The sequence below is a fragment of the Suncus etruscus genome, chromosome 1 (genome assembly GCF_024139225.1).
Source record: "Suncus etruscus isolate mSunEtr1 chromosome 1, mSunEtr1.pri.cur, whole genome shotgun sequence".
Lineage (NCBI taxonomy): Eukaryota > Metazoa > Chordata > Mammalia > Eulipotyphla > Soricidae > Suncus > Suncus etruscus.
In genome coordinates, this window is record NC_064848.1 from 60,736,758 (window position 1) to 60,807,184 (window position 70,427).

At 44.1% G+C, this 70,427-nt stretch overlaps 4 protein-coding genes across 4 annotated transcripts; all 4 read right to left on the reverse strand.

The window, feature by feature from the left end:
- Positions 1-10,710: 10,710 nt before the first annotated feature.
- LOC126010065 (stathmin-like) lies at positions 10,711-11,915 on the reverse strand. Its single transcript, XM_049774267.1, has 2 exons — positions 11,759-11,915; positions 10,711-11,545 (listed from the first exon to the last, which is right to left on the reverse strand). The coding sequence occupies exons 1-2, from the start codon at positions 11,833-11,835 to the stop codon at positions 11,170-11,172; spliced, it is 453 nt and encodes a 150-aa protein (XP_049630224.1). The 5' UTR covers positions 11,836-11,915; the 3' UTR covers positions 10,711-11,169.
- A 6,295-nt stretch (positions 11,916-18,210) lies between these two features.
- CCL19 (C-C motif chemokine ligand 19) lies at positions 18,211-20,040 on the reverse strand. The gene is made up of 3 exons (XM_049771107.1): positions 19,980-20,040; positions 18,614-18,740; positions 18,211-18,304 (listed from the first exon to the last, which is right to left on the reverse strand). The coding sequence occupies exons 1-3, from the start codon at positions 20,038-20,040 to the stop codon at positions 18,211-18,213; spliced, it is 282 nt and encodes a 93-aa protein (XP_049627064.1).
- A 17,154-nt stretch (positions 20,041-37,194) lies between these two features.
- Positions 37,195-37,928, reverse strand: CCL21 (C-C motif chemokine ligand 21). Its single transcript, XM_049774246.1, has 4 exons — positions 37,862-37,928; positions 37,641-37,761; positions 37,313-37,483; positions 37,195-37,228 (listed from the first exon to the last, which is right to left on the reverse strand). Exons 1-4 carry the CDS (start codon positions 37,926-37,928, stop codon positions 37,195-37,197), a joined length of 393 nt encoding a protein of 130 aa, XP_049630203.1.
- A 25,245-nt stretch (positions 37,929-63,173) lies between these two features.
- On the reverse strand, positions 63,174-70,312 carry LOC126005871 (protein FAM205A-like). The gene is made up of 4 exons (XM_049771217.1): positions 70,169-70,312; positions 68,502-68,547; positions 67,948-68,008; positions 63,174-66,948 (listed from the first exon to the last, which is right to left on the reverse strand). Exons 1-4 carry the CDS (start codon positions 70,310-70,312, stop codon positions 63,174-63,176), a joined length of 4,026 nt encoding a protein of 1,341 aa, XP_049627174.1.
- Positions 70,313-70,427: the final 115 nt, after the last annotated feature.

The window sequence follows — 70,427 nt, forward strand, 5'->3', positions numbered from 1 at the left end:
GTATGTATATGTTTATTTAGATGACCAGAATATATTTTTTCTCCAGATTTTTTTCTGGGTTTTGGGCCATACCCAGAGTTTTGTGCCACACCTATACTACTCAGGGCTGCTTCTTGGCTCTGCTTAGGGTTCACTCCTGGTGGGCTCTGGGATGGTGTGGGGTGCTGGGGAAAGCAAGTGCTATCTCTAGACTATCTCTGAAGCCCCTAGGATATATTTCTCAATCCTGTTTGGTTTACATCTACAGGTGTTAACTCACTTCTTCTCCAAACTTTGTATTTAAAAATTTATTTTATTTTTTGGTTTGTTTTTGTTTTCTGGGCCATACCCGGCAATACTCGGGCTACTCCCGGTTCTGCATTTAAGAATTGCTTTGGGGTCTGGAGAGCTAGCACAGCAGCGTTTGCCTTGCAAGCAGCCAATCCAGGACCTAAGGTGGTTGGTTCGAATCCCAGTGTCCCATATGGTCCCCCGTGCCTGGCAGGAGCTATTTCTGAGCAGACAGCCAGGAGTAACCCCTGAGCACCGCCGGGTGTGGCCCAAAAACCAAAAAAAAAAAAAAAAAAAAAAAGAAAAAAGAATTGCTTTGGATACTATATGGAATGCCAGGGATCAAACGTGGGTCAGTCAAGTGAAATGCAAGTACCTTACTAGCTGTGCTATATTTCTGGTCACAAAACCTTAAATTTCTTTTTTTTTTTTTTTGGTTTTTGGGCCACACCCGGTGACGCTCAGGGGTTACTCCTGGCTATGCGCTCAGAAGTCGCTCCTGGCTTGGGGGACCATATGGGACGCCGGGGGATCGAACCGCGGTCCGTCTCCTAGGCTAGCGCAGGTAAGGCAGGCACCTTACCTCGAGCGCCACCGCCCGGCCCAACCTTAAATTTCTTAAGTGTTGATTTGTTTTAAAGAGGTGTTTTGGGGATGCAGTAAGGTTCTGGGGTTGGTTGTGATTATATTTTATCTCTTGGTAGTTGAGAGTGGTAGATATTGAACTCAGTGTCTTAAATATAATCATAATTATGTATTGAGACCTTCATAAAAAAACCTTACATTCATTTTTAAATTTTTTGATTGAGGGCCAGAGTGGTGGCACTAGCAGTAAAGCATCTGCCTTGTAAGCGCTAACCTAGGATAGACTGCGGTTTAATCCCCCGGTGTCCCATATGGTCCCCAAGCCAGGAGCGATTTCTGAGCGCACAGCCAGGAGTAACCCCTGAGTGTCACCAGGTATGGGTCCCCACCCCAAATTATTGATCGATCGGTTGACACACTTGGCAGTTCAGGGCTTATTCCTGGCTTTGTGCTAAGGGATTACTCTTGATTTGGGGGACTACATGCACTACTGGGAATCAAACTGGGGTTGGCATTATGCAAAGCTAGTGCCTTACCCACCCCTGTACCCTTTGGCCCCTGGTGCATGTGTTCCCTCTTACCTGCATCTATCTATAAGAAGAAAACTTCCCCTCTCCTCAGTAGTCTTCTCATTCCCACTTTTTCTTTTTCTTCTTTTAGGGAGAGGGTGGTATCAGGCTACAGTTGATTGTGCTTAGAGGCTACTCCCAACTCTATGTTTGGGGTTCCTTCATATTCCAGGTTATAGTTCAAATTCCAGTGATTCTCTGGGAACTAAATCTGAACTCTGGCATGTAAAACAGCTCCTGCCCTTAATTTTGAGCTTGTCCTTTGACATGCCCTCTACTCCTCAGTTCAGAACATTAAATGATTCCTACTCTGCACAGTTAACCTTATGGAAGGCTTGCAAAGTTCCCTCATTGGAGGCATTTGCATTCTCTCAGTCTAGAGGCTAGGGCTTGGTTCAAGATTAGAGATCAGAGAAAGGAATTCCTTCCTCATTGCCAGCACTCACTTGCTCCATGGTCCTAAGAAGTTTGGGGCATGGGAGGAACAACAAAGAAGCCTCACTGGTCTTCCAGATCATAAGAATGAAGAATATCCCTTTTCAGGGTTGCCTAGGCCAATCTCAGTACCTACACAGTCACCTTCCCTAGCGGTCAGCAGAGCTAAAGGAAATGTGCTTTGAAAACACATTTCTCCACTTCACATCTCAGGACTCTAGGGCTTTACCCTTTTGGTCATTCACCAATGTCTTCTCTGTTGACTGCACCAAGCTGACTTGGAGGAATGCATTTGAGTCAAACTTTGCCCTTTATGCCTTAGAATATGTCCTTTATCATATATTCTCTCTCCTGGACTTTTTTTTTTTTTTTTTTTTGCTTTTTGGGCCAACCCGGTGACGCTCAGGAGTTACTCCTGGCTATGTGCTCAGAAATTTCTCCTGGGTTGGTGGACCATATGGGACTCTGGGGGATCAAACTGCGGTCTGTCCTAGGTTAGCGCATGTAAGGCAAACACCCTACTGCTTGTGCCACCACTCCAGCCCCTCTCTTCTGTACTTTTGAGGAGAGAAGCTGTTTGCATACATATAGACAAGGTAATTAGAGATGAGGCTGCTAGTGCTTTCTTTCCTTACCTGGTGAGAGATCAAGGAGATGGAGACCAAAGGAGGAAACCTCTTAGGAGAACAAGTCTGCTGTCACTCCTAGATTTTCTTCTTCTCATGATGTACAAAGTGAACTGTGGGTCTATATTTTCTGCTTTATCTTCTCATCATCCATCCACTTCTCCATGTACCCGTCCATCCACCCATCAATCTACCCAGCTCACATGCATCCATTCATCTATTCATCCACTTATCCATCCAACCATCTATCCACACTTAATCTACCTATCCACTCTCAACTAGCCATCCATCTCCTTGTCCATCCTTACCCATCCATTCATCCATTCACCCATTCACTCACATATCCATTTATTTACCCATCATCTTTTATTAAGTCCATCTCTCAAATATAATTCTTTCCACAGGTGTTTAACCTATTTATTCCAACAAATACTCCTGTGTAAAAAGGGAAGGATTGTGTCCATGTGTGCTATATGTTTGTGTCTGTCTGCTTCCTTGTGTTTTGTGTTTATATAGTGTGTCTATATGAATGGTTGAATGTGTGATTATGTACCTGTGTGTTTCTGTATGTGTGTGTGTGTGTGCATGTGCGTGTGTGTGTTAGGTGTTGACATAGAAAGGTAGGTAAGGGTTGGTATTATATGTGTTTGTGGATATGTGTTCTGGCTGCTTGCTCAATCTTTTCCTTTTTACTCTTTCCTCCACAGGACCTGCAGGGGGCATTCTGTGCTTAGGAAAAAGGAATTTCTGGGGCTTCTGGTGTGTGTGGGGGAGTGGAGAAGGGAACGGGCATGTTCTGGCCTGAGAATGCTAAATGGTAGTTTCAGATAGGAGCTGGAAATTAGCAAAAAAGTAGATGACTCAGTTCCTGAAAGTCCCCTCTCCTGGGTGGTGTATTTTTTATTTATACCCCATCTTTCTCCAAACCCTCTGGCTGCATCCAGACTATCCTGGCCCAAAAAGGAATAGAAGTTGGCTTTGTGTTTCCAGAGTGTGGATGGATCATGGCATGGATCTTCCAGAGGTGATAGGACATAAAGATGGGGGAATCTCTAGCAATAGTTTATCCCTCTTCCCTACCTCCTGCCATCTGGAGGCAGGAGTAATGCCATTGCCATAGTTTCCTGAACACCCCCTCTCCTTTATTTCTTGCAATATGTCCCACTCTGGTCCCAGGGTTTTTTTTTTTGTTTGTTTGTTTGTTTTTGTTTTTGGGCCACACCCGTTTGACGCTCAGGGGTTACTCCTGGCTATGTGCTCAGAAATCGCCCCTGGCTTGGGGGGACCATATGGGACGCCGGGGGATCGAACCTCGGTCCGTTCCTTGGTAGCGCTTACAAGGCAGACACCTTATCTCTAGCGCCACCTTCCCGGCCCTTTTTGGTCTTTTTTTTTTTTTTGCCCCCGCCCCTGGTCCCAGGGTTTTTGGACCTGAATTTGGGAGAAATTCTGGAAACGAGCTTCTAAATCCAAAGCAGATGGTGACCCCTATAGAGTCAGTAGGAATAAGGAATTCTGCCAGAATCTTGGCTTTTCCCCCTTCCCTTCCTTTGCTGTGTGATACTCACAGGTTTGATTGTGGTACTCTCTGGGGGTTGCTGTGGGACTGACAGTGCTCTATAGGGGATGCTCGCTTATCTTCAGTTGCAGTGCCTGCTGGAGGCTGTACCCTTTGGTCATCTGTAAGGGTGCTCTGTAGGTCAATTTGATTTATAGACAACAGAGCTGCTGGCATCACCTGGATGCAAGTGGGAAGCTCTGGGGATTGGATTGGAGGCCTCACACTTGGCAGGCTGGGGCTTTTGACAGCAGAGTCATCTTCTAGGCTTCTCTTCCTGAGGCTTGAGGATGGGTAAGGAAGGCGAGAGCACACTTTAATTATAATGATCAGCAAGCAAAATCTCTGAGAGGAAGCAAAGAGGTTGTGATTAATTTCAATGTTTGTATCAGACAGGGGAAGGTGAGCAATAAGGAAGGTTATGTTTGGGTGGGAGGTGGAGTAGGAGATTTCTGGCCAGATCTTCTTTCAGAACAATTCTTGAGAACTGAGTTCTGGGGACCTGCCAGGGCTGGGCTGTAGCAGTGGTGCATGGAAAAAAACACAGATACCAGACACATGAAGAGGCAGAAAGCCTAGAGTGAGGAAATAACAAATTGACTCTCTGGCTCCACACTACAGAGCTAACTGCCTATTTGGGCCTTCCTTATTTCTACCAGAAGACATAATTCCCAGCACATCCTTCTCTGCTTGGTGCTTTTTCCAGTCACTCATTTCAGAAAAATGTCACCTTCGTCCCTCTCAGTGCTCAGCCCTGCAGCCTGATGTCATCTGGTTTTCCTTCCGCCTTAGCTCAGCTCATCTGTTTCCTGTGTGTCTCCTGCCCTCTGCAATTCCCACTGGTGCCAGCTGGTTAGGCCAGCCTCTGACTTTTCTACTATCCTGTACAAACCATTTTTTGGACTTCCAGGGAGATCTTTACTTCTTCTGAGATGTTAGTCATCTGAGTAAATCTTTCATGGCACTTAACACAAAATCTGTAGTTTTCTCTGTAGCCTGTAAAAAATTAGACTAGCATGTGCTTGTGGCCTCCTGCCTGTCTCACTACATACCTTCTCCTCCTGGCTTGCATGGTCCAGTCACTTAGTCTTTTCTTTTTGAATGACTGCCTGCTTCTCCTTTAGATGTTAACTTAAATATCATCTTTGGTTGGAGAGTTAGTATAGGGATTATGGTGCATGCCTTGCATGCTGATGACCCCAATTCACTCTCTGGTACCACATGGTCCCCTGAGCACTATAGGGGTGGCCCAGGTAACCTGGCATTGCAGGGCCTGAGAAGCATCACATTCTTTGATCCTTGCATTAAATCTTTGGGTTGGCTGAGAATTTCTGGGAGGGACCCTTGGACCTCTTGAGCATCATTTGGGAGAATCTGTTTCTCTGTTTCCTCCCTGCCATTCAGAAAAAGTTTTATTTGCTGACCTATTTAAATTTAAAACATTTCAGCATCATCTCCCTATTGTTATTTTAATCTTTCTTAGCTTTTGCCTCTGTGTGTTTGTTTGTTTTTTTTTTGCCACATCCAGTGATGCTCAGGGACTCCTGGCTAGGCACTCAGAAATTCTTCCTGGCTTGGGGGACTATATGCGATGCTGGGGATCAAACCACGGTCCTTCCTAGGTTAGTGCGTGCAAGGCAAATGTCCTACTGCTTGCACCACCGCTCTGGCCCCATGCCCCAGTCTTTGCCTCTTATTGTATCTTTCACATGCTATCAATTTGAAATTATCTTAATTTTTTTTGGGGGGGAGGGTTTGCTATATCCAAAAGTGTTCAGGAGCTACTCCTGGCTCTGTGCTGAGGGGTCACTTCTGTGGAGTTTGGGAACTATACTCAGTGCTTGGGATCAAACTGGGCTTGGTTGCATGCAAGGCAAGTACCTTACCCCCTGAAGTTTTCTTTTTCATAAATTTTTGCAGACTTATGCTGTTTTTTCTTTTTTTAAACTGGGGACCATTACTGTGTACCTTTTACCAGGTAAAAGGCCAATAGGGTAGATACTTGCTTTTTTAGTCTCTGGTACAGCTAAGGTATTGTTTTGTGGCCTGTTTTAACCAAACAGACACACCTTTTAGAACTGTAATTGATGAAAAAGATCAGAACCCATTGTGATTCTGTGGGGAATCCATTGAGGTGGTGATGATTAAGCTAATTATTTTTTTTTCGGGCCACACCTGTTTGATGCTCAGGGGTTACTCCTGGCTAAGTGCTCAGAAATTGCTCCTGGCTTGGGGGGACCATATGGAATGCCCGGGGATCAAACCGTGATCCTTCCTTGGCTAGAGCTTGCAAGGCAGACACCTTACCTCTACTGCCACCTCACCGCCCCCCCCCTTTTTGGATTAAGGTAATTAAGGTGATAGCTGGGCCAATTCTTCATCACTGTGACCTTTCACTAGTGGCTTCAGTGGTGTTTTAATGTCTGTGACTAACAGTCAAGCTGTGTAATGTTGGAGAGCAGGAAGCTAATATTCCCAGCTTAACTACTGTTGAGTCAGATCCTCCCTCTACCCCATCTTCAGTCCAGACCTATGATCCATGGAGCTTTCCTTCCAAATTGGTCCATAAGGCCATTTTGGAGACAGTATTCTCCAAATGGTTTTGCATGATTTGCTTGATGTAGCTTGGGAAGGATTAACTCCATTCAGAGGGCTGGGGACGTAGCTCAGTGTTAGAGCACAAATGTCTTGCATGTGTCAAGCTTGCTTTCAATTCAGCGTTCTCTCTCAAACTAAACCAAACTAAAACAAAACTTAAACCAAAGAAAATAAAGCAAAACCTGGATTAAAACTCAGTGTGATTTGTAATCACAGCAGAGAAGAAACATCTTTTAGTGAGCTGAGTTTTTAAAATAATATCCTTTTCCTGGAATGGGAGTGGTTTCCGTGAATTGGGAGCTGAAACAGCCTTTTGGCTTGGGCTTCTCATGCCTTAGGGGACATGAAGTTATTTGTTGGCATTGGAGATAGTTCTGGCTCTCAAGGGAAAATAAGCACCCAGGTGATTCTTGGGTATTTGCAGGTGATGACATGCCTGATAGCCAAAGTTAATGGGAGACCACTGTAACTTCAGTCAGGTGGAAACACCAGAGAATTGCATCCCTGGATATCAGGATATTTGAGTGTCTAAAATAGATTGATCATGTCAACTAGCTGAAATATCCATTGATGCAAAAAAGACTAAGTTATGAGGAAGTGTGGTTGAAAGAATTCTGAGTCTCTAGGTCTTGGTGTGCACAGCCTAACATCTTTGCTTCAAGTGGTTCTCTTTTACATTATGATAGGGACATATGATGGACTATCACCCAGGTAATCAGGTTATGTTATATGGCAAAGATGAAAGGATTTGACAATTCGGATCCCTTATTAATGACTATGATTATCTTGGGTACGCTTATCTACATCAGGGGAGTGTTATATTAAGCATTTAAAGACAGCAAAGAAGTAGCAGCAACAGTTACTCTCATTGGTGTTGAACTTGCACATGAGGACCAGGTAGTAGTGAGTGTTGAACAGCTTTAGATGTTAGCCTGCTGATCTTGCATAGAGGACCCAAGTCATCACTCACCTGGCTGCTGAGCCATAGGAAAATGAAAGAGAATAAAGCAGGATTATTGGAAGACTAAACTTGTGATGATTTGTACACAGCAATAGGAAATTGATGCAAGAAGGACGTAATGAATACTGTCTTGTTAAGCGCTAAGACCAGTGTGATAACAGAGGACTAGAACTTTTTTTGGGGGGCCACACCCGGCTGGGCTCAGGGTTATTTCTGGCTCTGTGCTCAGAAATTACTCCTGGTTGTCTCAGGGGACCATATGGGATGTTGGGGATTAAACCTGAGTCAGCCAAATGCAAGACAAAGGCTCTAACCACTGTGCTATTGCTCTGGTTCCCTAGGAATAGAACTTTTATGCATATTTCTTTCCTAGGACCAAAGATCTCTGTTGGAAGTCCTTCTTTTTTTTTTTTTTTTTTTTTTTTTTGCCACACCTGACGGTGCTCAGGGGTTACTCCTGGCTGTCTGCTCAGAAATAGCTCCTGGCAGGCACGGGGGACCATATGGGACACCGGGATTCGAACCAACCACCTTTGGTCCTGGATCAGCTGCTTGCAAGGCAAACACCGCTGTGCTATCTCTCCGGGCTCCGGAAGTCCTTCTTAAGAGACCTTTATTTATAGGAGGTTTTCTTATCTCTTATATAAAATCTTTATATGAGAAAAAAGTGCCTGTCTCCCTTTCTTCCATCATCCTTTCTTCCCCTGTTTATAGGGAGAAGAAACGGAGAGTAATTTCTCCTATAAACCAAGTTTCTGTTTTCCTTCTCATCGTAGTCATATGTGTGCTTGACATAGGCTATGAGAAGCAACTTGATCAGTAATATATGTACAGAAGTGGCTGTGTCCTTTGTAGATAGAAGTAGGATTTCCTGTGCTGTCTCTGGTCTGAAGGGACCATGAAAACTTGTGTTAGTTGAAGGAATATGCCAAAAGGTCATGACATTTGGAAGTGAACATGAGATACAGTGTGCTGAACAGACCTGCCTAGATAGAACTATTGAGCTTATAGGGGTAGAATTTTGTCATGTTAAGCTATTATGAATTGGTGTCATCTGTTAATACAGCATGTCTTAGTTTATCCTGACCAATTAGGTGAGTTGGGATTGGATGACAATTAAACTAGCAGAATAGATGCCATTCAAAGTCTTGGGCTCAGAATTGGATTTTGCTATAGACTGAATTGTGACCCTTCAGAATTCATATGTTAAAATCCTAACCTTTGTATGGCTGAATTTGGAGATAAAGTCTTTAGGGAGCAATTTAGAGTTAATGAGACAGACCATCAGGATAAGATCCTAATCTGTTAGTACTACAATCTAGAAGAGAAAGGAGATATCTTTCTCTGCCATATGTGGTTATAGTGGAAGTTGGCCCTGGGGAAGCTAGGAAGAGTTTTTATCAGAACTGAGCAGACTGGCACCGTGATCTTTAACTTCTAACATCCAAAACTGAGATAATCAAGGTCTGTGGTCTATTTATTTATTTATTTATTTATTTGTTTGTTTGTTTGCTTTTGGGTCACACTTGGCATATGCAGGGTTTACCCCTGTCTCTGTGCTTAGTGATAACTTCTGATGGTGCTTGGGGACCATATGGGGTTATTGGGATTCAAGTGTGGTTGGCCACGTACAAGGCAGGTATCTTACCCTCTGTACTATTGCTTTGGCCCCTGAATGTCAGCATTTTAAACCCCTTAGTTATGATATTTTATTATGGCAATCCAAATAAGATAGACATAGTAATTGCTAAGACTGTAAGTAAATACTTTCACTTTGGTGAGGGGTACATATTTTTTTTTATCATATAAGCAAAAACAATAATGTATTAACTAATACTCTTAAATACTTGTTTATTTATTTAGGAGGAACCAGTGGTTCTCAGTGGTATTCAAGGTTTACTCCTGGTTTTGTGCTCAGGGTTCATTCCTGATGAGATTTGGGGGCCCATATGGGTTACCCGGGATCAAACTTTGGCCAGATGTGTGCAAGAGAAGCACCTTACCTACTGTACTATCCTCTGGCTTCTCCACCCTTACGTTTTTGTTTGTTTGTTTCTTTGTTTTGTTTTTGGGTCAGACCCAGCAGCGTTTGGGTTACTCCTGGCTCTAAGCTCAGGAATCGCCCCAGGCAGGCTCAGGAGACCATAGGGGATGCCGGAATTCGAACCATGGACCTTCTGTATGCAAGGCAAATGCCCTACCTCCATGCTATCTCTCCGGCCCCTCACCCTTACATTTTTTTTTTTCTTTGGTTTTTTGGGTCACACCTGGCAGTGCTCAGGGGTTATTCCTGGCTCCAGGCTCAGAAATTGCTCCTGGCAGGCACAGGGGACCATATGGGGCGCCGGGATTCGAACTGATGACCTCCTGCATGAAAGGCAAACGCCTTACCTCCATGCTATCTCTCCGGCCCCTCACCCTTACATTTTTAAGGAACATTTGAAAAGTAGAACATTGAATGCAATAGAAATATTTATCTTGGAGGCTGGAGTGGTGGCACAGAGGTAGGACGTTTGCCTTACATGCAGCTGACCTAGGACGGACTGCAGTTTGATCCCTCGGCGTCCCATATGGTTCCCCAAGCCAGGAGCAATTTCTCAACAAATAGCCAGGAGTAACTCCTGAGCATCACTGGGTGTGGCCCAGTGACAAAACCAAAAAATAAACAAAAATATTTATCTTGTTGTCTTTCACGCACAAACTTATGTATGAGGAATTGATTTTGTAGGCTTTACTCACTCATGGAGCTTGCTTTCCATAGTAGAATTCTAAAGCTCGGGGCCGGGCGGTGGCGCTGGAGCTAAGGTGCCTGCCTTGCCTGCGCACGGACCGCGGTTCGATCCCCCGGCGTCCCATATGGTCCCCCAAGAAGCCAGGAGCAACTTCTGAGCGCATAGCCAGGAGTAACCCCTGAGCGTCACAGGGTGTGGCCCAAAAACCAAAAAAAAAAAAAAAAAGAATTCTAAAGCTCACATAATTTTTCTAATCCCCCTTGTAGCTAGGGAATATGTTGCAGAGTTGGTTAATCAGTGTTTCTCTCCATGGAATATTGGCAAGGAAGGATTATGAGGGAATCTAGCCATGATCCAGAGCAGTGGCATTAGGGAATTTATTTATTTATTTTTTTAACAGCACTGTGCAGCTTTATTAACCATTCAAGTACAGTAGCATCTGGTAAAATTGGGACGTAATTGGGATTTAAAAGTGAACATATTCAGCATCTAACAATTTGAAAGAAGCCACTACATACTCTTTCACAAACATGTTTTCACAGAGCCAATACAGTACTAGCTATTAACTCAGTACACCAAGTGTACTGAAGTAGAAAAGATGCAACAAGAAAAATAGCTACATTAGAAAGACTTCAACTCTTTAGAAAAAGAGTAAAACACTTTTTGTTTCTCCCCTTATCCCCTAAAACAACATCATACAGTCTGATCTACCTATACAGTCCTACATCAGCTTCCAGAATATTTATCAGGAGGGCAAAAATAAAATGACACTGGCCAGTACAGTCTTTGGATATTTAGGAAGGGGAGGGGGAGAAAAGACAGTTTTTAGAACAAATTAGTCAGCTTCTGTCTCATCAGCAGGATCTTTGGATTCTTTATTCTTCCTTACTTCTTCAACATGCTTGTCCTTCTCTCGCAAACGTTCCAGTTTGGCAGCCATCTGTGCCTCTCGGTTTTCTTTGTTGGCTTCCATTTTATGGGTCAGTTTCTCTTCAGCCATTTTACTAAAGTTGTTGTTCTCTTCTATCGCTTTCTGAAGCACTTCTTTCTCATGCTCTCGTTTCTCAGCAAGCTGCTTTAAGACTTCAGCTTCGTGGGACTTGCGTCTTTCTTCTGCAGCTTCTAATTTCTTCTGAATTTCCTCCAGAGAAAGATCCTTCTTCTTTGGGGGAGAAAGGGGGAATTCAGGGACAGATTCTTTTGAACGAGGGCTAAGAATCAGCTCAAGGGGCCGGAGAGACAGCATGGAGGTAAGGTGTTTGTCTTGCATGCAACAGGTCGGTGGTTCAAATCCCGGCATCCCATATGGTTCCCCGAGCCTGCCAGGAGTGATTTCTGAGTGTAGAGCCAGGAGTAACCCCTGAGCACTGCCGGGTGTGACCCAAAAACAAAAACAAAAACAAAAACAAAAACAAAAAAAACACAAAAAAAGAATCAGCTCAAAAGCCTGGCCAGAGGCACGTTTCTTCAATTCTTTCACCTGGATATCAGAAGAAGCCATGATGAACAAAAGATAAGAGACTGGCAGTGTTATCTATTCAATCCACTGGCAAGGAAGCCTGCTCAGTCCGAGCCGCCTGGCCACACTCTAGGGAATTTATTTTTATGGTGGTAGGAATGTGGTGAAAGTCTTGTTCACTTTTCAGGGGCTGCTGTAGCTATGAGAGGTAAAACCTGACAGGTGACTTCTTTCTAAATAATTTGGGGGAGTAGTGTCAATGTTAGCCATGCATACAAATATTTATAACTTATAAACCAAGCCACTAACTTATCAAATGAAAATGTGCTGAACCTTTCTAACTTGAAAAATAGAATATATATTTTTCTTTTTTTGGGATCACATCTCATAATGCTCAGGGATAACTTCTGACTCTGTGCTCAGGGATTACTCCTGGAAGTTTTGGGGGGCCATAGGGAGTACCAGGAACCAAATCTGGACCAGCACATGTAAGACAAGTGCCCTACCTATTATACTATCTCTCTGGCCTGAAAATTAGGTATTTTCAAAACAGCATGAAGGTCTGGTTTGAATGGATTTTTCTGTTTCTTTTTTGTTTGTTTGTTTGTTTGTTTGGGGCCACATCATGCAGTGCTCAGGGCTTACTTTTGGCTCTGTGCTCAGGGATTACTCTTAGCAGGGTAAAAGGGACCATATTGGGTGCTGGGGATTGAACCCAGGTCGCATGTAAGCAAGCATCTTATCCCCTAGACTGTCAGAATGGAGAATTCTTGGGCTTCCTGGAAGGAGGTCTTTAGGTGACAGCAATACTCTAGCCAGCTTTGTCTCCTTTTCTTTGTACACTCTCCACTTCCTATCCCAGTTCCATCCTATACCATAAAAGGCATGAAAATGCCTCTGTTAACCCCATACATAAAAGCTCCTCTATGGTGTGACTGGCCATCTGGCCTTGAGTTCTATGCCTCCTTCTACAGAACAGGACTTGTGATTTTGTCTCACATGGCTGTTTAAAGGAAAGATAGCTTGGGGAAGGCAGGAGGAAAGAAGATACAGAGATGGTGGTGGAGGACAGTGAGCACTCTGGTGATGATGCATTATAGTAACTTTTTATATAACTTTGTATATTGGGACCATAACATTTAATACTATTTAACTTCCCAAACTATAACAAAAAAAATAATTTTATAGGGGCAAGAGTGATAGCACAGTGGGTAGGGCGTTTGCATCCCCAGCATCCCATATAGTCCCCTGAACCTGCCAGGAGTAATTTCTGAATGCAGAGCCAGGAGTTACTCCTGAGTGCCACAGGATGTGGCCCCAAACCAAAAAAAAAAAAAAAATTAAAAACGAAAGTTAAAAAAGAAGATACAAAACACAGAAAGCAGTCAGTTTGGAGCCTGACATGTGGTCAGCACCCCAAATTAATAACATTCCTTCTCCCCAATGACCACTTCCTTAGACCTGGCTCTGCAGAATAGCACCTCATTTTTACTTAGGAGATGAGTAGCTCAGAGAGGAGGTACAGTTAGCAGCTAAGAATATGGAACTACTCAAGAAGGACCCTACTCAGCCATTTTACCTTACCAGCTGTCTGTCTAGGAAGATGGTACATCTCTACCCCTCAGTTTCCTTCAATGAGAAAGTTCCTGTCCGAGTGCCATAAGCAATTGGCTAGAATACAGAGCCCTATCTTGTGGGGACAGCCTGAGGGCCGCCTAGTTTCTCTCATTGGAGCAGAGTCTATATATCCCAAAGAGGGGGCTCTTGGAGGTTCTCTTCATGTGAGAATTCTGCTTCTTCATAAGACTGCTATTTTTGAAAGTTTTTTGGGTTTGTTTCTGAGTTTCCCGGAGGCAAAGAAGGGGGGCATGGAGTGGGGGCTAACAAAAAAACCCAACAACAACAACATGATCTGATGAAAACATGATCAGAACCATATGCGCTGGCAGCTTTGGTGAAATGCAACTGGGCACAGAGGCAGTGCCATGTCTGGGAACTGGATGTGCTCTTGTAGTGTGTGTGGGTGGGGGCAGGCCCTGGGGGAAAGGACCACATTTGCTTCCAGTGGCTGTGAATCAAAAGTGTTCTGAAGTTCGTTCTGTGCCAGAGTCTCTGCAGAACACTGCTGCCAACAGAGACAGACATCCCTGTTTTATTTGTAGTTTATTTTTGAGCCACACCCAGTGGTACTCAGGGCTTAGTTCTGGATCTGGGCTCAGAGAATCAAACTCAGCTTGGCTGGGTGCAAGGCTCCTGGACAGGGAGCTTTTTTGCTATTATTGCTGGTTTGTTTTTTTCTTTCTTTCTTTTTGGGTTCACACCCAGCAATACTCAGGTCACTTTGGCTCTGCACTCAGGAATTACTCCTGATGGTCCTTGGGGAATCAAATGGGATGCCAGAGATCAAACCCAGATTGGCCACATGCAAGGCAAGTGCCCTACCCACTGGACTATCCTTCTAGGATAGGGACAGGGAGCTTTTTGTCCCACTGTGTGATGCTAGACATCCTTTCTACATAGGTGGACAAAAAAGGCTGGGAGCTCCCTGAGGCTGGGATGCCAGGTCCCTTTTAGCTGATGCTGACTGTTAGCATGGTAGGAGTGGAGTGGGATGGAGGTAGGTTTCATTCCCTAGTGGCTGGCCTTCAGTCTGTGGCCAAGAGATGGAGATGTCTACCTTGAGGCAGGAAGCAAGGTGGCTGTGTCTCAGTGGCAGAGATAAGAGTCCATTCCACCATGCCCAGAGGTGACATCTGCCTTCTGGCCAGAAGGTAGGGAGGCTCCAGGCCGACAAATTCAGGCTCAGTCATGATGGAAGGCATGTCACTGAGTCCTGTATGAGGCTGGAGCAGGTATGTAGAGGTTGAAGTGACGAACTGAGACCACTGAAGTGAGACAGGACAAGTGATGGGTTTGCTGGGCTCAGACTTCACTCAGCAGGTGGGTAGATAAGGAGATGGGCACAGCTAGCAGGGGGATGGCAGAGCAAAGGAGATGAAGGGAGCTGGGAAGGAGGGCTCTGGGCCTGCTCCTTTCGGGGGAGCTCTGCTGTCAGCTTCATCTGGTGTCAGGAAGCAGGTATTTCAGAGTGGGAGGTTTTACTCTGAGACACAAAGATTTGGGCTCAGTCTTTGACTGAAGAGATTCGTTTTTGGAGGGATCTGTGAGATCAAACTCAGGTCAGCTATGTGCAAGTCAACTGTCTTATCCCTATCTTATTTCTGCCCGGATTGAAGAGATTCTTTAAAATGAAGTCTTCAGGGCTGGAGAGATAATACAGCAGGTAGGGAGTTTGCCTTGCATGTGGCCAACCCAGTTTGATCCCTGACATCCCATATGGTCCCTAGAGCCCCACCAGGAGTGGTTCCTTAATGCAGAGCTAGGGGTAACCCCTGAGCACCACCACGTGTGGCCCCAAACAAAAAGTAAATAAAATTAAGTCTTCACCCCTATGTAACAGATGGGGGATTTGCATGGTGACTAGAAGAAAGTGCCCAGGATGTCACAGTGAGGAGTAAAGCAGGATAGAGGGCAGGAGGCAGGCACTGAGTTTAGCACTACTTCCACTGGTCCCCAGGGGCATGTTAGTGACTTCTGTCCTGATAACACCTGCCCTAGCACACTGGCCGCCTCCTCGCATTACTTCCTTATTTTGTAAATGTTCCAGGGCCCAGAGGAAAGGTGATATCATGCTGGGTAGGCTGGTTTTTGCTTCCCTCCCGCCCCCCTCCCCCCCAAGGAATTGAGAAGGAAGTCAGTCACATGCTTGCCCCTCTCACACCTGTGCTCATCTTTAGCCTACTGGGATGCATGCTAGGATACAGGCATAGAGTCTTGAGGTCTGGAGCTGGGTCTGCTGGAACTCTGGGACCAGCTGCTTTGATTGATGGCCTAAAGGATTTGGGGAGACAGACTGGGGTGAGGGGCCTGACAGGAGGTAATAGCCGAGGAGAAGCCGGCTGGATGCTTGGATGCATGAATGCATGGGTAATTTTTCTCAGGCAGCTCAGCCCCCTTCCCAGCCACTTCATCTGTTTCTGTTTCTTGCAAGCTCACCCCTTTTCACTCTGGTCACTGATAATACCCACAACTAGGCTAGCTGAGGGACTCTACCCCACCTGAAGGAGAGCCTTGGGACTGTCTCTCAGTGAAGAGGGACCCAGGCTCTCCTGTGCTCCCTGCCCCAGCTGCCTTGCCTGGCTTTGCTACTGCATGAAGAGGATCTGGGCTAATGATGGTTTCTCTTCGCCAAACCTGGGGCACCACACAGACTAGCTACTCCTAGCTGGACAGGCCTATGGATGAGTTAGGAGATCCACTAGGAACCCCAGGGCACCAAACAAACTTCACTTCTGTGGAGTGTTTTGAGTCACTGAAATTTTATCCTGTATGGCGCCTTTTTTTTTTTTTTTTTTTGGTGCAGGGGGCACACTGGCTCTGCACTCAAGAATCACTTCTGATAGTGCTTGTGGGACCATATGGGGTGCCGGTGTGAAACCAGGTAGCATGCAAGGCAAGTGCCCTATCTGATATACTATCACTCCAGCTCCATTGGTGCTTTAATTTTCCCTCTTTTGAGTGAGTCCCTTCAACTCAGGGTCCCTGGGGCCTTGGGGCTGAGGTTGTCTGTGGTATTTTTTTTCTATTTTATGGGTCACACCTTGCAGTGTTCAAAGGTTACTCCTGACCCTGCACTCAGGAATTACTCCTGGAAGTTCTTGGGGGAAATTATGAGAAGACAAGGATCTAACCTGGATCAGCTGCATGTAAAACAAACTCCCTACTCACTGTGCTATCACTCCAGCCCCCACAAGGTAGGCTGTGGAGGCAAGATGGGTACCTCCACATGGCTTTTCTTTCTTCCACAGCTGATGCTTCCACAGCAGGCCTTTCTCCCATGCCTGAACTCGGTGAGAACCCCTGAGAAGTGACTCCTCAAGACTTATCTATGGCTTATTTTTCTATTTTGTGGTACTGGGACCTCACATAACTATGGTGGAAGTTTTACCCACTGAGCCACGTCCCTGCCCTCTCTTTTGAGACAGATGAATTCTCATCCCTTGCTCTCAGCCCATTCTCACACAGACATTTTTACTTTTCATGTGATACGAGGAATCAAAGTTAGGGTCTCACATGAGCAGGGCAAGTGGTCTACCAGTGAGTTACAAGCCCTTCATGCAATATTCTCTCTCTCTTTCTCTCTCTCTCACTCTCACTCACTCTCTCTCCCCAATCCTCTTTTATTTTGAATCACACCCAGTAGTGTTCACTGTTAACTCATGGCTAGGTTGAGAAATAATATATAATGTTGGGTATCTAACCATGATCAACTGCATCCAACGCAAACACCCCACAATCTGTACTATCTCTCTGGCTCAGTTATACATTCTCAGGAAAATATTTACTGAGTGGCTACTTTGTGCCTGTCAGTGGGCTGGTCACTATGGAGACAGTGGAAACCATAGTAGATTTCCACCCAGGAAGGCTGGAAAATCAGTAGGTATAATCTTGTATAGTTTGATTGAGGTGTGAAGGGTGGGGTGGGTCAGGAGCTGGGGGTGCTTGGCAGGGACAGAGGTCTGTAACCCAATCACAAGTCAGGGAATCTTTCTGGATGAAAAGTCGTCTAGACTCAGATGGAAAGCGGAGAGAGCAAAAGAAAGGAGTTTTCCAGACAGGGATGAACATGGGTGAATGGACACTTTCCTCCAGGCACTCGCTGTGAGGCAGAGGGAAGCCCTAACCATGAGATCAGGTTTCCCACAAACTTTCCCTGGGGACACCTGATCCCTAACACACCTGGATGACTGAACACCTGGGAGGGTGAGACAGTCAAGCGTGGTCAGAGAAGCGTTAGGCTGAGTATCACTGAACCATGGGGAAGAGGAATAGTGGGAACTGGTTTAGAGAATCTCTCCTGGAGGTGGGTGGGGGAATAGATGATGGCGCTGCAGGGCTGCAGGGTGTACGTGTCCTGCTAGTCCCCTCCTGTCTCCTCTCCCAGTCAGACGCCAGTCTTCCAAACAGACGATATAGACAGACACTGCTCAGAATCTAGGGGTGACAGCTGAAATTTATTGGCATCATCTTAGTCTGGGCATGGAGGTACTGTGCTCCCATTAAGCACACACATGCATGCCGCAAGAACACACGCATGAATGCAGCTCCCTGACACAACACACTCTGCCCCAGCTGAAGTCTCTGTTGCAGCAGAGCTGAGCTCTGGCTTTCCTCTGGTCCTTGGCTCCCCAGGGTTTCAGCGATTCAATGCCTTGCACATGCATGGTTCTCTCTGGAGCTGATGCAGGGAGTTAACTGATAAAAGTCTTGTTCTGATGGGGAAATGGGGAAAAGATGCTAGTAATAGGTAGATAAGAGGCTGAGAAGACAGAGCAGGGCTTAGGGCTCAGGCTTGCCTTATTGTTTTTGCCTCTGCAATCTCTTGATGATGCGTTTCACCCAGGGCTGGTCTGGAGGTGCACAGAGCTGATGGCCTCTCAGCGTGGTGAACCTGGAGTGAGAGGGCACAGGGTAGAGAGGATGGTCCCAAGAAACCCAATTTACAGGCAGCTGAGGCTGGACTCTTTTTTTTTTGGGGGGGGGTCACACCCAGCAATGCTCAGGGCTTACTCCTGGCTCTAGGCTCAGAAATCGTCCCTGGCAGGCACAGGGGACCATATGAGATGCTGGGATGAGGCTGGACTCTTTTTGAAACTTTGTTGAGCTGTTCCAGGGGGCTCCATGAAGGGGTTGTGCTTGCAAGAAAAAGATAATCAGAGAGAATATGAGCCAGGGTTAATGGGAAGACCCATTTACTCACACTACAGCAGGCACAATGCAGCCATCTTTCATGAGGAGGTAGCGAAAGGCCTTCACGATATTCTTGGGGATAGGGCGCTGGGTCACTGACAGGCAGCAGTCTTCTGCATCGTTGGTGCCCGCCAGAGCTGGGGGGAGGAGAGGAGAAGAGAGGAAAGGTGGAGTTGGGACACAGGGACCCTAGGAGTTGAGGCTGCCATCCTTATAGGGGATGCTCCTTTTTTTGAGTGTGGATAGAGGCTCCGGGTACAGTTTGTACCATTATGATCCAAGGTACTGCTGGTTATTGAGGTTCTCTAAGTACTTTTTTTTTTTTTTTTTTTTTTTTTTTTTTGGTTTTTGGGCCACACCCGGCGGTGCTCAGGGGTTACTCCTGGCTGTCTGCTCAGAAATAGCTCCTGGCAGGCACGGGGGACCATATGGGACACCGGGATTTGAACCAACCACCTTTGATCCTGGATCGGCTGCTTGTAAGGCAAACACCGCTGTGCTATCTTTCCGGGCCCCTAAGTACTTCTTTTATGGGCACAACCAGCAGTGTTGAAGGTGTACTTCTGGCTCTGCATTCAGAAATCTCCCCAGTGGTGCTTGTGGGCCAGGAATTGAATTAGTATTGGCTACATATATAGAAGCACCTCATAAGTGCTATCTTTCCAGTCCCTGAAGTACTTTTAAGTTATTAGATTAAAAAAACACGTTCTGAATAAATGCCTTCTGTCAACTTCCTCTTGATCTCTCAACTTCCCCACAAGTTGGTACTGGTCAATATTGGGTTTGGGGTGGGGTAGTAAGGGCTGGGGGTACCTGGAAGATGGTGAAGACCTTAGGAATTTCTAAGTATTTAGCTTAATAGCCCTGCCTTTATGTATCCTCTCTTCTCCACTTTAAACCCATATTTACTGTTCTTTCCTCCTGTCTGGGAAACTGAAGCAGCAGGAAGGAGACCTTCTGGTGAGAAGGCCAGACAGACTCTGGCATATGCCAAGACATGTACACATTGCAACTTAGGGATGAGAAACACCCACAAGGGCTGGAGAGATAATGTAGTGGGTAAGGCACTGGCCTTGCACATGGCTGACCCCAGGTTCTATCCTTGGCATAGCATATGTTTCCCTGAGATCCACCATGAGTGACCCCAGTGCAAGAGCATGGAATAAGCCCTGAGCATCCTCAGGTATGCCTTCCCAAGCACACATACATATAAAAGACCAAATACATCTACACTCAGAAGGGAAACCTAAGTTCACAGGCAGTTCCAGATAGCCCTGTGCCTTGCATGCAGCACCAAGCAGACATCTAGTCCCCCCCAACCCATTAGACATCTAGTTTTTTTTTACTTCCTATCCCTCTATCACTCCTGCACTTACCAGGGGTGTTCCAGAAAAACAGCAGGATGAGGACCAGTAGTTGAGCCATAGGTGAGGCCATGGGAGGCAGACAGACTGCAGGGGTCTGCAGGGACAGGCTGGGGTGTAGGAGTTGGTTTGTGCCAGAGATCTAGGAGAGAGGAGCTCGTGTCCTGTCCTGGAGTGGACGAGGTGCACTGAGGACAAGTGTGGAACTTGTGAGACTGTGGGCTGTGACTGCTTCCTATTTATATCCTGGACTTTCTTTACTCAGAAATCCCCTCACTGCATTCTGTGGATCCCCCTGTGCCCCCCTCCTTGGATGGAATCTGACCCTGCCCTCACTCCTCCTCTCCCAGACCCCCTTCTGCTTTCCTTGGCTTCAGCACTGAGAACCTAAGGAAGCTGCAGACCCACCAAGAGGAGATCATAAGGGGCTAGTTCCAGAGATAGGAGTCTGACTATCACCTCTCTGGGAATTTTGGGCTAACTGTCAGTGGGGATGTTTAAGATGGGGGGGGGGGCTTTGGGGCCGGAGCGGTGGCACAGGCGATAGGGTGTCTGCCTTGCATGTGCTAACCTAGGATGGACTGCGGTTCGATCCCCCGGTGTTCCATATGATCCCCCAAGCCAGGACTGGGTCTGGCCCCAAAACAAAACAAAACGAAAACAAAACAAGATGGGAGGGCCAGAGTATGGAATTGTGTCTCCTTCCTTCAGTTTGTCCCTACTCTGCATTCATGTCTCCTCTCTGCTGCTGTAGATGAAGATGACTCCCTGAGACCCTCAGGACAACCTTGGTGCCCAGGGTCACTCCCAACTCAGCTTATTTGGCACCTGCCCAGCCATCATCCGGGAACCAGAGTCTTCCTGGAGACCAGCAGAGCTGAAGGGAAACTGCCTCAGAAGGAGCCCTTTCCCCCCTGCATGGACCAGGGCCCCAGGACTCAACCTCCTGGCTCATGGAGCACCCTTGGGGCTCTTGTCACTAATCTCATATCTCCAACATATGGGTCAGCCACAGAGCAGCAGAGTGCTGGCCTGGGAGCTCCCTTCCTCTTTCCCCTATTTTTGATCTTGGGAACCAAGAGATTTCTAAGGAGAGGGACTGTTCAGTTCATTATGAGACTAGTCCCCAAATTTTAAGGAATCTGCCCCTGGGGGAGGGAAGGCATGATTTCCCAGCCTTGTGAAAAACAATACCAGAGATAGGCTGGAGGAGCAAGCCATCCCCCATGAGAAACATGAGGCACTGTGCTTCACCTACTCCACAGGCTCTGTGTCCCCTTCTTCCTAAGGAATATGTCCCAAGGAAACAATAAAACTCCTCCTTGATCATTGATATTATTTTTCTTTCCAGCTTCTAATGATAATATTACTTCTGATTGTTGCTGCTTGCTGGACTTGCATCAAGGACCTGGACTCTTCTCCCTGGCTGAACTAACCCAACAAAGCTTTGAGTGGCTGTTAGTATTTAGCACGTTATTCTTCCTTTCACAGGAAAGGATAAAAGGCTCAGAGTGTTCACAGCAGGTGTCCTGATCTCCCAGGTCTCTGTGCTAAGGTTTCCTAGTGACATTGAGCCAAGGGGTTCAGTGTCAAACTATTTTGATTGGCAAATCATATAGTTGAATGTGCACCCAGCATTTCTGTTAGATAGACATTGTCTATAGAGACCAGCCCTAGAGGTTTCTGCTGGCATGAGTAAATGCAGGGCTGGTGGTTCTGAATTCCTGCTCTGAGTATTTCCTGCTGTTGCTCCAAACACGGGTTTTCACAGGAAGGCCTAAGGCAGTGGTCTTGATTTCTCAAGGGTGTTGGCACCAATCGGAAGTAGACAGGTGCTCATAGGTCCATCATAGGTAGTCCTAAAACACTGGGAAGTCTCAGTGGACAGAATTGAGGCAGCATATGAATGTATTAATCTAATTACTTTTGTTTTTGGGCCACACTGTACTGTGCTTTGGGCTTTTTCTGAATTAGTGCTCAGGGATCACTCCTGGTGATGATAGGGAACCATGTGTAAAGCACATTCTAGGTAAAGAATAGGAATAACTGAAGAAAAAAGAGGGCTTTTGGCCCAGAGTTAATACAGTGGCTAAGATTTTTGTCTTGCATGCAATTGACCAGGTTCTATTCGTGAACTCCATCTGGGTTCCCTGAGCCCTGCCAGAAGTGATCTCTGAGTGCAGAGCAAGGAGTAAGTCCTAAGCACTAGTGGATGTGGCCACAAAAAAAAAAAAAAAAAAAAAAAAAAAAAGAAAAAGAAAAGAAAAGCTGTTCTTTGTTAGCAATAATAGCAACTAAATTTGGGAAGGATGCTTGCCAGCACACCCTGGAGAACAACTTCAAAAGAGTAGGGGGTCTAGTTTTTTGTTTTTGTTTTTGCTTTGGACTATACCCAGTGGCATTCAGGGGTTACTCCTGCTCTCTGCTCAGATTTTACTCTTGGCAGGCTCAAGGGACCACATGGGATGTTGGGGATCAAAACTGAGTCAGCTGTGTGCAATGCAAACGTCTTAGCCACTGCACTATCACTATAGCCCCAGGGGTGGCGTGGAGGTGTCCTAGTTTTATTCCAGCATAGGTGGAGTGAAGTAATTGTGCATACATAAGCTTTTAAATAAACTATGTACTCATAAAGGAGAGCAGTGAGCATACGCAGCTGAGGAATATTCATTGTATGTCAGAAAATTGTGGAGAACTGTCATGGAGGTGTGTAGTAACAAAACAAAGATCAAGGAGACTGGAACTTGAAATAGCAGCCATCAGGAGAGATGAAGTCATGAAATTTTCCTATATGTGGATGTACATGGAATTTATTATGCTGAGTGAAATAACCCAGGAGAGAGATAGATACAGAATACTCAGGTATGGATTTAAAAAAAAAATAAAGACATTACTGTAATAAGGCCCAGAGACAATAGAGTTAAGGGTCAGAAGGGCTGGAAGGACCAGCCCACAATTTGAAGCTTACCACAAAGAGTGGTGAAAAAGGGAAATAACTACACTAACAACTAGCATGACAGTGTTAAAGATTGAGAGAAGTAGAATGCCTGTCACAAATACAGGCAGGGGTGGGCAGGAGGGAGGGCATCGATGGTGGGAATATTGCACTGATAAAGGGAGGTAATTCTATTTAAGACCGAAACCCAACTACAATCATGCTTGTAATTATGGTGCTAAAATAAAGATTTTATATATTAAAAAAAAAGATTCTATTGCATAGTTTTCACTATTAAGTCCTGTCTGAACAGTGGCCTGGTTTCTTATCAGTGCAAAAATGTTCTCAAGCTCCCACTTTGGCCTGATCAGAGTCAACAGAATACAATGAAGCAGCTTTTTCCAGGGAGAGGAGATTACATCCTCAAAATTACAACCCTCAAACTAATTCACTTTAGCTTTTTCTTTTTCTTTTCTTTTCTTTTTGTTTTTGGGTCTACTAGTCTTGTTTCGTTTTATTTTTTTTTGTTTTGTTTTTTTGTTTTGGGTCACACCTGGCAGCGCTCAGGGGTTACTCCTGGCTCTACGCTCAGAAATCGCTCCTGGCAGGCTCGGGGGACCATATGGGATGCCGGAAATTGAACCAATGACCTTCTGCATACAAGGCAAACACCTTACCTCCATGCTATCTCTCCGGCCCTCTACTAGTCTTCTTAACCCACCTTGGCCATTGGGGAAATACCTGGCATCGGTCAGGAATGGAAAGTCTGTCCCACGCACCTACATGTATGGACACTCATGTCTCACTAACCCCATGAAGCAGCAGTCAGGCTGTGCCTGACGTCTACTTGATCTACACAGCACAAGAATCCTCACCATTGAGATCTCGGGAATTGTAGACTAGGGCTGGAGCAGGGAATTGTTCTTGTAGAAAAAGGAAGGACTGCCTACCTTCAATACAGGCATTTCAGAAGCTTAGCCTTCCCTTGCAAAAGAGAATTTCAGGGGTTCAGAGTCAAAGTAGAGCAAGTAGGGAACTTGCCTTTCACATGGTTGACCCAGGCCAATCCCTGGTACCAATATGCTCCCCAAGCTCTCACCAGGAGTGACCCCTGAACAAAGAGCTAGGAGTAAATCCTCAATACACTCAAACTCAAAAACCAAAATAACTAATTTCAAAGTCAAGTAAAATGCTTTATTTGAGCTTTTTGGTTGTGTGTGTGTGTGTGTGTGTGTGTGAGAGAGAGAGAGAGAGAGAGAGAGAGAGAGAGAGAGAGAGAGAGAGAGAAAGAGAGAGAGAGAGAGAGAGAGAGAGAGAGAGAGAGAGAGAGAGAAAGAGAGAGAATGTTCAAGGAAGATCATGGGCTTCTCCAGAGAGAAAAAGTTGAGAATATATATCTCAAACTGAGATGTGGGGCAACCTTTAAGTTGAAAAATCCTCCCGTAAGCCTTTACAGAGCTGATTTTATATCCTGGCCTCTTCCAAAGTGTCTCACCTGGGTAAAGAATTTGTTGCTAAGGCATTGTCAAAGATAAGAATAGCCTTAGCCACTTGGTGCCTTTTTTTTTTTTTTTTTTTTTACCTCCTTATGACCGTTAGATTCCTTGAAACTTTTGCTTTTCTGAAGGGCTCCATCCTTCTCCGTTTTTCCTCAGTTTTTCCATCTCTATAAAGCTCAGTATTTACATCTTAGAGGTATGTAGTATTCATGCTTATGGGCTACTTCAAGACTGATCACTGGGTATTTTCCTTTAAAAAATCATTAATAGGGGCACCTTCAACCTCTCAATCTGCAACGAAAATATTTAAAAAATAAGTCACTTCTCATCAACTTTCAGCAACATTGTCTCTGCCCTGAATGACTGCAACAACCTCACTGGTCTTCTCCTGCTTCCCTCTTGGTGCCTTGTTGTTCTATTCTCCATCCTACTGCCAGCAGAAGCCTTGAAAAGATTTGGGGCAGGGCTATAGATATTGTACAGCAGGTAGGGTTTTTACCTCACCCCTCTGACCTTGGTTCAATCCCAGCACCCTATATGGTTCCCCAAGCCTTCCAGGAGTGATCCATGAGCACAGAACCAGAATTAACCCTTGAACACCTCGAGGTGTGCCTACAAGAAATAAAAATTAGAGCAGGGGCCATAAAGATGCACTTGCCTTATATGTGCCAACCCCCATTTGATCCCCACTACCACATGTCACAGCTTTTTGAAATTTGTTCCTTCTCTTCCCCCCAAAAAACCTTAGAAAGGTTTAGGGGTTAGAAAAAGCTAAAGTGGGGGTCGGAAAGATAGCATGAAGGTAAGGCATTTGCCTTGCATGCAGAAGGTCAGTGGTTCGAATCCCGGCATCCCATATGGTCCCCCAAGGGCCTGCTAGGAGCGACTTCTGAGTGTAGAGCCAGGAGTAACCCCTGAGTGCCGCCGGGTGTTACCCCAAAAAACCAACCAAACCAACAAAAAAACCCAAACAAAACAAAACAAAACAAAACAAAAAAGAAGACTAGTTGACACAGTTTTCTTGAGACTGCCTCCCTTGCTCCAATTTTCACTAAGTCATCAACATTTTGACAGGCTTTTTTTGTTTGTTTGTTTTGTTTTTGTTTTTTTTTGGGTTTTTTTTTTGTTTTTTTTTGGGCCACACCTGGCAGTACTCAGGGCTTACTCCTGGCTATCTGCTCAGAAATAGCTCCTGGATGGCTCAGGGGACCATATGGGACCACCTTAGGTTCTGGGTCCGCTGCTTGCAAGGCAAACACAGCTGTGCTATCTCTCCAGCCCCAGGCTTTTTTTTTTTTTTTTTTTTTTTTTGGTTTTTGGGCCACACCCGTTTGACGCTCAGGGGTTACTCCTGGCTATGTGCTCAGAAATCGCCCCTGGCTTGGGGGGACCATATGGGACGCCGGGGGATCGAACCGCGGTTCGTTCCTTGGCTAGCGCTTGTAAGGCAGACACCTTACCTCTAGCACCACCTACCCGGCCCCAGGCTTTTTTTTTTTGTTTGTTTCTGGAACCACACCTGGGCATGCTCATGGGCTACTCCCAGTATGGTGCTCAGGTAATCATGCAGTTCCAGATCAAACCTGGGCTTCATCCCTTTGTGATATCTTCAACCCAATTCAGTGAATGAGTTTTCCTGAGTTCAGCGTCAGATGAGAGAAAGAGGAAGGAAGAATACTGCAGTATTTTTGGCTTGAGTAATGAGATGGATGGAGCTATATTTACCAAGATGAAGCTGACTGCAAGAGAGTGGGCTTGTGGGAAGATCAGGAACCTTGTTTTAACTTATTAAGATGAAGCTGCATTTTGGACCTATATGGGGAAGTGTTGAGTAGGTAGCTGATAATATGAGCCTGGAGTTCAGAGAAGAGATTCTGGATGAAGATACACATTATACACATTTGGGAGCATACGGATGGTATTTAAGGCCAGAAGACAATGAGATCACCATGCCACTGAGTACAGGTAGGGCAAGCTCCAAGTCTAGGGATTTTATTGACATATCTACAGATCTGGGAGCTGAAGAGGATTCAGGGAAGGAGGGGGTCCTCAGTGTTTTGAAACAAAAAGGGAGAGAGGCTACAGGTCCATGTTTCATAGAAAAAGGGTGGCAGGTTTAAAGCATCCCTGTTGGTGATGGTGAGAGGGAAACTGTTGACATTGGTGGCAGAAAATATGCACTGGTGAAGGTTGTTATACATTGTATAACTGTAACTCAATCATGAACAACTTTATCTATGGAAAAAACTGTATCATGAACAATCTCGTAACAACAGTGTTTAAATAATAATAAAAATAAAGCAGCCATGGTGCTGTCTAGTTATAAGTGGACAAGCTAATGTGAAGAGATGGAGGCCAGCAAGATGGGTTTGAAACTATTTACAACCACACAGCCTCAGTATACTCCATGTTTATGTGGTTCACTCTTCCCTAAGGTCAGTTGCATTTATGGGGCTCTTGTTTAGTATGAGCCGTGGTCACATCTGATTTCAGACCAGGGCAGATCAATCCCTCTCGCCCCACTCTCCTCCTAACCTCCATGGTCCCAGGTCTCACCAAAGCCATTCCCTGATGGTGGTAGTAGGGGTGGGTTGTAGAGATCCCAGATGGAGGGCCTCTGGGACATTGAGCAAGAGGGGATGAGCATCTACCAAGTAAGGAAGTGGATAATTGTGGGAGAAGACCTCATTAGTTGCTTAGTATTTGTGAAATGAATGGCTGTAAGGATCCTGAACAGTATCTGTGCATAAAGGTTGTGTCTGCAATGTATGTATGTATTCGGTGAGTGGTTTGTGAGATATATGTATGTAACGTGGTGTTATTGTGTATGTGGTGAAGAGTGTGTGACATCTGTGTGTGTACGGTGAGTAGTGTGGTGTGTATGGAAAATGTGTGTCGTGTATGCAAATGGCATGGTTCTGTGTGTGATGTGGAGCATGCATTGTATAGGTGTGCATCATGGAATGTGTGTATGGAGTATGGTGTGTGATATGATATACATGGCAAGCAATGAGTGTGTGGTTTGTGTTTGTTGTGTGTAGTGCGTGCACGCATGTGCATGGTGAGCGATAAGTATGTTTTGTACATGTGAACTGTGTGTTTGTGGTGTTTAGTGTGTGTTGTATATGTTTGTATGGTGAGTTAGGAGTGTGTTATGCATTTATGCGGTGTGTGATGAATGGTGTGTGTGTGTGTGTGTGTGTGTGTGTGTGTATGAATGCACACTTATGTACTGGGCCTGGTGTCGCCCCAGTGGGTGAAGGGAGTCTCTGAGAGGGCGGCTGCTGTGGCAGGAGCAACTCTAGGCGTGAGGCCCGATCCCACAGGCTATTGAGAAAGTCTGGGAAGGGCGCTGCTCTCCAGGTCCGTGCAGAACGGAGAGCCCTCATCCAAGGGACTTGCTGCACTGAGGACCTTGGCGGCCACTGCCCCCGCAGCATAGTCTCATTTTTCAGCCTCGCGGACTTAGGAATGTTCACAGTGTTCATTCCCTCTGCACCTCGGGAACCCTGGGATAAGGTGCAGAGCTGAAAGACCGGAGGAAACCCTTCTCATCACTGCCTTTCCTTGTGCCTTGCGGAACCTACACGGATTCTTTAAACCCCTTTTTTCTGTTCTAGCAGGTACCGTTAGGGCTCAACTGTGCCCAGTGGCTCGGCTGGCTGGAAGAGAGACTTAACGTGGTCGCTGAGAGAACGGGCTTGTTGTGCTCATCAAAGGACACAGGGACAGTGCTGGCTTAATAGCCTACCATGATATACGGGGTGAGGGGGGGAGGATATATATATATATATATATATATATATATATATATATATATATATATATATATATATATATATATATATATATGTATAAAATCAAGAAGCTGAAGGAAATAAAATCAGTCATCAAGCTCGCAGTTTGCTTTTAGCAGGCCAAGGACCAACGGTGGTGCTGCGCCACCTGGTGACAGAACAGGGCAAAAGAGCAGTTTACTGCTCAGGTAGCAAGTGCGCGCGCATTCTGAACTGTTGTGGTCTGCTCAGAAGTGGAATTCTATTCACATTTTATTTTCTGTTTATTTGGGGGCCACACTTGGCAATAATCAGGGGTTATTCCTGACTCTGTACTAAGGAATTACTCTTGGTAGGTAGTGCTTGGGGACCATATGGGATGTTGAGGATTGAATTCAGACCAGGACTGTACAAAGCAAGTGCCCTATCTGATACACACTCTCTCTCTCTCTCTCTCTCTCTCTCTCTCTCTCTCTCTCTCTCTCTCTCTCTCTCTCTCTCTCTCTCTCTCTCTCTCTCTCACACACACACACACACACACACACACACACACACTCTCTCTCACACACTCACACACACACATCTCCAGCCCCTCTGTTAATATTTTAAGATGGCATTGGGCAGTAGCACTTTAAAGGCAAAAGTCTACAAGAACATGACAGAGTATTTCTGGTGTATTTTGGTTTGCTATTAACTGAGAAAAGGGTGTCTTTGCATCCAGAGCCCCTGATAGGTCACCAGTGCTGGGACATTCCCTGAACTTAGTAGGGAGTAGCCTCTGAGCACTGCCTATGGCCCCCCAAAAATGTGTGGTGGACCTGTCAAATTTAGGCTTCACCCTTAGATTACTTTTACTTTATTGTTTATTGTTGCTTTGAACCACACCCAAGTGTGCTCAGGGATTATTCCTGACTGTGATCAGGGATCACCCTTGGTTGTGCTCAGAGCACTCTAAGAGGTATTGGTGATTGAACTTCCATTGACAGTGGGCAAGGCAATTGCTCTATCTGCTGTGCTAGTTCTTTGGCCATGAGGCACTTTTTTTTTTTTTTTAAGTTATATTGCTCTTGAGGGGTTCCAGTCGGGTTATGGTGCTTGCAGGTGCTGGAGGTGCTTATGCAGGTTTGCATGTCCTTGGTGGCAGTGCTTACACATGCTTGCTGGGGGCCACATTCTATTTTTAGTTTTTGGGCCACTCCCAGCAATGTTCTGGGCTTACTCCTGGCTCTGTACTCAGGAATTCTGAGTGGTGTTCTGGGGACTGTATGGGATGCCAGGGATCAAACCCAAATTATCACCATGCAAGGCCAGTGACCTAGCCACTGTACTGTCACTCTGACCTGGGGCTTGCACTCTTTCTCTGAGACACACCATTTACAGTTCTGGTACTCACAGAGTTTACGTACATGCTCTCTCTAGGGTTTGTACCTTTTGGGATAACACATCATGTTAGTTGTGTTTCGTAAGGGCCACACCCTTTGTGGTGTTCACATGGAACATGACTGGATGTTGATGAAAATTGTTTTTCTACCTCAACTTTAGAAACACATCTGCTATATATTTTCTAAGAAATAATTATAGTTATTCATTACTATTATTTGTTTCTATTTTGTAATAGGGTTGGCATCTGGCAGTCTTCAGGGGCCTGAGTGACTGTGGTGCTGATGGACTAGTAGTGCCAGGACCTCCAGGTCTATTTCCTGCATTGCTGGAGGGTCCTGGATTCTGGAATGCTCCGGTGCCAATGCTCACATGTTAGGCATGTGCTTTGCCACTGGAACTATCACCCCACTGAATAATTTGTTTTGAAATTTATTTAAAGAAAATGCATCGGGCCGGAGAGATAGCAGAGCAGTAAGGTCTTTGCCTTGTAAGCGGCCGATCTAACAGGACCAATAGTGGTTCAAATCCTGGCATCCTATATGGTCTCCCATGCCTGCCAGGGGCAATTTCTAAGTACAGAGCCAGGAGAAACCCCTGAGCGTGGCCTGGTGTGACCCAAAAACCAAAAAAACAAAATAAAACAAAACAAAAAAAACAAAAAAAAATCACATAGTTGGTATGATTGATCATACATTTGTTTCTAGATAAGTGAAAGCAAAATTATTAAAAAAATATAGAAAGGAAAAAAAGCAAGAGAAGAAAGTTTAAAAAAGAAAGATAAAGTACAGTAGCTAGCACATTTGTGAAAATTATTATATCTCCAAATGAAGTCATTAATACAATGGCAGAAAGTTTAATAAGCACTTGTTAGCTGTCCATTCTCTTAAATTGGTATGTTCTTGAAGTTTGGTTAGATTAGTGTCCCCAAAGGGAATCTTAAAGGGTCAGTGATAAAGCAGAGCCATCAGGAAAATGGTGCTTATCCCATAGTAATTTTTAAATGTTAGGTCTTTTTATTTGTTTGTTTGTTTGTTTTTGGGTCACAGATATCGCTCCTGGCAGACTCGAGGGATTATATGGGATGCTGGGATTTGAACCAACATCCTTCTGCATGCAAGGCAAATGCCTTACCGCTGTGCTATCTCTCTGGCCCCTAAATGCTAGGTCTTAATATGATAAAGCATTTGAAAAATACTAAGGCTATGATAATGGAAAGATGAGTTTTTTTTGGAGGAAAGAAAGCACAAAGTAGGGGCCGGGCAGTGGCGCTGGAGGTAAGGTGCCTGCTTTGCCTGCGCTAGCCTAGGACGGACCGCGGTTCGATCCCCCGGCGTCCCATATGGTCCCCCAAGAAGCCAGGAGCAACTTCTGAGCGCATAGCCAGGAGTAACCCCTGAGCGTCACAGGGTGTGGCCCCCCCCCCAAAAAAAAAAGAAAGCACAAAGTACAATTAGAATTTTTAAGAAGATAAAAAACTTCATGATCACAGGAAGTAACATAGTAAACTATTTGCCTCTGCAGTGAACATTTACATCATCATGGTAATGTAGCTCTCATCATGATTTAAATATAGTAGAATGGAGATATTTTGAGGAAGGTGACAGGAGAGAAAGGTTGGTAAGAGAGCTAAATATCTCCTTTTATAGTAGGAAGTTAAATGGAAATGTTTTTTTTTTTTTTTTGGGGGGGGCACACACAGTGATGCTCAGGGGTTACTCCTGGCTATGTGCTCAGAAATAGCTTCTGGCATGGGGCCGGAGAGATAGCATGGAGGTAAGGTATTTGCTTTGCGTGTAGAAGGTCAGTGGTTTGAATCCCGGCATCCGATATGGTCCCCCAAGTCTGCCAGGAGTGATTTCTGAGTATGGAACCAGGAGTGACCCCTGAGTGCTGCTGGGTGTGACCCAAAAACCAAAAAAAAAACAAAACAAAACAAAAAAAAAGAAATAGCTTCTGGCTTGGGGGATCAAATGGGACACTGGGGGATTGAACTGCAATTTATCCTAGGTCAGCTGTGTGCAAGGCAAATGCCATACTGCTGCACCACCACTCTGGCCCCTCAAATGGAAATATTTTAAAAAAGGAAAGTGTGGGGGCGGGGAGAGAGTTCAATGGACTGAGTCCAAGCTTTGTATGCAGGTGTTCTTGGGTTGATTCCCAGAGCACCACCTGGAGAGACCCTCAAGCACTGAGCTGGGAATAGACCATAAGCAGTGTCAAGTGTGGTTCCAAAACTAAAATAATGCAAGACAGAGACATGGATGGTGGAGGTGTTGGGTACTTTGGTGATAGTGAGATGAGGTAACTGTGTGGGAGCAGAAATGTCAACTGTTGTAAACATGTTATGCAACTATAATAAAATAAAATAAATAAATATAGAAAAATGTACAAATATTTGTTCTATTTATTTATTTATTTATTTACTTTTGTTTTGGGGCCATACCTGGCTTTGCTCAGGTGTTACTCCTTGCTCTGTGCTCATTCTTGGTAGGTAGGGGGACCATAAAAGGTGTTGGGAATCAAACATAGGTCAGCAGTAGGCAAGGCAAATACCTAACCCAAGGTACTATCACTCAAGTCCCTGAGAAAAATATTTAAGATGTATGGCACTAGCTCCTAGTTTTCACTAGCTTAAGAGTTAAAGCTGTATGGGGCTGAAGAGATAGTACAGCTGGTAGGGTTATTGCCTTGCAAGCAGTCTGTGGTTCAATTTTTAGCGTTCCGGATGATCCCCTGCATACCTCCAGGAGTACTTTCTGAGTGTAGAGTCAGAAGTTAGCCCTGAGCATAGCCAGGAGTGGCCCAAAAATAAAAGCAAGGGGTCAGAGTGATTACTATCACTTGCCTTGCAAGTGACCGGCTGTTGCCCCATTTGTTGGGTTCCCTTTTCACCTTTGTTGATTGTTTGAGTATCCACAAAGAGCTCCCAGAATGAGAAATTGATTCCCATCCCTTTGACCCCTTTTGGGGGGAGATCTTGGTAATATTTATCCGCAGCAAATAATCCACAGCCAGGAGGGTTAAGGAGTAAAAAGGTTGGGCGAAGAGAGTCCTTTGTCAGCCTAGCTCCAAAACACCTAGAGCCAGCCAGCCAACTCTGGCAACCGACCCTGAACGCCTGGCACCCAAGCTATTTATTTGGCTCTCAAAAGCGCCCCCACCTGGAAGGTCAAGGTGGGACAACAGGCAAAGGATAATCTTTTTGTTTTGTTTTGTTTTTTGGGCCACACCCGGCATTGCTCAGGGGTTACCTCCTGGCTATCTACTTAGAAATAGCTCCTGGCAGGCACGGGGGACCATATGGGACACCGGGATTCGAACCAACCACCTTTGGTCCTGGATCGGCTGCTTGCAAGGCAAACGCCGCTGTGCTATCTCTCCGGGCCCACTTCTAAGGTTTTCTATCTCTCTCTCTCTCTTTTTTTTTTTTGGTTTTTGGGTCACACCCGGCATTGCTCAGGGGTTACTCCTGGCTGTCTGCTCAGAAATAGCTCCTGGCAGGCACGGGGGACCATATGGGACACCGGGATTCGAACCAACCACCTTTGGTCCTGGATTGGCTGCTTGCAAGGCAAACACCGCTGTGCTATCTCTCCGGGCCCGCAAAGGATAATCTTATGGAAATGTTTTCATATACAACCGGCCTGGGTTGAATCTTCAGTGTCCCATATAGACACTTGAGATTGCCAGGAGTGATTTCTGACTACAAAGCTTAGAGTAACCCCTGAGTACTGCTGAGTGTGGTTTCCCTTTATCAAAATAACAACAACAACAACAACAAAATCCCAAAACAAAAAACTAAACAAACAAAAATGAGTTAAAAATTGTAGGGACTGGAGCAATAGTAAAACGCACATGCTTGTTTGTTTGTTTGTTTGTTTGTTTTGTTTTTGGGCCACACCCGGCGGTGCTCAGGGGTTACTCCTGGCTGTCTGCTCAGAAATAGCTCCTGGCAGGCACGAGGGACCATAGGGGACACCGGGACTCGAACCAACCACCTTTGGTCCTGGATCAGCTGCTTGCAAGGCAAACGCCGCTGTGCTATCTCTTCGGGCCCGCACATGCTTGTTTTGTGTATGGTTGACCCAGGTTAGATCTCCGGGATCCCATATAGTTCCTTAAGCCTACAGAGTGATTCCTGAGCACAGTCAGGAGTAAGCCCTGAGCACTGCCAGGTGTGGCCCCCAAATGAAACCAATTTAAAAAACATTGTAAAATATAGTTGTTCAGAATGAGCCTTTTGGTACTTTTCACTATTTCAAAAAGCTATGAGTTGTATCATTTAATTTAATTTTTTTTCTTTTTTTTTTTTTTTTTTGGTGGTACAGGGCCTCAACACTTGCAAGCCAAGTGCTCTACTGTGAAATCACATCTTCTGTTCCTGTATTTTTTTAAATTTTATCTTAATTTATTTTTTTTTAGGTCACATCCAGCAGCGCTCAGGGGTTACTCCTGGCTCTGCACTCAGAAATAGCTCCTGGCAGGCTTGGGGGACCATAGAAATGTCGGGAATCGAATCTGGGTCCATCCTGGGTCAGCTGCATGCAAAACAAATGTCCTACTATGCTATCATCTGGTCCCTCTTTTTTCCCCTAGACCCCTCTGCCCCCTTTTTTTGTTTTTGTTTTTGCCACACCAAGTGACACTCAGGGTTACTCCTGACTATGCGTTCAGAAATTGCTCCTGGCTTGGGGGACCATATGGGACGCTGGGGGATTAAACTGTGGTCTGTCCTAGGCTAGCTCAGACGAGGCAGATGCCTTACTCCTTGTGCCACTGCTCTGGCCCCGCTTTTTAAGTTTTTTTTTTTTTAATCTAATTATGAATCCTAGGAACTGGGGAGATGGCTCAAGGGCTGGAGCATGTGCTTTGCATGAAGAGGTATGAGTTTGATCTCAGGCACTGCATATCCCTTGAGGACCACTAGGAGCAACTCCTGAGCATCACACTGGGAGTAGCCTGGGAACTCTGCCAGGTGTAGTCTGCAAACAGAGAACAAAGAAAAGCATCTTGGGGTGAGAATCTAGCTGAAAGAGATGGAGCACAGCCTGACATGTGGGAGGCTCTGGGTTATATCTTTGTAACATCATGGTCCCCAAACACAGTGTGAGTCATATAGAGGCCCCAGTACCGATGGACCCAAATATTGAATCATCTGACCTGATTGGCCAAGTATCACCCTAAGTAGCTCCGAGGGCCTCCAGTTTTCCCATTCTCGCCACCTCCTAATCTTGCAGAAAGGAGCAAAGATAGGGCTCCCAGAATAGTGAAAATAAATGCTGATAGATTGCTGTCTGCCCAGGACAGGGCTCTAGACAAACACCAGACAGCCAAGTGTGGCAAGATGATTTAGTGAAATATGAAGTTTTGTTTGTTCTCTTTTTTCCATTGCTTGAAAACAGGCAAGGATTTTGGTCAGCTGAGGACAGAGGCATCCTGATGTCAAGGCCCATCTGCCTTTTGTCTAAGTCCAAAATAAACTTGGACAGAGGAGGATATGGCCTGTAGGGGCTGGGCTGGGAGAGAATTTGGGGGAGAATTTGGCAAAACAGTGGAGGAGATAGCTGCTTAGCCTTCTGGGCAATGGGCTCTAAAGGACCTAAAGCGAGCACTGGGGTGGTGGTGGTGGTTGCCTGCAGAGATAGGATAAAGCCTGGAGTACTCACACTGAATCTCATGTGCCAAAAAGTGGCACAGAACTATGAGTCTGAGATTCCTCCTTTCTGGGAGCCCAAGGGTTGCCATATCACCGCTCTGATGTGACCAGCAAAAGGACTCGTGTCTGGGGAGACCCTTCTTCACCTGGATGTTCACAGAGCCCTTGACAAGATTGGTGGGGTCCCAGGAGTGAAAATGCTTCAGTGCTCTGAGTGGGCACATGGGGTTCAAATCAAGCTCAAGGAGAAACATTTAAAAATACAGATATTCTTGGAGATAGTGACAGGAGTTAAGGTACTTGCCTTGCTTGTGGTTGACCCTGGATCCTGCTTTGAACCCAGAACTTCATATGGATCCTCAGCAACCCTCACCTCCCACCCACCCCCTTAGCACAGAGCAGAAATAACCCGAGTGGTTCTGAGTGTAGTCCCCAAAATAATAAGGCTGTCATTCTTGGGGCTGAGAAGATAGCTTAGGGGTGAAGCCTGCATTCTTTGCATGCACAAGAACCGATTTTGATCCTGCCACCACATCTTGCTCCCTCTCATGCTAGGCATAGTTTTGGAGACACCTGACCCCCCCCTTCCAACTCTTCTGAGTTTAAGGAATGGTGCAGTGCCATGTACTGAGTCATTTCACCTGGTTGGCCTCAGTCACCAGGAGTGGCCTTGAGATCCCCTGAGCACTGCCTGGGGCCTCCCCCACTGCAGTAATGCAATGGTAATGATTTTTGCTTGTTTGCTTTCAAGCTATACCCGGTGGTGCTCAAGGACTGATTCTGAATGTGCTCAGGCATATGTGCTGGGCCAGGGATTGAGTCAGGCCTCCCGTGAAGCTTGTGCTCCAGCTCTAATGTTGGGCTTGAGAACTAAGCTCAGTCCTTTGCTTGGGACAAGTCAGGAGAGTCCTATTTGGCCAGTGGTCAGGGTATGCTGCATGTTCAGGGGGTAAGACAACTATCTCTAGCTTCTGGACCTCTTTCAGGACCTGCACTCTGCTTCTCCACACTGGAGGCTGGACCCTGGGGATGATAAAGGGGTTAATGCATCTGATAGGTGGGGCTTTCAATTGAAGTGGAGAGAGTAGGGCTGGGCAGGTATGAAGGGATTAGCATCTTGTGCTGCAAAGGCCAGAACCTCAACTCCACTGATGGGGTAATTATTGGGCCTTTGGGATGGAATGGGGGTGTGTGCAGAAGACTGCTGGGCTGAAACCTAGAGAGTAGCAGAGTCTGTTCTCTGGGTGGTTACTATAGAATTCAGGCTTCAGCCTTGCTGAGGGCCATGGAGTTGGAGACATTTTTTGAATTCTGTGAGTCCCTAGAAAAGGGGAGGCACTTCCTGGCAAAGTGGGGAAAGATCTGGAGGTCACCCCTTGCAGGAGACCTTGGGGGTGGAGATAACATACATTGGGTCCACTGTCCCTCTAATGGTTGGAATTTCACAAAGACGAGGAAGAGGCCTGCCTGGGACTTGTGGGGGCCGCATTCTTTCTGAGTTGGGCATTTGGAGGCAATGCCTGGAGTTGCAGAGAACGTAGAAGTCATCCAATTGGACCCCAAATACAGGATTGGGGAGCCCAGCAAACAGACACACAGGCCCAGGGCTGGAGGTTTGAAAGCATTTTATTTGGGTACATCTGCACCCTATTACAAGGAAGAAGTGGGGTGCAGGGGGTGCAAAGAGAGGTCCAGAGTCCTGGGTGACTGTTCCTCAGAGGGACAGTCCTGCTGCCTCCTCTGCCTCTCTGGACCTGGTCTGGGGACTTTGCTCAGCCATGCAGGGGACACCAGGAAGCCAGAAGGGTTGGTTGATACAAGAGAATGGTGAGGTAAGGGCCACGGGTTGGCTGTGGGGATTTGTGAGTTTTCCATCTCTCCTGGTCCACTTCTTGTCTCTTGGAGTGGGGTTCCAAGGCCTGGTAAAGCTGTGAGGGTCGGGGTGGGGGTGGTCCTTGGCTTCAGGCCGGTCTCAGGGCTATGGACTTTTCGGGGTCTCTGACTGCTTGTTCCTAGGAGAGCAGATGAGAGATGTGAGGGGCTAATGGTGGACCCCCTCTTTTTCATGCTCTGCCTCATCCCTTGGGCAGCCTCACCTCTTACAGCCTTTGGAGCCCTTCCCTTTCTTGCCAGACTTATCCTTCCGGCAGCCCTTGGTGGGCTTGCGGAGCTCTGGTGGCTGGTCCAGAATGTGCATGAGCTTTTGTACCCAGTCCTCTTTGGGGTCTGCACATATCTCAGGCAGGGAGCGCTTCTTAGGGGCGAACCTGGGGGTTGGGGTGTGGGGTTAGCAAGTTAGGAGTAATTCCTGAATGCAAAGCCAAGAACATTATTGGGTGTGCCTCCCCAAACCCCCATAAAAAGTCTTGCCCACCATGCCTCCCCATTGAGACACCAGCTTGTATCCCTCCCGACCCCACTCACAGGATGGCAGGGAGAGGGCAGCCCAAGCTTGGCTCCTGCTTCCGGTAGCTGCGGACAACATGGGAGGGGATCTTCTTGCTGCTGTATTTTAGGCAACAGTCCTGTGCCCCTCCATCATTGCCTGAATGGTTTAGTTTACGGGAAGTCAGAGTCTCCCCTTGGCTCTCACCCATGCCTCACCAGCTCCTTGCCTCCCTCCTAGGAAGCACCCATCTGCATACCTTGGGTCTTGGGGAAGCCGCATGCCAGGAGCAGAGCGATGAGACTCAGAATCTGAGAGGGAGTCATGGTCAGAGTTGGTGAGGAGCCTCGAGCAGGGCCCAGCTGTCAGCTACAAGATACGGGGTCTGTGTGTGGGCTGGACCTGGTTTGATGCCTATTTATCTACGCTGACACTTTCACTTCCCCTCATTCCCAGAAACAGGAATCTCCCAGCTTTGGCTTCCTGAGAGTCCCCAGTCAGACTCACTCGTAAGCAAGAAACAAAGATTTCGAACTGAGTCCTATGCTAAGTTCCTCCCCACATGGGGAGTTCCTTCTCTTTTCCACTTTTTAACAGATTTTTCTGGGGCAGGAGCGATAGCACAGCCTTGCACGAGACTAACCTGGGTTCGATCTTTGCCATCACACATGGTCCTCTGTGCCTGCCATGAGTAATTTTTTTTTAAATTAATATCTTTATTTAAACACCTTGATTACAAATATGATTGTAGTTAGGTTTCAGTCATGTAAAGAACACTCCCCCCTTTACCAGTGCAACATTCCCATCACCAGTGTCCCAAATCTTCCTCCCCACCCCTACCTATATTCTAGACAAGCTTTCTACTTCCCTCATTCATTCACATTGTTATGATACTTTTCAGTGTAGTTATTTCTCTAAATGCACTCACCACTTTGTGGTGAGCTTCATGCTGTGAGCTGGACCTTCCAGCCCTCCTCTCTTTTGTCTCTGAGAATTATTGCAAAAATATCTTTTATTTTTCTTAAAACCTATAGATGAGTGAGACTATTCTGCATTTATCTTTCACTCTCTGACTTATTTTACTCAGCATAATAAATTCCATGTACATTCATGTATAGGATAAATTTATGACCATCTCTCCTGATGGGTGTGCTGCATAATATTTCATTGTGTATATGTACCACAGTTTCTTTAGCCATTCACCTGTTGAAGGGCATCTTGGTTGTTTCCAGAGTCTGGCTATTGTAAACAGTGCTGCAATGAATATAGGTGTGAGGAAGGGATTTTTGTATTGTATTTTTGTGTTCCTATATATTCTGTGTTTCTGTATATCCCTAAGAATGGTATAGATGGATCGTATGGGATTTTTGTATTGTATTTTTGTGTTCCTATATATCCTGTGTTCCTGTATATCCTTAGGAATGGTATAGATGGATCGTATGGGAGCTCAATTTCTAGTTTTTTTTTTGAGGAATCTCCATATTGTTTTTCACAAAGGCTGAAACAGACAGCATTCCCACCAGCAGTAAATAAGAGTCCAAGAGTAAATTCTGAGTGCAGAGCCAAGAATAACCCCTGAGGGCCACTGGGTGGGGCACCAAAACTAAAACCAATCAACCATACAAAACAAACAAACAAACAAACCCCAGACTAATACACATTTCTGTCTTTTTATTTTTTATTTTTTGGTTTTTGGGCCACACCCGGCATTGCTCAGGGGTTACTCCTGGCTATCTGCTCAGAAATAGCTCCTGGCAGGCACGGGGGACCATATGGGACACCGGGATTCGAACCAACCACCTTTGGTCCTGGATCGGCTGCTTGCAAGGCAAACACCGCTGTGCTATCTCTCCGGGCCCACATTTCTATGTCTTAACTAAAAAAGAAAAAGAAATATTTCATGCAGTCAACCAACTGCTGAGTCTCCCATTCTTCCCATCACAGTTATGGCTCGGATCTCTGAACCCAGGACACTAATATTACCACCACAGGCTCCAAACTCCCTCTATCCTTTTCACAGGCTGAGGATTCTTCCTGAAGCCAATGTGATGAGTTGAATCACTAATTGCAAGAGTTCTTGGCGAGGCATGTGGCTCAAGTGGTAAAGTACATTCCTTGAATGTTGAGACCTCAGGTTTGATTCCTGATACTATCTGCCTTTCCACCTCCCAGCACTGCCAGATGTTAACCTGTGCCCCCCTTCCTCCAGCATCACTAAGTAAGTTCCCTATATAAACATAACAGATAAAGGCTCTTTGTTTGTTCTGAATAATAGATCCTTCTCAGAGATTTGATTTGTAAGCATTTTCTCCCATTGCAGCTGGTTGTCTTTTCACTCTCTTGAAAGTGTCCTTTAAAATGCAAATCAAAATGACAATGAGATATCATCTCACACGTGGGACTGTGGAACACATCAAAACACATCAAGCTTTTCTCTTCCTGGTTTGTTCTTGTTGAAATGCCAGGATTTTCTTGTCCTGAGAAAGTTGTAGGTATTTCTATCTATATATTATATCCATATCACCTCTTCTTTATCCACCATCTGTCAAGGGACACAGATTATTATTTTTTTAATTTTTATTTTGACCATTTTGGCTTACATATCTTTCATAGTAGTATTTTATGTACATATTAACATTGAATCAGGGGAATTTCCATCACCAAATTTGTCCTCCCTCCACCCCCATTCCCTTCCTACAACCCATATCCCCCACCATCACCCCCCCACCCCCCCAGGCTGCTAGAGTAAGTGGTTCCCTCGACACAGATTATTTTTATAGCTTGAATACTGTGAATAAAGCTGCAGTGAAGCAGGGAACACACCTAACACTTCAAAGTAATGACTTCATTTTCTTGGATAAGTCTCCAGAGGGAGGATAGCTGGGTCACATGATAATTTTATTTTTGATTTGTGTAGAAAACTCTATACTCTTGATAAAATTGCTATATCCCAACCTATAATTCCACTGACACGAGTCAAAGGTTCTTTTTCCTTTACAATTTCTTCAACATTGCTACCTCTTGTTTTTTTTTTTTTTTGATAACTTCATATTATTACAGTATGAGGTGATACCTTACTATGCTTTAAATTTTTATTTTCTTGAGCATAGTCACGTTGAGCATCTTCTTAGTTTTAAATTGATTTTGAACTAACACTTACTTTTGTCTGAGCACAGAGGTTACTCCTGGGAGTTCTTGAAGGACCACATGTGATTAGTTGTGTGCAAAAAAGTGCTTTAACCTCTGTACTATTTCTCCAGCTCTATTCTTTATTTTTAATATCTGTGTTTATTTTAAATTTATTTATATCATTTAATTTTTTCTCCTTCCCTCTGTTGCCTTTGTTGCAAAGATGGGAGCTCTCTCTCTCAAGCACACACACATGACTGTGGTGCTTGCAAGGTGGTAGTGCTGTAGTTAATGGTTGTAGTGCTTCATGGATCATACATTTTAGTCACAATGCTTGCACACAATCTGGTTGTAGTGTGGTCAGAAATTGCTTGTGTCTGAGGTTGAGGAGATGCTTCAAAGGACCAGAGTGCATGCCTAACATGTAGATGCAATTTCCAGCACAGTTCAGTCTCTTGGGTTGTCCTGGGTAGACACTAGTGATCCTCCAGTACTGGGAGTAGTTCCTGAGTCATTAGGTACTGTTTAGGAGACTTTGTCCTATGAATTTCTTATGGCATTAGGAATTATAGACACTAGAGCTGCCAGCATCATGTTTAGCACATGCAGGTGTGCCAGATCTTGAACTTGCAGCTTCTTGCATTCAAGGGAGGCACCTTAGGCAGTGTCATGCAAATTAATCAGACTGGCCTGATTCTCTGACCAGTACTTCCAGTACTATGTTGAATGCCCCTTTATTTCTTTTTTTTTTTTTTTTTTTTGGTAGGGCCCTTGTTTAGCTTTGGTTGCCTTGAGCAATTAATTTAGGAGAATGTCCTGTTCTTCAATTTTTTTTTGGTAAGAGTTGGAAAAATGGTTGTTAATTCTTATGTGTTTATCAGTGAAGCTATTCTGAATTGTTCTGAACTTTCCTCTGTTGAGAAATTTTTGTTTACTGACTTAGTGTTCTTAGTAATTATAGGCTGTTCAGGGTTTTTCTTTCAGGTATTCAAAATTCATTTGGTACGTTCCTAGTGATTTGTACCTTTTAGATTATCCAATTTGTTGGCATAGATTGTTCATACTGGCCTCTTATGTTTGTGTTGTAATTAGTTATAATGTATTCTCTTTCATTTTTTTAAAATTTGTTTTTGTTTTTGTTTTTGGGTCACACCCAGCAGTGCTCAGGGGTTACTCCTGGCTCTGAGCTCAGAAGTTGAATGCCCTGATTAGAACTGGGGTATGTTCTGTATTGGCCACTGCAAGGCAAACACCCTACTGCTGTGCTATAGCTCAGGCCCCTCATTTTTTATTTTATTTAAATTTTTACTTACTTGTTTTGGGGCCATAACTGGTGACGCTTAGGGGCTACTCCTGATTCTGCATTCAGAAATCAGTCCTAGTGGGCTCAAGGAACCATAAGGGTGCCAGGGATCAAATCTGGGTTAGCTGTGTGGAAGGTAAGTACCCTACCTGCTGTATTATCACTCCCAGTCAACTCTTTATTTTTTATTTTAACTAAATGTGATTTATTTTCACTTTAAAATATAAGCCTAATTTTCTTGATATTTTCTGATGTTTCACTGACTTGTTTCTTTTATATTTTTGATATTGTTATGCTGGAAGTTTGCTCAATCAAGCACCAGCAACAAAGATATATATATTTGGCCACGCTTTGCAGGGCTGAGAGAAACAAGTGGTTCTAGTGATCAAACTAAGGTTTCTCAAATACACCATGAACTCTAGTATTTTGATCTATCACCCTGGATCCATACACTTTATATTATATATCCATTCACAAATGATTAATAAAACTATTTATTGAGGTACCAGAGCCACAACACTGTTAATCACACTTTTAATGCATACATCATTTCAACACCACATATTTACCAGGGAATTTCACTTTCCAGTGTTTTAAGGATGCTTCTCTATTTCCCCAAACCATGAAAACTCAGTTCTATAGACAAAATCTTTAGTTTGATGACTTTGACCAGGGAAAACATGTAAAAGCTTATTGAGCTTAATGAACAAAACCAGTATCACTAGAAATACATAACAATATTAGTCAACTTAGTAAATATGCTTACAATGACTTTAGTGACGCCATGATGAAAATGTTCAACAAACTCAAAGAAATGATAATATAGGAAATCAGTAAAGCATAAGAAAATAATAGTCACATGTAAAATTACAAGCAAAAGAAAAAGAGTATGGTAGGTGATATTAAAAATAAACTCATTAGGGGCCGGAGAGATATCATGGAGGTAAGGATTTTGCCTTGCATGCAGAAGGACAGCGTTTGGAATCCCGACATCCCATATGGTTCCCTGAGCCTGCCAGGAGCTATTTCTGAGCATAGAGCCAGGAGTAACCCCTGAGCGCTGCTGGGTTTGACCCAAAAACCAAAACAAACAAACAAACAAACAAACAAAAGCTCATTAGGGACTGGAGAGATGGTATGGAGGTAGGACGTTTGCCTTGTATGCAGAGGGATGGTGGTTCGAATCCTGGCATCCCATATGCTCCCCCCAGCCTGCCAGGAGCGATTTCTGAGCATAGAGCCAGGCGTAACCCCTGAGCACTTCTGGGTGTGACCCAAACTCCGCTCCCACGAAAAAAACCAAAACTCATTAGTAGCTTTGAGAAGCGTAGTAAGAGCAGCTGAGGGAAAGACAGAGAAAATCCAAAATGAGACGCAGAAAATTCTAGAAAACTAATGAAGATGGAAAAATGTCTGAAAAGAAGTGAACAGCACACCAGAGAAACCTGGGATGAGCTCAAGAAGGACAATATAAGAATCAAGAGCGTCCCCAAGGACCAAGAAGGTGAATTTGATAAAGAACCAATAGTTAAAGAAATCAGTCAAGAATTTTCCAGAGTTGGGCCCGGAGAGATAGCACAGCGGCTTTTGCCTTGCAAGCAGACGAATCAGGACCAAAGGTGGTTGGTTCGAATCCTGGTGTCCCATATGGTCCCCCGTGCCTGCCAGGAGCTACTTCTGAGCAGACAGCCAGGAGTAACCCCTGAGCACCGCTGGGTGTGGCCCAAAAACCAAAAAAAAAAAAAAAAAAAAAAAAGAATTTTTCAGAGTTGAGGAACAAAGGTAATTAAATACAAGAGGTTCAAATGGTCCTGGCAAAAGTAGATTCAACTAGGAAATCTCTGAGGCATGTTGTGCTCAGTATGACAAACCAAAAACCAAAAACCAAAAACCAACAAAGACAGACACAGAATATTGAAAATAGCAAAATCAAAAAAAGAAAATTACGGGCTCGGAGAGATAGCACAGCGGCGTTTGCCTTGCAAGCAGCCGATCCAGGACCAAAGGTGGTTGGTTCGAATCCCGGTGTCCCATATGGTCCCCCGTGCCTGCCAGGAGCTATTTCTGAGCAGACAGCCAAAAGTAACCCCTGAGCACCGCTGGGTGTGACCCAAAAACCAAAAAAAAAAAAAAAAAAAAGAAAAAGAAAAAAGAAAATTACATGCAATGAAAAACTCATAAGATTTACAGCAGATCTATTCACTAAAACAATATAAACCAGAAGATAAAAAAAGGAACATAGAACAAAAACTCAAAAAAAAACGAACATTTTACCAAAAATATTCATTATATCCAGCTAGATTAGCATTCAGATTTGAAGAACCATTACAGAGCTTCATAAAAGGCAACAATTTGGGGAATTTTTTTTTTTTGCCTTGAAACCATTTTTTTAATTTTAAATTTCTATCAAACAATTAATGATTTTACATTTTTAAAATTTTTTTTTTGAGCCACACCTGAAGGGGAATAGGGTTTATTCCTGGCTTTGCACTAGCCAGGATCGGAGGACTATATAAGATAATGGTGATAGAACCTGGGTCAGCCTGTGTAAGGCAAATAAATGCCTACCTCACTGTGCTATTGTTTTGGCCCCATTTTAAACAAAATTTTAAGTGAATCATTGTGAGATAGTTACAGAGTTGTTCATAATTAAGCTATAGTCAATACAATGTACAACACCCTTCACCAGTCCACATTTCTTTTTTTTTTTTTTTGGTTTTTGGGCCTGGCGGTGTGACTCCTGGCTTTCTGCTCAGAAATAGCTCCTGGCAGGCACGGGGGACCATATGGGACACCGGGATTCAAACCAACCACCTTTGGTCCTGGATCGGCTGCTTGCAAAGCAAACACCGCTGTGCTATCTCTCCGGGCCAGAGTCCACATTTCTTGCTACCAATTTCCCCACTTTACTTCCCATCTTCCCCTCTGACCTATTCTTTTTTTTTGGGGGGGGGCACCAGTTGATACTCAGGAGTTACTCCTGGGTATGCGCTCAGAAATCACTCCTGGCTTGGTGAGACCATTTGGGACACCGGGGGATGGAACCAGGGTCTGTCCTAGGCTAGCTCTTGCAAGGCAGCCGCCTTAACCTCTAGCGCCACCGCTCCGGCCCCCTTTCTGATCTATTCTATGGCAGAGTCTCTCTCTGTCTCTCTCTCACTTTGGTTTGCAACATGGTTACCAAAGGGGAATCATACATATCACTTTACCTCATTTCAGCAACTGGTCCTTGTCCAGAGTGATCATTTACAGCTATTATATTTATAGTGGTCCCATATCTACACTTTTTGTGGCAAATTTCCTAACCATGGATTAGCCCTCCTGGCCATCATCTCTATCATCTTTGGTTATTATTACCATGCTACTTTTTTAATATCCCACAAATGAGTGAGCATTCTATGTTTATCCTTACCCCTATGTCTCTGACTTACTTCTTTCAGCATAATAGTCTTTATATCTTTTCATGTATAAGCAATTTCATGACTTCATTTTTCCTAGTAGCTGTGTGGTATTTCACTGTGTAGATAAACCAGTTTCTTTATCCATTCATCTGTTCATGGACATGGTTTGTTTCCAGATCCTGGTTATCCTGAATAGTGCTGCAATGACCATAGGAATTCAGAGGACTTTTCTGCATTGTATTTTTGAGCCCCTTGAATATATTCCCAGAAATGGTATTACTGCATTACATGGAAGCTCAATTTTTAGTTTATTGAAGAACGTCAATATTGTTTTCCAAAAAGACTATACATTTCTATCAGCAGTGAATGAGAGTCCCTTTATCCCCACACTGGTTATTATTGTACTTTTTGATGTGTGTAGTCTCTGTGGTGTGAGGTGATGTCTTGTAGTTTTTATTTGCATCTCCCATATGATTAATGATGTAGAGCATTTTTTTCATGTGCCTTTTGGCCATCTGTATTTCTTCTTCAAGGAAATGTCTGTTCATCTCTTCTCTTTTTTGATGGGTTCGATGTTTATTCTTGTAAAGTTCTATTAGTGCCTTATATATCTTAGCTATCAACCCTTTATCAGGCAGGTATTGGATGAATAGTTTCTCCCATTCCATGGGTGATCTTTGTATCCTGGTTCTCACTTCCTTTAAGATGCAGCAGCTTTTTTTTTTAAACTGTATTTAAATAAAATGCATAACATAGTTGACCATATACATTTGTTGCCAGGTAAGTGAGAGAAAAGTTATTAAAAAAAAAAAAAGAACAGGACCAAAGCGATAGCACAGCGGTAGGGTGTTTGCCTTGCATGCAGCCAACCCAGGTCAGACCTGGGTTCGGTCCCTGGCATTCTGTATGGTCCGCCGAGCCTGCCAGGAGCGATTTCTGAGTGCAGAGCCAGGAGTATCCCCTGAGTACCTCCAGGTGTGACCCCAAAACAGAACAAACAAAAATGAATAGAAAGAAAAAATAAAAAAGAAAAAGGAGGGCCCGGAGAGATAGCACAGCAGTGTTTGCCTTGCAAGCAGCCGATCCAGGACCAAAGGTGGTTGGTTCGAATCCCGGTGTCCCATATGGTCCCCCGTGCCTGCCAGGAGCTATTTCTGAGCAGACAGCCAGGAGTAACTCATGAGCACTGCCGGGTGTGACCCAAAATCAAAAAAAAAGAAAATAAAAGAAAAAGGAAGAGAAGAAAGTTAAAAAAAAGAAAGAACAAGTGCAGCATCAAGCACATTTGTGACAACTATTGTATCTCAAAAAAACTTACTAGTACAATAGCAGAAGATAAGATAAGCTCTTGTTCACTGTCTATTCTGTTAAGTTGCTGTATTCCTATAGGTATGAAAGTATCAAGCAAGTGAAGTTGTCCAGCAGTTTAAAGTACTATTGCCTGTGGGGCATGTTCCAGTTGCCAGGTCTCCTGGAAAAAGGACCCAGGGGGAGAGTAACTGCACTCGCATCAAAATGCCCTTGGTGATATCAGCACCCAAGCCAGTGTACCTGAAGTTTGGTCAGATTGGTGTCCCAGAAGGAAATCAGAGGAATGATGAGAAGGGGCCATTGATAAAACGGTGATTCTGGGTGATGAATACAGCAGGCATGGCTTTGGCTAGCTGGGAGCTGGGCTGGCCATCTCCTTCTTAGATTGCTAGCTTTCTGCTGTGTGGCCAGTGTAACCATGATTTTTCACAGCATAGTTTACATCTTGTTTGAGAAAAGAGCATATCTATAGAGCTGGCTGGGTGCAAACTTGGCAACTGCGTTTGTGGGTGTGATTTACAGCTTCCAGGCTTCCCAGAAGAAAGTGCAGAAGCTTATTAATTTAATGTAGTCCTACTTGTTTATCTTTGCTTTCACTTGTTTGGTCAGTGGTATTTCATCCTTAATGATACTTTTAGTTACAATATCATGGAGAGTTCTGTTTATGTTTTCCTTAATATAACTTATGATTTGAAATTTTTTGTTTTTGTTTGTTTTTGGGTCACACCTCGGGCACTCAGGGGTTACTCCTGGCTCTGTGCTCAGAAATTGCTCCTAGTAGGCTAGGGGGACCGTATGGGATGTTGGGGATTGAACCCAGGTCTGTCCTGGGTTGGTCACGTGCAAGGCAAATGCCCTAATGCTGTGCTATCACTCCAGCCCCTGATTTGAAACCTTTTATTTTTAAATTTTTATTCATTTTAAAACTTTATTTATTTATTAATAGAATGATTGATTGTTTTCTGGGCCACAGCCAGCAGCACTCAGGGGTTACTCCTGGTTCTGCACTCAGAAATTGCCCCTGGCAGGCTGGGGAACTATATGGGATGCCAGAAATTGAACCAGGTCCCTCCCAGGTTGGCTGCAAACAATGCAAACACCCTAAAGCTGTGCTATCTCTTCAGCCCTGATTTGAAACCTTTTAAAATAATAATCATTGGGCCCGGAGAGATAGCACAGCAGCGTTTGCCTTTGCAAGCAGCCGATTCAGGACCAAAGGTGGTTGGTTCGAATCCCGGTGTCCCATATGGTCCCCCGTGCCTGCCAGGAGCTATTTCTGAGCAGATAGCCAGGAGTAACCCCTGAGCACCGCCGGGTGTGGCCCAAAAACCAAAAACCAAAAAAAAAAAAAAAAAATAATAATAATCATTAAGAAACTTTTTTAAAGAATAGGACAAACTTTCCAACATGTGGCATTCAGTATGGCACTCACTCATGGTAAAAATGGTGTGTACTACTAGATTAGAAAGGTATGTTTACCCCTAAATTTCAATAATAAATTAACATTTCATTGGAACTGAATGTTCTATGTCTAACAAGTTTCTTTTACATCCAGATATATATTTTTAATTTTGGTTTTTGGGCCACACCTGCTGAAGCTCAGGGGTTATTCCTGGCGATGCGCTCAGAAATTGCTCCTAGCTTGGGGGACTGTATGGGATGCTGGGGGATTGAACCATGGTCTATCCTAGGTCAGCGTGTGCAAGGCAAATGCCCTACCACTTGCACCAATGCTCTGGCCCTACATCCAGAGATTTTTACTGCAATGTTTTACTTATTATTTCAGGCTCTTAAGCAGTATCTACAATATACTATTTTCTATTATAAAACTAATATTCCATTTCTTTTTTATTTTTTCAGCCACACCCATTTGATGCTCAGGGGTTACTCCTGACTAAGCGCTCAGAAATTGCCCCTGGCTTGTGGGGACCATATGAGATGCCAGGGGATCAAACCGCTGTCCATCCTAGGCTAGTGCTTGCAAGGCAGATGCCTTACCTCTAGCACCACTGCTCTGGTCCCAAAGTATTGAACTTTTTTTTTTTTAGTTTTTCGGGCCACACCTGTTTGATGCTCAGGGGTTACTCCTGGCTCAGCGCTCAGAAGTTGCCTCTGGCTTGGGGGCACCATATGGGACACTGGGGGATCAAACCGTGGTCCTTCCTTAGCTAACGCTTGCAAGGCATACACCTTACCTCTAGCGCCACATTGCTGGCCCCTAATATTCCATTTCTTAGAAAAAACACTGTATTTTATAATGTATGCATGTTTTTCTAAATTTTCTTAATTATTTTTACTAAATTTTACATTTGTAGGCTTTTTCTATTTTATGGAAGGAAACTCTAAAATGTATAAGCACATTTAAAAAAAAAAGATTCCTTTAGGACAGGGAAGATATGATAATAATCTCAATAAGATCCAAGTCTAAAGAAAATATAATGCAATATATTTTTTATGCCAACACTGAAAAATTAGGTTATATAAATGAGAATAAACAGTATACTATATCATATTAGATAATTTTAATTTATTTTTTACATAGATTAAAACATGTAGCAATCAATCACTACAAATTGACTTTTATTTATTTATTTTCTTTTTTTTTTTTTTTTTTTTTTTTTTTTTTTTTTTTTTGGTTTTTGGGCCACACCGGGTAACGCTCAGGGGTTACTCCTGGCTATGTGCTCAGAAGTTGCTCCTGGCTTGGGGGACCATATGGGACACCGGGGGATCGAACCGCGGTCCGTCCAAGGCTAGCGCAGGCAAGGCAGGCACCTTACCTTTAGCGCCACCGCCCGGCCCCTATTTATTTATTTTCTAAAAGTCCATTTGCCATCCCTTTAAGTTTTGTTGGAGCAAGAAATATGAAATAAATCTGCCACATTTATAACTAATTACCTGGGGACATTGGTAGAGGGAAAGGGATATTGGTGTTGGAACATTGTATGACTGAAGCAACTCTATTATGAACCATTTTGTAAAGCATGGTATCTAAATAAAAATAAAATACAAGAATAAAGTGTCTTTCATAGAGGCAGACTGGTGGGTGGGAGGCAAATGGCAAAATGTGGTGTGGAGGTTAGTATTGATGAAGGGAAGTAGACACTAGTGAAGAGATCAGTGTTAAAACATTGTAAGCCTCAAACCCAATCATGAATAACTGTATAACTCATGTTGAGTAAACAAAAGAATGATAAAAGTAGTAACTAGCTTCATCCTCAGGCATATTCCCAGATGTCAGAGATGTAGCTTATATGGGAATAAGGAGCAACATTGGAGAAATTGAGACAATAGGAATTGAGAAGGGTGCAATGAGGAGAGCAGGGCCAGGTACACGGGGAGGAAGGCTGTTCCTAAGGGGGAAGGTAGAATGTAAAGGAGGGGTTTGAGATAGGAATATTATTGGACAGGAGATGAGATATTTTTTGTCTCTAAGTATACAGAGGATTGGATTTGAGGAAAACACTTAAACTCTTGAATATGAAATTTTACTATAGGCTATGGCTAAATAAGCAGAGCAGGGAGCACTTTGAGAGACATTCTGGGCCCAAACAAGCTGAGATTTCTTGGGTCTTTTGACTAGTCTGCTGGCCTAGCCTGGCCTAGCCTGAATCCGAAGCTTTCTAATTGCCCCCTCCTGACATGCCTCCTGTACTGTGACAGTTTCTGAAGAGTGGCGGAGAGGTAGGCTAGCATGGACATGAAGGGTATGTATGATGTGGGTTGGAGAATTGTGGATGCTTTTAAATCCATGTCATGTTAGATTGTTTTCATTTTTTTCTGAACTTTGCTACATGTCAGAACCATTTAAGGAGATAATAAACATTAGATGCACCATCTCAGATCATCTTAAATAGGATTTCAGAATGGAGCTGGAGTGATAGCACAGTGGTAGGGCCTTTGCCTTGCACGTGGCTGACCCAGGATGAACCTAGGTTTGATTCCCGATGTCCCATATGGTCCCCCGAGCCAGGATTGATTTCTGAGTGCGTAGCCAGGAGTAATCCCTGAACATCACTGGGTGTGCCCCCAAAACAAAACGAAACAAAACATACAAACAAACAAGGGATTTCAGAAAAGAGGCTCTGTAGGTTTATTAAGTTCTTCAAATCCTCTAAGCATTTTGTGGAGTGGGGCTAGGAGAACTCCAATACTCCACTATATGAACTCCAAATGGACAGAATCTGTGGAAAGCAGAACGTTGTTGAGGGAGTGTGGTGAGGAAGTTGTGGTGATGCACCCCTAACCTTCCTGGAGTGGGAGGTGTTCTGGCCTGGCACAGCTTCTGGAAAAGACAGAACAGGGCTGGGAAAGGGTTCCAAGGAATGAAGTGCAAGCTTAATCTGCAAAAGGCCTGCATTTCATCCCAGGCACTACATAGTCCCTTGGGTATCAGTTAGTGTGCCCACCATTCTTCCTCCCACTCCTGCCATCCCAACACAGAGGTGACAGGGAACAGCTGGGGACTGTGCTGTTTTCTGTGGAAACACAGCTCTTTTCTTTCTTTCAGAACCTGTTGTACCCACTGTTTGTACACCTGTGTGTGTCCTTTTGTGTGTTGTCCAGTCATTTGTCCCATCTTCACCCACCTTTCTCTATTTAGGAAGGTCCCTAGGATACACACTATGCCTCTACCTCCAAACTTGACCCTATAGTATAGATCAGTGTTTCTCAACATTTTTCTGACCCTAGCCTGCTTCTGACTTGTTTCCTGCCCTTCCCTGGGCACTCTTCCTCATCCTACCAGTTGGTCTGCTAGTCTCATGCCTTGTTTTCCCTTTCTATTTGCACTTTTTTAAACCTGTGATCCTCTTTGGGGGTGTCATCTGACATCTGGTTGAGAATGTTAGTGTAATGTTTTTGTGTTTGTTTTTGAGCCACACCTGACAACACAGGCCTTACTCCTGGCTCTGACCTGAGAGATTGCTCCTGTGGGCCTCAGGGGGACCATCTGAGGTCCCAGGAGTTAAATCTGTGCTTGCAAAGCAAGCTGCATGTTGCTAATGACCTACTCACTGAATTATCCCTGAGAAGGTGCTGTGGAACAGGCCAATCTTAGAGATATTAAGGCTTCCCCAGTTGCTCCGGGAGCTTAGAACACAAGTTAGGGGCCTAGAAAGAAGAAAACCTTTCAGGACTTTGCCAGATATAAATCATTGTCAGGAGAAGAATCTAGGGCTGGGACAGCTCTTCTCACAGGGCAAGAAAACAGTGAATCCAGGCCCACATTGGACTGCAACTATGGAAGCCTTTGGAATTAGAGCAGGCACAAGAAGGAGGCACAATGGGAGCCAGGATGAGAGGGAGCCCAGATACACCTCTCTCTTAGAGAGCCCTTGCAGGGGTCTCAAACTCGCGGCCCACGGGCCATTTGCGGCCCTCCATACAACATTTTGTGGCCCTGCCCTTGAGGAATCTTTTTTTATTTTGTTTTGTTTTAGTTGTTTGGGTCACACCCCCCCAATGTTCAAGGCTTACTACTGACTTTGCACTCAAGGATCACCCCGACTTTGCCTCCTGCGGCCCCCAGGTAAGTTTGAGTTTGAGACCCCTGCGAGGAAGTGGGGAGTTGGTGACCCTTCTTGGGACCTCAACACTGCTTTTCCACTCCAGTATTTCTCTGCCCATAACTGCTGTTTGGGCTCATCTGATCCTAGAATTCCACTTGAACCCCATACTTTGTGCAAATTTCTGGAGCCTGCCTATCCAGAACCAAACCCCTCTCTGAGTCTTCAGTACAGCTTGTTGTGGATGCTTGGAGAAGAGGGCTGACAGACTCAGAGCCATGAATCTGAAGTCTGACCATCCTGAGTCCAGTCCAATGACCATCACTTTTGCTTGGTGTGTTCATAAGGGACCTAGGGGTGTCAACAACCTCTGGGATATCAAGGTGTGGAGGAGTGCTATGTGAGACCCTGATGTCAGGGCAAGAAGTGAGGGCTGAGCAAGGTATATGTGTTTGACTTCCGCTTGATCATAAGTTCAGAGAGAACAAATGTTATCACTAGCTGGCGAAGTTGGAGCAGGGGAGGAAGGTATGTAGAGCTACCCCACTCACAGGAGAGAACACAGTCTTTGTCTCTCTGTCTTTCTCTGTCTCTGTCTCTGTCTGTCTGTCTCTCTCTTAACTCTCAAGCAGGTGCTCAGAGGCCATGGAGGCTACTCTTGGGCACTATTCAGCAACCGGACTAAGGTAGTTCAATGCTTGACCAGTATGACATAATGCTATTCAGGCCCATTGCTGGGGGCAGGACTGTAGGCAGAGATGATTTCTTTTTCTTTTTTTCCTGCAGAAGGTAATTTTATTTATTTATTTTATGTATTTATTTAAACACCTTGATCACAAGCATAATTGTAGTTGAGTTTCAGTCATATAAAGAACACCAACTTCACCAGTGCAACATTCTCATCACCAATGCCCTAAGTCTCCCATCCCCGCCTGTATTTGAGACAGGCGTTCTACTTTCCTCATTCATTCACATTGTTAGGATAGTTGTCAGTGTAGTTATTTCTCTAACTGCACTCACCACTCTTTGTGGTGAGCTTCATATCTTGAGCTGGACCTTCCAGCCCTCACATAGATGATTTCTTAAGGACAGGAAATTGGGCCAGAAAAGGTAGAAAGCCAAGGTGTGGGTTTTGTGGAAGTCTAGACATTTCCCCCATTGAAAAGTCGCCATATCACTTGTAGTGTAAGGCCTGAATCCATGCTCCTGCTCAATGGGGGTTGCAGGACAACAGATGCTCCCAGCTTGGCAGGCAGTCTGGGGAGGGCTATGGCAGGAATTTCAGCTCAGAGGCTGAGCTAGTCCCGGAATGGGGCTTGGAGTGGGCTGGGTCCCGGTAGAATATGTGGAACAGGGCCAAAGGGCCTGAGTGCTTTGGTTCTTCTGGGTTCCCAGCAGAGCCTTGAGCCCTCCAGGGCCAAACTACCCCACTAATATTGCAACTGTTATTGAAGGTGACCCAGAATTTCTGGGATGTAAGTGATACTGGCTTTGATAAATGTGTGATTGTGTGCTGAGCTTAAAAAAAATGTTTCAATGGGTAGCTACCAAGGGTTAGGGTTAATCAGGCCTGTGCTTAGAATTGACACAGTACTTAATGGGGGCACATATGATTATTTTGGATAACACTCAGCTGCATTACCTTGACAAAGGGTGGCTGTTCGGTTAGTTGCACCAAAGATGCTGCGGTTTAAGTCCCTGAGAAAATTGGGAAGACCCAAGGATTGGGGTGCACGTGCATGTAAGAGTGAGCTGCTGAAGAGCAGTGAACTCAGCTTTTGACCTTGTTATTTCTTTTTTTAAAATTATTTTTATTATTATTATTTTTGACCTTGTTATTTCTACCTCCTCTCTTGATTTTTTTTTTATTTTTTGGGCCACACCCAGCCATGCTCAGGGGTTACTCCTGGCTCTGTGCTCAGAAATCGCTCCTGGCAGGCTTTGGGGACCATATGGGATGGTGGGAATCAAACCTGGGCAAGTTCCAGGTAAGTAGCGTGCAAGGCAAACACCCTACTGCTGTGCTATCACTTCGGCTATCACTCCTCTCTTGAAGTGACAAATTTGAGACTAGATATATTCATGTGAATCCCAAACTATTATAAATACAAGACAAACACTGGGATAGAAATGACAAACTGGAGTTTAACAGAGGGAGAGACAGGTCTTGTTTGATCTGGCCTAGGAGATTTTATGGAGGGGAGCAGCTATTACAGATGCATTTGGAGTATCTTTGTGTCTGTGAATCTGTCAGACAAGTAGGTCTAGATATGTGCAAGTGTTTGTGTGTGTGTTTGTGTGTGTGTGTGTGTGTTTGTCACGCATGTTGGTGCTCATAGTTTATTCCTGGATCTGTGTGTAGGGGTTACTCCTGACAGTGTTTTGAAGGACCATATGTGATGTTGGAGATTGAACCAGGGCTGGCTACATGCAAGGCAAGGCTAGATTTATTTTTCCAGCCCTGTATGTACTATCTGCACCCGTGTCTGCTTGAGTATATGTGGTGGCAGTTCATGAGTATGCAGATGTATTTCTGTAAGACACCGTTGATTTTGTGTCATTATGTTCACATACCTGTGTGCCTGGACAGCCAATCTCTGGGTCTCTGTGTGAGGTTTTTCTCTAGTCTGTCACCTTACCAGAATCTTTTCCCCTGATACACCCCCAGCTGCCAGCACTTTTTACTGCAAGGAATCTCTTTCATTCCCATTGCTTCCCTTCCAAAAGTCTGGATTCCCCTGGGTCCAAATGTCTGTTGGGGCCCTGGCCTGTGGCCTCTGTAGTGGGCTTGACCTTGGGAAGAATACACTGGAAATCCCCTAATATGCTCCCTGCCTGGCCCTGGACCAGAGAAGTTAAAATGGAGGAGAGGACTAGGCGGGAAAGGGGGCAGTTGGCAGTACCTACCTCTCATTCTGGAAAGAGAGAGGAGAGGTCCCACTGGCCCCTTGCCAGGTCCCCCTTTCACTCATGCTCTCATCCAAATTAAGTATCAGGTCCTGCCTCTCTGTTTCTGGGAATGGTAGATTCTTTCCAAGTCCAATCAGACCAGTTAGAGAGCTGCTTTTGTGTATTCCCAGAACCTTCCATTTCTATCTTTCCACCTGAACCCAAGATTGTCCTCTCTTCTCTCTTCTCTTTAGAGTGTTAGTGTTGGAATAGCTCAGATCCCTGAGCTGTGACACAGGGAGACTATACCATAGGCCCAAGATCTAGATGGAGTTTCTTTGTTGGTTCTAAAGAGAAAAAGGCCCATTGTGCAGTGTTTCCAGAGGGTTTATGTCTGAGTTTTTTTTTTTTTTTTTTCCCTGTTGTCAGCATCAAGAAGATACAAAAGGAAGCAGCCATGAAACCTATCCTCTGGGACTCAGTATTGAAGAAGAGAAGAGCTCCTGTAGAGAAGTTAATTTTCTCTGCAGAGAATTCTGAAGTGCCTTCTGGAGAGCTCATTCAAAGGGATCTGGAAAGGCAGAGCCATTTTTCATAATATAGCAGTACCTCAGAGGGCAGAGGAGAATTCTACATTTCCAAGAATCAATGTGCTGGGTTGGAGAGATATCTCAACAAGCTCAATGCATGTTATGCACACTTGAGGCCTGAGTAAAAACCCCTAGCAGCAGGTGTTCATCCTTCTAAGCCAGGATGTGTGCACATTAACCTTGGCTTTGTACCTGCCGCTGATGTGACCCTTCCTAGTTAGTTCCTTTCACAGTGGGCCTCCTCCTCCTCTCTGTGCTTTGTGACGCTCTACCCATCTCCCATCAGGCAGGGAGGATGTGCCTGTCACAGGACCTTCTGTGATCTTTAGGTGCTTTAGGAAAACACCTGGAGGATGTGGCTCAGCAGGGTGCAGCCTGGATCTCTTCACTTGGTGATTCAACTGGGCTGAGCTCTCATCCCTTAGGTAGAGAATCACCAGAGGGACAAATTTATGTTTTTTCCCATTCTTTTTTTTTTTTTTTTGCATCCTGCTAGTTAGTCTAAGTGTTGGGGTCCTTTTAGAGAAATGGAGCCCTCTTTTTATTTTTATTTTTTTTAAACGAATCAATGAGGTAAGGGAACCATGCTCTCTATGCCACATCAGGTAGAAGTTATAGCATGTGTGTGTGTGTGTGTGTGTGTGTGTGTGTGTGTGTGTGTGTATTAAGCTAGCTTTTTTATCCTCAATGGACGGTTAGAAGAAATAGAATTACCACCACAATACATTAGGTATATAAATAATTTCCATTTATTCAGGGCAGCCTTTCCCCTGCCTGCATGAAAGATTTATCCTCCAACACTTGAATAACATGGTTCCTTGACTGAATACAGGATACCACATATGTGTGTTTTTTTTTGTTTGTTTTTGTTTATTTGTGAAGACCCACTCTTATTTCTTTCTAGCACATTTTATCCTTTCTCTGTCTTATAATATATGATCACCAAATTTAACATCTTTTTTCTTTCTGGTTTTATGATCTAAAAGTAGATATGATTTATATTTTAGATTGTAAAATAAAACCCACAAATTGTGAGATCACCTCACACACAGTATCTCCAACCTCCAGGTGGATGGGTCTGAAGAAGCAGCATATCTGTGAAGGCTGAATAAACCACGCCAGTCAGGAAAAAATCATGGAGTCAGTGGCTTTTTATTCATGGTCCCTCCACCTTAGCCAAAAGCCAGCACTGCCTCTTTATTAAACCAATACCCATCTAACCAGGTGGGGCAGGGTGGAGTAAGATCCATGTGGGCTTTTACATAATAAAGGAAGAGGTTTACTGACAAGAGAAAGATGGGGAACACCTTTGTTTGGGAACAGAAAGACAAGAAATGCTACAAAAATTTCGTTCTACTGTTCTCTTCCAAAGAAAGGAACCTCAGATCAGAACTTGTAAAAGTGGTTGTTATTTTGCAATGACACAGTGAAAGTTGGCTATAAAAGCATCAAAGGTTTGATTGTAAATATAACATTCTCAAAATAATCAGCTTTTTTCAAATTTTTGTCTTACATGTGTCACAAATATTTTTCACAAACTTCTCTGAACATAAACATTAGAATCTTTCTGCAGATACACTTAATTTGAAAATAAATTATTAAACATTTTACATTGAGCACTGTAATATGAGTCTATAGCATCCAAGTTTCTTTTCCATAAACTTCCCTAAACAAAATCACAAGAACAGTTCTGCAGATATATACACAGTTTGAAAATAAGTTTGCTAAAACATTCTTATAATGAGCACTGTAATAAGAGTCAATAGTATTCAAGTTCCTTTTCCTTCGACTTCTGTGAACAAAGACATTAGAACATTTTAGCAGACATAATTTTGAGAATAAGTTGTTACATAATATACACAATAAAAATTACAGCAATTGGGAAAGATTCACTTAGAATAGCTGAGAACTATTAAAAATCAAATAACATTATGCATTTCCCTGGAACTGTGCAAACTAATATTAAACCACTAAAGTTGGATGGATACAAAATTTTGTTTGCAGTGGGGCATAGAACAAAACAGTAGCTATGAAAATCAATTATGGATAGAATACATAGTATAACCAGCAATATAGTGACTAATGTAGATCGGGTCAAGAGATTAACCTAGATGAAAGTTGCAGGAGGTTCTGAAAGCAGTTTCTCTTCAGCTGGGCTTCTTTAGCTAGGCTTGGATCCTGTATGTTCTCCATCTTCTCCTTCTGTTGTAGGCTGCTGAGGTCTTCTGAGATGGCAAGGCCTTAGGTTCCTGGGCTGGAATCTGGGTGGGTGGACCCACTCATCCCCTGCTGTTGGTCCCCTCAAATGGGGCTTCTCTTTGGCTTCTACCCACCAGTGACCTCAATAAACTACTGCAGGTTCGTGGGTGGGTCAAGGTCCTTGCAAAAAGCACCTTTGGTAGAAGAAAGGCAGTGGGCTTCGGCCTCTGCTCAGAGTTTTCAGCTCTTTTCCCTTTACTTCCTGCTTCTGTCCCTTCTGAGGAGGCCTCTGATAGGTTCAGAACAGGGTTTATGTGCGCCGCTGTTTTGGTGAAGGGCACTGAACACTCAGTCCAGTTCCAGGGGGCTATCGTGGTGATAATTCTAGCAATGGTCCTCAAACTACGGCCCGCAGGCCACATATTGTATTTATTCCCATTTTGTTTCTTCACTTCTAAATAAGATATATGCAGTGTGCATAGAAATTTGTTCATAATTTTTGTTTTTACTATAATATGGCCTTTTAGCAGTCTGAAGGACAGTGAACTGCCCCCCTGTTTAAAAAGTTTGAGGACCCCTGTGAGGGTCAAATCACTCATAATCATTGGGGTAATCTTGGGTCCTCTGGTTGCTGTTTGAGCACCATTTGTAAAATAAATTCCTCTCATCTAAATGGCTATTGGGCTATGAATACAGGTCCATAGCTTTTCTGCTTCACAATTTATTCCAATCAGTGGATCTTTTCTACCAATATTCATTGCCATATATCCTACTCTTAAACAGCCCTTTTGTTGTCATTTACTCATATTTATGCACCTCAGAGAAGTAAAAATTTAATATATATGTTATCACACACATTCTTCCTTTCTCCCTTGGATCCAGTTTAGTCATTCCATACCTCTATCACTCCAACTCCATGTTCCTCAAGATCACAAATGATCTATGTTCTAAATATAAATGCTAAGCTCTGAGTTCTTATTTTTCTTGATGGATTGACAATTTTTTTTTTGTTTTGTTTTAGGGTCACACCTGGCAGCGCTCAGGGATTACTCCTGGCTCAGAAATTGCTCCTGACAGGCTTGGGGGACCATATGGGATGTCGGGATTTGAACCACCATCCTTCTGCATGCAAGGCAAATGCCTTACTTCCATGCTATCTCTCTGGCCCTGGAATGACAATTTTTAATACACTTAATTTCTCTTGGAATATATTTCTTTATTGGCTTCCATATTGTTGAGGTTTTTCCTTCTGGATTAGTCCTGGAGCATTATATATTTTTTTAATGTTTTAAACTTTAACACTGTGATTTACAAAGTTGCTCATAATAATTGTTTCACATATTTAATATTCCATCACCAATCCAAACACCAGTGTGACCAATACCCTCAGTTACCCACCCACTCACTTCCCAAGCTTGCCCCCTTAGCAAGCATAAAGTGATTTACTTCCTATTATTACAACATATATCTCATAATAATGTTACTAAAGTCATTATCTGAGAATTAACAGAGCCATTGACTTGTATATTAACTGTGGATTAATTGAGGACTGTGTTAGTTGAAACTTCTGTTATTGCTTTTGCTCTACCAACTTTCTTCTATGCAACTTTCCCATCTACGCAACTTTCCCATCTACGCAACTTTCCCATCTAATTTTCTGTGCTCCTAGTGGGCTGTCAGTACTGTGAAAATTGGAGATGTTTCACAGCCATATATGTGGCTGCACATTTAAGGATCTGTGGAACTGAGATGATTCAACAGCATGGCATCTCAATTGGTCATTTTCATGCTGGTAAAAGTTGGGTGTGAGTCTTTTGGCAGGGTATCAGGGTATAGGCGAGGCCTGCCTCCATACTGAGAAATTCCCAGAGATCTGGGTCTGGAGACTGATCCTCCTTGGGCTAACTCAGCTGTAGTGTCCCTTTGTAGATCTCTTTTAGCAATCTTTACTTAGTCTCATGTTTTATTTCTGTCTATCTTTCAATCATTTATCTGTCTAATTCTATTAACATATTCTTTTATTCGTCACACCCAGAAATGTTTAGGACTTATTCCTGACTCTGTGCTCAGGGATAACTCTTGGGGCTCAGGGAACCATATGGGATCTTGGGGACCAATCCAGGCAGCTGTGTGCAAGGTAAGCACCCTACTGGCTGTACTATAACTTGGCCCATTACCTATCATATTTCTATCATTTTTTTTTTTTTTGTGGTTTTTGGGTCACACCCGGCAGTGCTCAGGGGTTACTCCTGGCTCCATGCTCAGAAATTGCTCCTGGCAGGCACAGGGGACCATATGGGACGCTGGGATTCGAACCGATGACCTCTTGCATGAAAGGCAAACGCTTTACCTCCATGCTATCTCTCCAGCCCCCATATTTCTATCATTTACAACAATCAGCACTATCATGTTTCTGTGTGAAGAACATACTATCAGAAGTGTTGTTTTGGAACCAGAGCAATAGCACAGTGAAGAGAGCATTTACTTTGCATGTGACTGGCCTGGATTCGATGCCTGGCATACCATGTGGTACCCAGAGCCCTGCCAGAAGTAATCCCTGAGTACGGAACCAGAAGTAAGCCCTGATAATCTTTGGGTGTGGCCTAAAAAAGTGTAGTGTCAAATATGTTACTTCAGAAATCATAGTGTCAGAACTAGTGAGATATTGAGACTGTAAAGATAGTATCATGGGCAGGGTGCTTGCCTTGCATGCTGCCAACTCTGTTCAACTCAGGTTCAGGCACCGTGTAGTACCCCATACCATCTGGTGTGATCTTTGATTGTTGAGCCAGGAATAAGCCCTGAGCAATGCTGGGTGTGGGCAAACTCCCCCCTCCCAGAGGTGGCTATGTTCTTCTGAATTTGTGTTGAAGGTAAATAAAATAGGACTTGATGGATAAGATTTTATATTAGGAGGGGGAGTCAAGAATGACACTAGGTTTAAATAACTAGAAAGATGAAGTTGTCACTAAATGATATTGTGAACACAGATTGAAACATACTGCAAAGTGTGACTAGATCTTATTCAGAGATAAGGAGTCAGGCATTAATGTTTTTTTTTTTTTTGTTTGAGATGACTATTGGACATCAAAATATATTTTTGTAAGACATTATGAATGTGAGACTATCTTGAGATAAAGTTACATTGCACAGTTATAGGTCTTATTAATCATCATGTTGGTATACTTCCATATAGTTTAATAGTTACATAGTTTAATTGTTGAAGATATTTCTCAAGATAACTATATATTGTGTTTGTTCTGGGTTCTTCCATTAGCTATATTTTCCCATGGAAAACTCCTGACTTGACAGTTCTGATTATAATGTAGCCCAGTTCAAATTTGAATTCAAATACTATATTAAGTCATCACTCACTTTTCTAAATTCTGTGGATGTGAGACAATATTATAATCATTCAAAAGAATGAAAGAAAATAAGAGTCAGAAAAAAAAGAAAGGTGATACTGAAGGTGGGGTAGGGTGCTTATCTTGCATGTGGCTGGTACTGGTTAAGTTCCCAAGCCATATGTTCTCCTAAGAACCATCAGATATGAATCTTAAGTGTAGAGCCAGAAATAAGACCTGAACATAGAGGGATGCTAAAGTCCCCCAAAACAAACAAACAAAAAATAAATAAATAAAAGGTCAGTGTATAAAACTTAACAAAATTAGAACCAGTCATCAATATTTGGATGGAGCCAGGAGCTATTTCTGAGCAGACAGCTAGGAGTAACCCCTGAGCAACGCCCGGTGTGGCCCAAAAACCAAAAACCAAAAACCAAAAAAAAAAAATCAAAAATTTGGATGGAGAAAAGCATGTAATTATATAATACCGTTTCTTTTTCTTTCTTTCTTTCTTTCTTCTTTCTTTTCTTTCTTTCTTTCTTTCTTTCTTTCTTTCTTTCTTTCTTTCTTCTTTCTTTCTTTCTTTCTCTTTCTTTCTTTCTTTCTTTCTTTCTTTCTTTCTTTCTTCTTTCTTTCTTTCTTTCTTTCTTTCTTTCTTTCTTTCTTTCTTTCTTTCTTTCTTTCTTTCTTTCTTTCTTTCTTTCTTTCTTTCTTCTTTCTTTCTTTCTTTCTTCCTTCCTTCCTTCCTTCCTTCCTTCCTTCCTTCCTTCCTTCCTTCCTTCCTTCCTTCCTTCCTTCCTTCCTTCCTTCCTTCCTTCCTTCCTTCCTTCCTTCCTTCCTTCCTTCCTTCCTTCCTTCCTTCCTTTCTTTCTTTCTTTCTTTCTTTCTTTCTTTCTTTCTTTCTTTCTTTCTTTCTTTCTCTTTCTTCTTCCTTCCTTCCTTCTTCCTTCCTTCCCTTCCTTCCTTCCCTTCCTTCCTTCTTCCTTCCTTCCCTCCCTCCCTCCTTCCCTCCCTCCCTCCCTCCCTTCCTTCCTTCCTTCCTTCCTTCCTTCCTTCCTTCCTTCCTTCCTTCCTTCCTTCCTTCCTTCCTTCCTTCCTTCCTTCCTTCCTTCCTTCCTTCCTTCCTTCCTTCCTTCCTTCCTTCCTTTCTTTCTTTTTTCTTTTTCTCCTTTTCTTTCTCTCCTCTTTCTTTCTCTGGACTCTACTAGGAACCATGAAGTGCTGAGGAACAAACCTGGACTTCCTGAGGGCAAAAATTATATTCTAGCCCTTTGAGCTATCTCCCTGACCCTAGGTGTGTGCTTTTGATAAATACCAAACATCTCCTCAAAGTTGGAGCACTGTGACAGTTTTCTAAAAACTTTATCTAGCAGAGTATGTGAAAACATAGGCATTGTTAGAGATTTTCTTTACTTATGAGATACCTGATAATTTCTCATCATTAATAACCTCTTGTCTATATTACTCCTTGGGCCAGGATACCATGGGTAACCTTGGTAGAAGACAAGCTATACTTTAACTTCAATGCACTTTAGGTAAGGCCCTTCTTTCTGAACTAACTGCTCAAGTCCCTTGGTTTAACTGCCAAGTGTGGAGCTGGGAGTTGTGTGGAATGCATATAAAGTGTGAAATAATATTCTTTCCCTAGAAGGGGGACTCTTTAGCGTACCTCCTGCTTTCCCTTAAACCATGGTGGAATGAGGGTGCAGACAACTCTTTGCTTAGAGAAACACATGGTCTTTATGGGTGGCACTCTAGCCAATCACATAAGAAAGAAAATGACAGGAACAGTTCTCTTCAGGAGGTGCAGATTCTGGGAACCTATAAATCATTTAATTATGCCAGGCCTTCTTGAGTAGACCAACTTTTCCAAAGTAAGTAAGTAAGTAAGTAGAGAGTTAAGGTGGGTTCCTCAGATGAGTGACAAAAGCCATTCGAGGACAGTGTCGAGGGCAGTGGCGGGGTGGGCCCAGGACTGACTCAGAGTGCTGTTGATGGGAGCAGGAGCGATGCCGAAGCTTATTCTCAGAGAACTGGGGACCTGGCAAAGAGGGCACAACCACCTGCTTCTTAGTGGGGGTGCATAGGGTCATGGGATTCTCGCTTGTTTTTTCTCTCTTAGTTTGCTCCATAGGACTCTTGACTGGAGCCAGGTTCTTTTGGACAAGTTCCTTCCTGATTACTTTCTCAGTTATAGACAGCATGGGTTTATGATGTCTTTTGTCTTTTATCTTGGGGCTAATACAGTGTAGGAAGAATTTCATCTTATTTCTCAAGCCAGATTCTGGAAGGCTGGAACTCTTGTGAGCAGGGACTGGCATTCTCTGGCCTTGCAAAAGCCGATGTTGCAATCTTTGGCCCTGCAGTGGCTTTCTCAGAGCTGGTTGGCCTAGGAAAGACTGCTCCTGTGACATCTGGAACCTCGCAGACTGGGCATACTGAGGAATCCTTGCTGGTTTGTGGATGACACTGATTTTGGCTTGGCTGCCTCTCAGGCTACTCTTTTCACCTTTATTTTCATTATGGGTTCCTAGAGTTTGCTTTAAAAGCATAAGTTGAGGGCAATCCTGGCGACTGGGTTGATGGGAAGCATTCTGCATAGTCTGGCGACTGTGTTGATGGCTCCCGTGTTGGTGGCTATATAGTGTTTTGTTCAGAAGTGTCCCTTTTTGACACTGACCTTCAGCAAGGAGACTTCCTTTAATTGAGGCTAGTACAAACCCTGCATCCCCCTCTCCCTGGTTACCCACATTTTTGTGTCTCCCTAAATCTTCTCTCTTTTCTGTCAATGTGGGGATTTGGGCTGAGTCTTTCTTTTTGCTAGAGCTGTGGGGTTCTTGATCCCAGGCCTCATCTAGGTTGGGGGTGTTGAGATTTTTCTCCAGCTGAACACAGAGAACTTGTGCTGCTGTCATGTCACTAGTGGGCTGTGGGATCTTGGAAACCCACTGGCCAGAATCATGGGATACTGTGTAGGAAAGAGGTTGCTTCTGATTCTTCTGCATTGCTTTTAACTCAATCCCCAGCTGTTTTTTATGGTAGAATTGTTCTAGATCTGGATCACAAGGACTATTTGGTGGATTGGAAAGATCTTTGGGTAATACTTTCTCCTGTTTATTTAAACTCTCAAGAGACCCCTGTGTAGTTATTTTTTTTGATATTGGTAGCATTAATTCCCTGGATTTTCTTGCCTTTATGGGAATTCCCAAATGTACCTCTAGGATCTTTTTTTTTAGATGGAAATTCAGTTTGGACCATTTAGTTTTGGAGAATGAAATGTACCAAGGAGGCTCTGACTGACTTTCTAGAGTTACTGGCTCAGCCACAACTTTATTTTGTACTTCATCTTGGAACTGGTGTGGACTATCAGTACATGTGTTACCAGTGTCTTGCAAGCATGGTGCAGGACTCAGACACTGCTCTTCCAATGGGAGCATAGGAGCAACAGGTTCTGCTAGTCTTTCAACAGGCTTATCCACCATATTTGTGGTTATAGCCTGGGTAGTGTTTTCAGGGGATACAGCTCTGGAGAGAGCCACATAATAAAGATCAGGAAGCCCTGACAAGAAGGTCATATATTTGTGCCTTAAAGTTACCTCCAACTTCTCAATGACTTCCTTTGTTAAGTTTTCAGACAGCTTAGGGTGTTCAGTGTCTATAATTGATGGGTTTTGTTGCTGTTGATCAAGGGTCATTGGCATCCAGGGCATCACTTTGTCTTTTGAGTCAGGGCCAGCTGATGCCTGTAGCTCCAAGGTCTTGCTTTCTGGGATACAAGTGAAAGGAGTCACTTGTTGGCCTCCAGGAATCATACACTCCTGGGAACTATATACACAGGCAGGAATGTTTCCCTGGAGAATCTGTCCACATTTTGTGTGTATGTGATTCTGTAACATTGCCTTGGCCTGGGCACACAAGAATGGCATGTAGACTAATTCTGTGTCCATGAGTTTTGTGAATGACTCATCAACTAAGGTGGCTTCTTGGTCTGCAGGCTGGAATGTACCCACATTGGAGTCTACTCTTGTGCTTCTTAATGACAGAAGCTGCTGGTTATTATGAGCCAAGACATGTTGACTGGATTTCTGGGTCTTCTCAGATAGGCCCCAGCAATGATGACTCAATTGCCTCTGGAGGTGGACATTCAGTGACCTTCTGGAATTCTCCAGAGGGAAGAATTTCCTTCTGAGAACTGAGGTGTGCTTCCCTGACCAAGAAGTTTTCACTATCCCAGAGGACTGGGCTTTGTCATATGATCTACAGTGCATGGGGCTGAGGGCAGGCTGAGATCCTTGAAAAATTGCTGGCAAGCCCCACTGCACTTGGAGCTGCTTTTGTATCATGTGCCATTCCAAGGCTTCACACTCAGCTAGAGTCAGAAATGGAACATTGATCTCAGCTTGTGGATGGTCTGCTGAAGTGACCTCATTTGAGAATGATTGGGAAGGGAGTTGGGTTAACTGAGGTAAAATTTTAGGTAGCGGGGGGAGAAAAGAAAGTTCTTGAAAGAGAAAAGGGTCTTTCATAGAAAGCTTGGACATAGTTCCATTCAAGGAGAATCCTTGAGTACCCCATGCCCCAAGCAGGGACTCACTATGCAAAGAAGGGAGACCACAGAATAGCTGTCTGTATTTCTGTTGCAAATGACTCACTGGATCATTAATCTGTTGGCCAGGAAGTGTATTGAGGCCATCAAAGTCTTTAAAAGCTGGAGAAGGCAAGACCAGAGTCAGATGATTTTGTATTTGTTGGTAGGTATATCTTTGTTCTGGGTCTATAACCATGGACCATTCTGAAACCCAGAAGATCTGGGTGGGCTGGCCAGCCATAAATGAACCCCAGGTCTGATAAGACATGGTCCCAAATCTTTCAATAGTTAAATTAAGAGGATTATTATGGATGAAACAAACTGGTTGGTTGTTTTCAGGTTGGTAAAACAGTGGTGAACAGGGCATAATTTGCCTCATTGACTCCTCCACACGTCTAGGAAGCCCCCACCTCTGGAAATGCATCCATTTTTTCACATGCATCTCAAGAAGCCTCAGGCTTTCAGGACTAAGATTCAGTGGGTATGCAGGGTGCACAGCAACTATGTGCAAGGACAAAGGATGTGTCAGGGTATCGGCAGTTACGTCTTGGCTCATAGTCAGCACCGAGACAGAGGAATTCAGGCCTTGAAACCCGCAGAGGAAGTTTGAGCTTCTCTGCATCATTGTCTGCTGGGACTCTGGAACATTCTGGTCCTCTGGTAGTAAGCAAAAATTGGTCTCGTGGTCTGGGGACATCTCTGTGAATTGAAACTCCTGCCTTAGCTGGTCATGCTCAGCCCAATAGTCATAGGTGCTTACTGCACTAGGTGACTGGGCACACAGCTGGGTGAAGGAGCTCTGGTGTTTGACATGTGATACCACAGGGACTGCAGATGAAAGTGTCGGCTCATTGGAGTGTAACAGGAAATGGCTCTCTTGTTTCGGCTCAAAAGTCACAGTAGATCCAGACATAATTTCTTGGTATGTAGAAAACTTTGATGGTATCAATGCATTTTTGGAGATTGGTGTGTGTTTACCTGTCAGCAGCTGATGAATGTCCAGAGCCACATCATTGCAGATGTCACATCTGGGATCTGTACACAGGAGCCTCCGCACACTTCCCTCCTGAGGAAGCCAGCCCTGGCTGGGAAGGAAAACATGGCAGCAGTTACTAAGGGAATGACACAAGCCTACTTAGGAGTGTGTGAGTGGAGCTGGTTTCCTCTAGACCTGCCTTTAAATAGCCCTAGGCTTGACATCCCAGGAAGTCTGGGGCACTGCTTTTCCTCAAAAATATTAAACAGAAGTGGACTCTTGGGTGAAGAGCTAGGACTGGTGAACAAGGCCTATGACACCCTGGCAGACATGCCCATCTATGAGAGTCTGAAACTGGAGGGAGGTGTCTCTTGACTCATGTTGAGAAAATAAAGAAGCAGAAGGGTAGTTGCCCCATTGGGTACGTAGTGGTTAGCTGCACAGACAGTCCCAGGAGAATCACCAGGTAAATTCTGGAGTCATCTCATTTGGGGGATAAGAAGGCCCACAGCCTGATCATCAATGCTTCCACATTGAGACAATGTGTCCTGGTGAAAATTTGCATTATGGGTATTGTGGAGTGAGCAAGCCTTTCTTAGGAATCCATCAAATTTTCTGGACATATGAAGCAGAGGATAAAAATTCCAATCTCTGTCTGAGAACTCTGCCAGCACCTAGACTCCTTAAAGACAGAGCTAAAGGAATTACTGCCACAAGTCTGAGCAGCCAGACTCCATGACACCTGCCCTTGAAAGAGTGCAGTTGGACAGAGACTGTGGCAATGATGACTGATTTATGCACTGATTTATCCATTATTTGGACTAGAACTTTCTTTTTGTGGCTGACAGAAAACCCATAAGGATTATTTTATGAACCGTGCACCAGTCACATACCTGCATCCAAGACCACCACGAGCTTAGCCTAGAACAGATTTTGGAGACTTCTCCTGAGACCTCTCATACCCAGGGCCCTGGCAACACTCAAACCAGTGTTCCAGCTCCAGTGTGCCCCCACCCCTTGTGCCTTTCCTTAGCCCTGTCCTTGTCCTGGCTAAGAAATCCTTAAGGCCAGGCAGGGAGTTAGAAGAGTATAAAGATCAAAAAGTCACCTTTTAATCACAGAAAGCAGCTTCTTTGGCATATCAGGTTTTTTTCCAGAATCTCCCCTTGCTAAAAAAAACAGGAAATTATGTTACATGGATCAGAAGAGGATTTAGGGATGTCTGATAAGAAACTGCAGCTTCTGGAAGTCTCAACAGTCAAGATCTAAGGCTTTCCTGCATATACGTGCACTGGTTACAAGTGCTCTCTGTAATCATTTGATGATCACAGTCACACTGAGTGAGGTAGGTTCATCAATGCCCATTTTAAGGATAATAGAACAAAGACAAAGTGACCGCCACAGGGTTACAAAGGCAATAAATCACATAGTTAACGACTTTGGCCTCGTTTCCTCAGTCTCAATTCCAGGAAGAGAGGTAGAAAAGTTTGGAACACTCCCGGATTATTATTTTCCACCCAAGAAAGTTTTCTGGGAGAAATGTTAAGTTTGTGTAATAGAAGGCCGAGCATCTGGTTCCTGGTACCAGGGGCAGAAGAGAGGCAGGATCAATGGAAACTTCACCCATAGTGTAGGGGAGTGATGAGAGAAAATGGAATTTACCTGTTGATGCCTCATTTCTTGTTTTTTTCCTGACTTTTCGGTAATGCTTAAAAATAAAAATAATTAGTTAATAAGTATAGAACAATATATATATTAAATTTTTGGGTCACACCCAACAGTTTTCAGGGGTTACTCCCGGCTCCACACTCAGAAATCGTTACTGGAAGGCTCAGGGGACCATATGGGATGCCGGGATTCAAACCACTGTCCTTCTGCATGCAAGGCAAATGCCCTACCTCCATGCTCTCCCTCCGGCCCCAGAACAAAATACTTTTTATAGTGTTTATTGAAGCCACTACTAGTAGTGCCTGGGGGCTATTCCTAGCTTCATGTCTCTTGTCAGATATCAAGAGTTCATGTGATATAAGGACTAAACTGAGGTTCCTATATATAACCCATGCATTCTAATCTTTGAGCTATCTTTCTGGCTCCAAATTCCATGTTGTTGTTTTTTTTTTAAAATAAAGAAGAAAAGAATAAAACAATTCCTTATCATTTTATTAGTCTACTTCTATTTTTGTTTACTTTTCTTCTATACTCGTTACCACATTTTTCATTTCTTTCTTTCTTTCTTTTTTTTTTTTTTTTTTTGGTTTTTGGGCCACACCCGGTAACGCTCAGGGGTTACTCCTGGCTATGTGCTCAGAAGTTGCTCCTGGCTTGGGGGACCATATGGGACACTGGGGATCGAACCGCGGTCCGTCCAAGGCTAGCGCAGGCAAGGCAGGCACCTTACCTTTAGCGCCACCGCCCGGCCCCTTCATTTCTTTCTTTTCTGAATTTTTTTTTTGGTGTGGTTTTTGGGTCACACCAGCAGTGCTCAGGGGTTATTCCTGGCTCCAGGCTCAGAAATTGCTCCTGGCAGGCACGGGGGACCATATGGGACGCCGGGATTCAAACCAATGACCTCCTGCATGAAAGGCAAACGCCTTACCTCCATGCTATCTCTCCGGCCCCTTTTCTGAATTATTTTGCGGTTATTACAGCACCTAATACTTCCATTAAATACCAGGAGTACTACTCTGTGAAGCTTATGATGGAAGAAGAGTACTGCACATTTGCCAAAGTGTTTCCAGGGCAACTCATTCCTTAGTATAGTCAGGAGTAGGCTCTGAGCAGTGTCAGGTGTGGCCACAAAAAAAGAAACACAAATCAGAGCTGAGTTACATTTATAACTGTCTTAATAGACTGCAGATAGAACAATCAAACCAGAAAGTTTCTTATATCTTGTGAGATAAATTCCATGCCATATAGAACTCAATCTAAGGCAAGTAGATATTTCAATTTGTACTTTTATAAAACTTTACTTATTTATTGGTTGGTTGTTGGGCCACACCCAGCAGTGCTCAGAAGTCACTACTGGCTCAGCACTCAAAAATCACCCCTGGCAAGCTGGGGACCATATGGGATGCTGGGAATTGAACCGGGTCCCTCCCGGGTTGACCGCATGCAAGGCAGATGTCCGACCTCTGTACTCTCTCTCGGGTTCTGGATTCGTATTTTATTATTTTAATTAGATTACACTGTGGGGATGTCCTGGTAAGCAACGATCTTGGCTTTGAGGAGGAAAATACAAAGATGAACCAAATGTGTGGTGTTAAACTTGGGTTGGTAAAAGATTCCTCTGAGTTTTAGTAAATTTAATCAGGGCTGTAGTTTTTCCTTACCTGGTAGCCACTCCTTTTAGATTCCAATGTTATTCTATGATAATTTCTTTTCACTTGACAGAGAATTAGGATAATAATTAGAATAGAACTATAGGTATATAAGTTATAGCCAATATCCCACAGAACAAAAGTAGGGCTCAGCATAGTCTAGACCTCATTAGTACGAAGAAACCAGACACCTATCTAGGCATTCAGAATCCAGGTGTTTAATGTCTCCAACACTGTATTGTGTCACAACCTCATAGATAATGGAATTAGG

Excerpts from the sequence above, each read along its gene's own strand:
- LOC126010065 (XM_049774267.1), bottom strand. The coding sequence starts at position 11,835 with ATGGCTTCTTCTGATATCCAGGTGAAAGAATTGAAGAAACGTGCCTCT. Across the intron at positions 11,546-11,758 it reads TTTGAGCTGATTCTTTTTTT|CCCTCGTTCAAAAGAATCTG; the intron begins GTGTTTTTTTTG and ends GCTGATTCTTAG.
- CCL19 (XM_049771107.1), bottom strand. The coding sequence starts at position 20,040 with ATGGCCTCACCTATGGCTCAACTACTGGTCCTCATCCTGCTGTTTTTC. Across the intron at positions 18,741-19,979 it reads GTTTTTCTGGAACACCCCTG|CTCTGGCGGGCACCAACGAT; the intron begins GTAAGTGCAGGA and ends TCCTCCCCCCAG. Across the intron at positions 18,305-18,613 it reads TGCATTGTGCCTGCTGTAGT|GTTCACCACGCTGAGAGGCC; the intron begins GTGAGTAAATGG and ends CTCTCACTCCAG.
- LOC126005871 (XM_049771217.1), bottom strand. The coding sequence starts at position 70,312 with ATGCTGAGCCCTACTTTTGTTCTGTGGGATATTGGCTATAACTTATAT. Across the intron at positions 68,009-68,501 it reads AAGAAATGAGGCATCAACAG|CAAGGGGAGATTCTGGAAAA; the intron begins GTAAATTCCATT and ends TGTTTTTTTTAG. Across the intron at positions 66,949-67,947 it reads CTGCTTTCTGTGATTAAAAG|CCAGGGCTGGCTTCCTCAGG; the intron begins GTGACTTTTTGA and ends TTTCCTTCCCAG.
- CCL21 (XM_049774246.1), bottom strand. The coding sequence starts at position 37,928 with ATGACTCCCTCTCAGATTCTGAGTCTCATCGCTCTGCTCCTGGCATGC. Across the intron at positions 37,762-37,861 it reads CGGCTTCCCCAAGACCCAAG|GCAATGATGGAGGGGCACAG; the intron begins GTATGCAGATGG and ends TAAACCATTCAG. Across the intron at positions 37,484-37,640 it reads TGCCCTCTCCCTGCCATCCT|GTTCGCCCCTAAGAAGCGCT; the intron begins GTGAGTGGGGTC and ends CCCAACCCCCAG.